The following is a 56472-nucleotide window of genomic DNA, read 5'->3' on the forward strand; positions in this document are numbered from 1 at the left end:
ACCGTCAATAAGACAAAAAGACCACCAACAGATTGGGAAAGGATCTTTACCTATCCTAAATCAGATAGGGGACTAATATCCAATATATATAAAGAACAAACTCTTAAGAGTTCTTCCTTTTCAGTTAAAACTTCCTGGTGCAGGCTGAGCATGCCCAGAGGCAATTCTGTCCTTCATTTTAACTTCTTAAACATGTTCCATGGATTTGAGATATTGGGGTCCCAAATGTGTCTGCTATCCTCCCCTCTTGAATTATGATCTTAAACCAAGCATACGGGGGGCTGTATTCCTAAGCATGCTCACTTAGGAGTGCATTTATCTGACATTGCCTGGATCTGGCCCTTACTGTTTGCTTTCTTTCTAACAGGGTCCCAATCTTCCAAACCTTCTACACAGCTTCACTGCACTCGAGGGCAGAGGTTCTCAACATTCCTAATGCTGGAACCCTTTAATAGAGTTCCTTATGTTGTGGTGACCTCAAGCCATAAAAAATTACTTTGTTGCTACTTCATAGTTGTAATTTTGTTATTGTTATGAATTGTTAATGTCAATATCTGTGTTTTCTGAAGGTTATACGTGACCCATGTGAAAGGGTTGTTGGAACCCCACATGTTGAGAACCACTGCTCTAGGGTTTATCTACTCCATAGCTCCAACCTCCAAAAACCATTTTCTAAAGCCTGTTAACCACATGGTGTGCTTTATCAGAGTCTCCTACGCCAATGTCCTAACTACTTGCTTACCCATAGATTGGCCAGTTCCATCTAAAATATTAAATTGTGGGTATAACATTGTTCAAAATACTTCTGTCATCTGTTTTATCTTCATTAGACTTTTGAGTGATGTCCCTGATTTTCTTCTAACATTGGGAATTTGCATTTGTCCCATTTAAGTAAGTACTACACATTTAAGAGGCTTACTGATGTAGAACTATTTTAATGTATGTATTTAATGCCATAAGTTTCCCCCCAAAATAAATTTTTTATGAATTGTCATTTTTATTACATAATATTTTAAAATTTGTTTTCAAAATTCTCCTTTGATTCACATAGTCTTAGACATAGTCAAACTTTGGTCCACTAACTGATAGATTGGTTTTTGTTTTTTGAGATTCTATCAATTGTGTGTGTGTGTGTGTGTGTGTTCCTCTGGAGCTTCATCTATAGACAGTTGTGAATCACTGGATGAGACAGAACTGTATTCAGGTCCTGCAGAAGAGCAGCAAATACTCTACCACTGAGCCATCTCTCCAGCTCTGACTGCACTTTTGAGGTCATTCAAGAAATGGATACACTCAATGGTATAATCTTGAGATATAACATGAATTGAATAGGGGTAAGAATAATGTATTATTTACTTAAAACGTTCAAAGAGAGCAAGGTCTAAAATTGTCAACATAGGCAATGGTAACTTTATGAAGTGATAGACTTGTTATTTGGCTTGTTTTTATAATCTCTGAGATTTGCTGTTTTTATATAGCTCTGCATGAAATAACAACTTAAAACAAAATATCCCCTTGGGTTCACAGTTTCAGAAGATTCATCTCATTTTCACCTTAATACACATTGTGGAGTCCTTTGTGAGGCAGAACATTTTACAATTAAGCATGCGATTGACAACAAGCAACAATGCCCTAGTGTGTATCCATAGTAACCTACTATAACTTTGTATAATATATACTGATACACCTCAATTTATACACCATTCATCAACTTCTAAAATGATCCAGTAAGGACCATGTGGAAAACATGTTATATTCAGACCATAACAGTAATATAGATATATACCAAAAAAAGTGTATCAATTTATAAATATTTATATGCATGTAGGTATATGTAATGGTATAAAATATTTAATAGTACCAAGGAAAAGAGCAGACCCACTGAATCATAATTACAATATGAGATGTAATTTCCATAGTTTTCTTTGTAAATTTTGCTTTAAAAGGAGTCAGTTGCAATGCAGTGAACTTAGTAGAGTTCTCTGAATATGACTCTGGCAGCTGACACTGGAGAGCAGTGTGCCACAGGGTTCTACAGTTTTAGTTCTCTATGGTTCAACTTCTACTGCTAGGAAATGATGTTGTCAGACATCCTGAAGTATCACTTTGCTGACAATTACTTAGTATGTAAAATACTTGGGCAGTCTGCTGTAACATATGCTGTAGTATATTCCAGTTGTCCAGTAAGCCATCCACCTTATCACCATTCTAAATACACAGAGTAAGTAGTGTTTTCTTGATTAAGTTTTAATTCGTTTTTAAATGCACAAGTAAATTTGACTTGGAATTTAGCTGAGTCTTCCCATTGGGAAGGAATAAAAAAGTACTGTCCATTTTTCTCTTAAATAAATTAAGTTTTTAAATGTCATTTTAAAAGGCTTCATAGGACAGGAAAAAAAAGAACAATGTTAATAATCTTTTTTCTCTGAAGTGCCATTTTCAGATATATCACACATTAAGGTAGTGTTGATGATATTTCCGAAGACATTGAATTTATTGTAAAACATAGCATCTAAAACAGACTATCTCAGAGGAAAAATATCTGAAAATCTGAAGCTTTGAGTGTGGAAGCACAGAGAAGAGGCCTCAAGTACTCTGTCATAGGTTCTAGAATCACACTGTCCATGCAACAGCTACCATAAGTTGCATGTGGATAAGTACATCTCAGTTAAAAGTTCAAATTAAAATCTAATGCAACTTAAAGAATCTTCTCCTTACTTGCTAGACACATTCAAGTGATCATTGTATTGGTGAAGACAGGAGCTTCATTTTGAGAGAGAGAATAAAATAGCACAGAAACACTGAAATTATTCATGCAATTGCTAACAATTCACTACTCGATGGACTCTAGCAAAAAAAGTTCCCGTCTAAGGATAATTGTGATTGGAATAACACAGGCTTCCTAGCTTTATGAGGCTATGGCAGAGCAGTCTTTCTGTCTTATAGACAATAGAGTTATTCAAAATAACACCCATTAGATCCCCATAGGAGTCAACTCTCTGCATGAGTCAGCAGATCTTACTTTGCCAGGAAGCTCAGGACATCTTCAGTTTCACCAGGGATGTTTGCAGCTTTCTGGGCTGACAAAAAAAAAAAAAAAAATCAGAAATAGAATCTGTGCACACATATTTATTGTAGCCATCATTAAGAGTGACTCAGCAACCTTGGAGGTAGAAGCAGCCCAATTCCTTCCAGCTATATTTTTTGGAGTTTGATGTAGGTCTTGTGTTCCTGTGAGGGTAACTGAGATCTACTAAGATAGTCTCATCAGTGAAATAGAAATCCAATTAATGCTTACAAACAAGCATTTGATGATCCAAGTGAAACACAATTTTGATAGGAATAAGAGTTAGGTAAATTTACTTTGAATCAGATTCACCTTATAAGGAAAAATTCTATATTTGACTTTCCTGGGTAAGAGCCTGGTCTCCACAGGATGTGATCATGTCTCTATCAGCCCGGGGCCCCCTAAGAACAGACTTAATTCCTTATATAGCTACTCATCACCTGAAGTGGCGTGAAAAAAATAAAGGCTAAGCAGAAGGGGCAGGGAGCTAGCTATATACCCCATGCTCCAAATAGCCTCTAGGATCACCTCTCCACCACAGTTTCTTAGAATTTCACACTTTAGATGAGTTACCAAAGGGATAGTGGGTTTCCAAAGGGGAAACCAGGAAAGGGGTAACGGTATAACATAATGTAAATAAAGAAGATATCTAATTAAAAAATTCAAAAAAAGTATTTTATATTTTTGTATCAGAGGTCATCCTGCAAGCACCAATTCTCTCCTTCTACCCTTCCTAGAACCGAACTCATAATGAGGCTGGGTGGTAAGCCTTATCATGGTCTTAGGTTCTATAAGAAAACAGGTTGAGCAAGCTCTGTAAGGAAGCCAGTAGACCAATATCCCTCTATGCCCTCTACATCAGCTTCTGTCTCCAGGTTCCTGCTCTGTCTGGGTTTCTGCCATGTCTTCCTTCAACAATGAAATATGGAAATATAAGTGGCTTGATTACTCACTGAGTCATCTTTCCAGACTCCTTGATAAGTGTCTTTGTCTCCTCTGTTGAAAATAGTGACTAGGCCTGACTTTGGCTAGACTAATAAATACATAAATGGCATGATGTTAAACTTCCATATAAGAAGGAACACAGTGATATGGAAATTTGACCTAACGCCTGAAGGTTCGCCTGAAGTAGTCCAGCAGAAGACACACATATACTATTTATAAAACACTCAGGTTTTTCAGATGGTCTTTAAAAGGCCTGAAAAGGGGTCTCAGGATGACTTCCTGTGTGTGTGCTTGTGTGCTGTTAGACCAGAACAGATGGAGGGAGCACACACTCCTGAGGAGCACTGTTGAACTATAATTTAACATCCATCAGTGTCTTCTAGAATTAGAGACAGCAGACACAGAAGAGAGGTTGTAATCTTCAGTCAGTTGTCATTTAAGAATACCAGAAATCCCCTTCCATTCCAACAAAGTTCTAAAGTAATGTAAAACTGCTCCTAACCTTCTTATGAAAATGTAACAACTCCTCATTGAGGCAAATTTATTTTATCTCACTTCACTAGGCTTGATCTGAAGTAGCTGTCATTTGTGATGTCTGATGACCAACAATTCATAAGGAAAGAAACAAAAGAAATCCAAAGGAAGTCAATCATTTGGAAGCCCACTTAGTATTCGGTTTTGGATCACAAAAACAAACAAACAAACAAACAAACAAATAAAAAAACAGCATTAGTGGGAGGTACTCTCAGACTAGGATTCCATGGGTTAAATCTGTGTGGGTGACATTTTATATGATACAGTATAATATAAGGAAAGACTAGAGCCTGAAGAATATATCTGCTCCTCTGGTGGGCAGCCAAGAAAGTAACCAAATGGAGTGACTTCAGTTGTTCATACCCTGAGTTTGCCAAAGGAAAGTAGTGAAAATGAAGTATTAATATTCCATATTTTACTCACTTTCTGCAGGCTATGCTGCCAGGTTCTCATGGTTAGTATGGTTGCTATTCTTTAAGACTCACAAATAGCAGTGTCAAGTGTGAAATTACAGTAGAGAAAATAAATATCAAACCATCAAAATCTGTACCCAAACACAGAGCATTTTTTCTATTGTCTTCTCTAATGGGATGAAAAATATAATTTTATCTACACATAACTCTGTAGGCTCCTCTTATTTTTATGTGGATTATTTGTCCATATTTTCTACTTGGGATTTTGCTGCAGGAATTCATGTTGGCATTCCTGGAAAATTCTACTGGATAAAATCCCATGTTCCCAAGTGCTTATTTGGCCCTTAAAAGTTTGTGGTGAAAGTATTAATTGTTCACATTGATAATATGTCACTGATCCCACTTAATTTGGGTATCCTTTTTCAATGATTCTTAGAGTTTGAAGAAGACAGATGGCTAAATTATCTATTGGGGGCTATACCTCTCGGGTAGATATTGTTTACTTCCTAGTAAACCATTCACTTAGCAGAAGTCAGGATTCATTTCATGATTTCTGCATCATTTTGATATTTTTCTTAAATACTAATGTTTTTAATTTAATTTATTATTTGTTCTGAGGTTAGGTATATAACACAAAATTTCCATAAACTCAATTTTGGGAGTAGCTACCACTATGGGTACTGTTGGGCCTACTCCAACCATTGAATGAATTTGAGAGAGAAAGAGGCAAAGGAGACTAATAGAGGATGAAGGAGAAGTGAAGAGATGAACCAACTTCGTTTTTTTTTAATTAGATATTTTCTTTATTTACATTTCAAAGGTTATCCCCTTTCCTCATTTCCTCTCTGAAAATCCCCTATCCTGTCTTCTTCCTCCTGCTCACCATCCCACCTACTCCTGCTTCCCTGTCTTGGCATTCCCCTACACTGGGGCACAGAGCCTTCACAGGACCTCTCATTGATGTTCCACAAGGCCATCCTCTGCTACATATGCAGCTGGAGCCATGGGTCCCTCCATGTATGCTCTTTGGTGGGTGGTTTGTTCCCTGGGAGCTCTCGGGGTACTTGTTGGTTCATATTGTTGTTCCTCCTATGGGGCTGCAAACCCCTTCAGCTCCTTGGGTCCTTTCTCTCACTCCTCCATTGGGCACCCCATGCTCAGACCATTGGTTGGCTATGAGCATCCTCTTCTGTATTTGTCAGGCATTAGCAGAGCCTCTCAGGAGAAAGCTATATCAGGCTCCTGTCAGCAATAGTTGTTGACATAGATAATAATGTCTGGGTTTGGTGACTGTGTATGGGATGGATCCCCAGGTGGAGCAGTCTCTAAATGGCCTTTCCTTCAATCTCTGCTCCACACTTTGTTTCTGTAATTCCTCCCATGGGCATTTTGACCCCCTTCTAAGAAGGACTGAAGTAGCCACACTTTGGTCTTCTTCTTGTGCTTCATGTGGTCTCTGAATTATATGTTGGGTATTCTGAGCTTCTGGGCTAATATCTGCTTATCAGTGAATGCATAACATGTGTGTTCTTTTGTGAATGGGTGACGTCATTCAGGATGATATTTTCTAGTTCCATCCATTTTCCTAAGAATTTCATAAATTCATTGTTTAATAGCTGAGTAGTACTCCATTGTGTAAATGTACCACATTTTCTGTATCCATTCCTCTGTTGAAGGACATCTGGGTTGTTTCCAGCTTCTGGCTATTATAAATAAGGCTGCTATGAACATAGTGGGGCATGTGTCCTTATTACATGTTGGAGCATCTTCTGGGTATATGCCCAGGAGTGGTATAGCTGGGTCCTTAGGCAGTACTATGTCCAATTTTCTGAGGAACCACCAGACTGATTTTCAGAGTGGTTGTACCAGCTTGCAATCCCACCAGCCATGGATAAGTGTTTCTCTTTCTCCACCTCCTTACCAGCATCTGCTGTCACCTGAGTTTTTGATTTTAGCCATTGTGACTGGTGTGAGGTGGAATCTCAGGGTTGTTTTGATTTGCATTTCCCGATGATTAGGGATGTTGAACATTTCTTTTAGTGCTTCTCAGCCATTCAGTATTCCTCAGTTGGGAATTCCTCTTTTAGCTCTGTATCCCATTTTTTACTAGGATTATTTGTTTCTCTGTAGTCTGAAACAAATAACCCTATTTTAAAAATGGGGTACAGAGCTAAACAATAAGTTAGACTCAAGAGATCCTACTTCTTTACCAACAATCACAGTCTAAGCAAAGCAGCTGCACTCTGAGGACTTGAAGCACACTGATAAAATCATCTCTTATAAATGCGCCTACTTGCCAGCTGTTAAATTCTATTAAAATGCCCCATCCATGCTGTCTATCTTGAATTTTTTCTCTTAACAGCTGCAGATGATAGATAGAAGCCCAGATGTATTCGGGAGTATATTATGTAAAAGAAAACATAACATCATTTATGTATACTCCCAATTTAGAAGACAAAGAAATGTTTAAATAATCTGATGATATATTGCAATGATTAATTTAACATATTTCCTTGGTATTAGAATCCCTGTTCTTGTATTTTAGGATACAAAAATGCACCTAAAACAATGTACTATATCTAAATATGTACTTGAAGACATTTTAGAAGTCCCACCCTAAAGACACTTAAAGGTCACTTCAGAATGACTAGAATGTTTGGAAACAGAACAAAAGAAAGCTTTGAGTTTTAGAAGTGATGGACAGGTCTATAATTCTTAGTTTTTTTTAGACACACACACACAAAAATGTAAAGTAGCCAATGCAAGCTCCTTGAATTTACAGATGAAACATTAATGCAGCTCCAGGGAAGAAACCTGAATGTCTTCAGTCTTCCAGATAAAAAGAATGATAACAAGTACACCTGCCAGGTGACAAAGACTGTGAAGTGATTAATGTCACAAGGTTGAAAGATGCCATTAAGGACAACATGTGTCAACCTGAGAATCTAAAAGAGTGTGTGCCGGAAATACATACATTTCATCCATTTGCTTAATGCCAAGTTAATATGTTTCATGAAACTTGAAGTCAATTTGCCTTTAAGCAAAAATTCCTCAAGAGATTTTGCACCTTTAGCTTCAGAATAAAAAGATTTTGAAGACTCCAGCCTGAATTTTAGTAATTATTTGGGTGGTATTTATAGAATAGAGGAGAGAAATATTTGTTTTGCCTTTTACATATGAGGTTGGTACCGTGCCTCATTTAAACCACATTGTTCTTTGACAAATAGCTTGTACCGATTGAGGAATGAAAGACTGTCAGAGCAAGGTGTGAGCAAAGCTCATTCCTTTCACCTCTCTCCTCATCAATAGACCTTGCATAAGTGAGGGAAAGCACATAGGGTGAAGAGTTCATGAGAATACTGTCACACGGACATGTACAGAACTGAAGGAGATTCTTAGAAGGCCTGATCCTGGCCTTATTGAGACTCCAGCAAGCTCTAGAGCTACCAGAACACATCTCCAGTAACGTAACCAATCCTGAACTCACTAAGTTGGCTTAATGTAAATGCCCCTACTTTGTTTCTCCTCATCTAGGCTTGCAAGGTCTGTAATTTAGAAATCACCTTTGATTACCTTGATGTTCTTTGTGTCTGTAACACAGATAATTTTAGTAATCTTTTGCCAGTTTCCTAAAGATAACATTAGGTAGGCTCATCTTTTCTTAAATTTACTTTCTCAATGTTGTCTCCTCCTGCCAGAGTTTTTCACCAACTCCTCTATGGCTTTAAGACGGTGTTCCTCATCCACCTCCCACCTACCCTCACCCACATCCCACCTGCTTTCACCCACCACATACCCACCTCACCTCACCTCACCTCACCTCACCTCACCTCACCTCACCTCACACACTTCCCAGCATCCTCCTTCCCTGGGGCATCAAGTCATTATAGAATTAGGCCTCTCCCACTGAGGCCCAACAAGTCAGTACTCTGCTACATATATTCCTGTGGGCACTGACCCGCCTGTAAATGCTCTTTGGATGATGACTTATTCTCTGTAAGCTCCCAGGGGATCCAGGTTAGTTGACACTGTTGGGTTGCATCTTAACAAATCTTTGACCTGTGACCTTCTGAACCAAAGGCAAGTTTCAGTTAAGCCTGCCCCTTTGAGGCCTCATCTTCAGAAACGCTTTGGGTTCTCCATTCTACTAGCTTGGATCTCTTTTTCCCTGTGCAGTGCTTATACCTCATTGCTAACTAAATGAGATTCTTTAAATCCATTGTAAACCCATCCTTACTGAAGAAGCAGTTCTGTAAACTTAATTGAAAAATACATGGAAAGAGCAATTCTCAACTGCATATGGAAAAACAAAATACCCAGGATAGCCAAAACAATTCTCAACAATAGAAGAACTTCTGGAAGAATCACCATCCCTGATCTCAAGCTGTACTACAGAGTAATAGTGATTAAAAACTGCATGGTATTGATACAGAGACAGGTTGATCAATGGAATGGAATCAAAGACCCAGAAATAAATCCACACAGCTATGAACACTTGATTTTTGACAAAGTAACCACATCCATACAATGGGGAAAAAGAAAGCATCTTCAACAAATGGTGCTGATCTAACTAGCAGACTGCTTGTAGAAGAGTGCAAATTGATCCATATTTATCCCCTTGTACAAAAATCAAGTTCAAGTGGATTAAGGACCTCAACATAAAACCAGATACACTGAATATAATGGAAAAGAAAGTGGAAAATAGCCTTGAATGCATTGGCACAGGGGAAAATGTCCTGAATAGAACATCAGTGGCTCAGGTTTTAAGATCAATGAATGACAAATGAGACTTCATGAAACTAAAAAGTTTCTATAACACAAAGGACACTGGAAAAATCAGCAACCTAAAGATTTTGAAAAGATCTCCACTAAACCTACCTACATCTGGTAGAGGGCTAATATCCAAAATGTATATAAAACTCAAGAAGCTGGACTCCAAAATTTTCCAAATAACCAAGTTAAAAAATAGGGTACAGATCTAAACAGAGGAATCTTGAATGGCAAAGAAGCACTTAAAGAAATGTTCAGCATTCTTAGTCACTAGGGAAATGGAAATCAAAACAGCCCTGAGATTCTATCTTACACCAATTAGAAGGGCTAAGATAAAAAACTCAAGTGACAGCACATGCTGGCAAGGATGTGAAGAAAGGGGAACTCCTCCATTGCTGGTGGGATTGCAAACTGGTACAACGACTTTGGAAATCAATCTGGTGTTTCCTCAAAAAATTGAAAATAGTTCTATCTGAAGGTCCAGCTATACCACTCCTGGGCTAAATGCTACAGCATACCACAATCACACATGTTCTTCTATGTTCATAGCAGCCTTATTCATAATAGACAGAAACTGGAAGCAACCCAGATGTCCCTCAACCAAAGAATGGAAACAGAATGGAACACTATTTGGCTATTAAAAAAGATGACGTCATGATTTTTTCAGGTAAATGAATGGCACTAGAAAAGATCATCCTGGGTGAAGTAACCCAGACCCAAGAAGGCATGCATGGTATGTGCTCACTGATAAGTGGATATTAGCCCAAAGTACAGAATACACATAATACAACCCACAGACCATAAGAAATTTAACAGGGAGGAAAGCCCAAGTAAATATGCTTCAGTCCCATTTAGAAGAGGGACCAAAATAATCACAGGAGGCAGAGGGAGGGAAAGACCCATGTGGGAAAGAGTAGGGGGGGTGGAAGAGGGGTAGGATCAGGTATGAGGAGGGGAGACAGGATAGAAGCCCAGAGGGCAAGGAAAATGAATGCAAATATGTGGCTTCTGGAGTGGGGGACAGGGTGAACCTCAAGAAAGTCCCAGAGACCTGGGATGTGAAATGATCTTGGGAAATAACGGGGTTGACCTTAACTGAAATGACAAGAATAAGGAGATAGAGTCTGAAGGGATCATTTCCAGTAGATAGACAAGGCACCCAGTGGAGAGAAAGGGTCACCAAACCTCCTTCAAAAATGTTGATCCAGAATTGTTCCTGTCTAAAAGAAATACAAGGACAGAAATAGAGCAGAGACTGAAGGAAAAGCCATCCAGTGACCTTGGAATCCATCCCATTGGTGGGCACAAAATTCTGACACTATTATTAATGCCATGTTGTATTTACAGATAGGAGCTTGGCTTGACTGTCCTCTGAGAGGCTTTACCAGCAGCTGATTTAGACAAATGCACATACTTCCCAGCATCTATTGGACTGAGGTGGTGGGAATCCTATGGAAGAGTTAGGGAAAGGATTGAAGAAGCTGAAGGGAATTGCAACCCCCAAGGAAGACCATCAGTGTCAACTAACCTGGACCCCTGGGACTAAATCACCAACCAAAGAGCATACATGAGCTGGTTCGAGGCATTTGGCGCATATATAGTAGAAAAATTGCTTTGTCTGGCCAAAGTGGTAGAAGATGCACCTAATCCTATAGAGTGATGCTCCAGGGAAGGGAATTCAGGGGAAATTGTGGTGGGGATGGAGGGAGGGGGAGAACACCTTTCTAGAGGCAAAGGGGAGGGGAGATGGGATGAAGAACTTTGAAGGGAGAACTGAAAAGGGGGGCAGCATTTGGAATGTAAAGAAATAAAACAACTTTTAACAAAAGAAAATACACTTAGCCAACAATCTAATGTAAGACTTTGGAAATACTGTGCTACTCACAATGTAGAAAGCTCTAACTTGGCTCTGTTATTACAAGAGAAAAAATTTACAAGTAACAAAACGGTTTCCATAATAGAACCTTGAAAAGTAATCAGTTGATATTTGAAACATGATAATACTAAATGGCGGTAGTCCATTGTACTTGCTGTGAATGACTAAACTTGTCTATCAACTAGAGATTAATGCCTAAATCTCTTCTTAAATCCCAATCAGGAATAGGAAATTACAGTGTTAAACAAAACTTTATTTTCATGGAAAAATATTGCAAGTGGCTAACTTAATGTTTTCAGCATGTATTTTGAATTTTTAGCTCTATTGTTCAACAGAGATGTCTCTTACATTATTTTCAGGCAGATCCCTTAAAATGAGCTTAATTCTTAAATTTGTAATTATAGTGAGAGAAGCTGATCAGCAGTCCACAATGTTGCAGGGTATCAGCCAGTCCTCAGCCTCAGTAGATAGATGATTGCATCAACGTTGGTCAGGAATCTTCCTTCAGCCAAGGTTTCCCAGGATGCCTTCTTCACTGTATCTAAGCCTGTTAGTAAAGTCAGAGCCACATTTAGTTTGACAAGAAAACCACTAAGATGTTGGATAAACTATCTTCTAATTATTAAAAGATTGAAAGGATACATGTAATTATAACATTGGACTGAAAACAAGGTTTTGTGTTTATTTCACTAGAACAATCCAGTGGTATAACACCCCCCCCTTCAGTTCAGTAAGAGATAGTAATGAAAACTTTAATTCCACAAGTCAATTTGTCTCCGATGAATTTATGGACGAAACAGCTGTTCCTGCTGGAGCATTTAGGGTGTTTCTCTGCTGATGAGTTGCTGTCTCCATGGCAAGGGATGCCTTAAAACAGCCTTAGTTATAAACGGCTTTGATGCTCCATAATATTTTAAGTGGCTTCTCAAGCCTCAATCAAGATAGCTTTAAGTGAGGGAGTCTATCCTTCTCTAGGCAATGATTTGTGCCTGTGACACAAATATGGCACAGGGTTACCATATTGCTCCTTTAGGTTATATATAAACTGCACTTTTATAATATCATTTTTCTTACTTATGAAAACATAAAATTTGAGATTTCAGGAAATCAAAAGGAGGACATGTCTCAGATAAACTAAGAGCGCATGTTCATTACTGTCTGATACTTACATGTCCCAACTGTCAACATTTGCCTCTTGATTTTCTCAAGCCCAAAAGTCCTAGGGATGGGAGCTGAGAGTCAAGAGTTACTGTCACATTTAGTGTTGAGCATTGGGTAACACAGAGTGTCTGCTATGCACTATGGTGGTTTCTTAATTGTCCACTGACTAATGAAGCCAAGAGGAGGGACCCAAAACTAGGAAATCCACTGGAAAGGAAAAGAACAGTCCCTTCTGAGAACCACACTTTGAATTTTTCTTCTTAAATTTAAAAGAAACAAAAGAAAGTTGAGTGCATCAATTATATACCCAGTTGTCGCCCTGACAATAGGAGGTAAGACTATAAATACCTGCACTTCTCTGTGAGAGCTCACTGGTAGATTTCCATTTAAACATCACTCAGCCATAAGCTTTGTCAGCTCATTCTGTCCTCACATGTTTATTCACCCCATGATTTGGAAAGATGAAAACAATCGTCCAGTGTCCCAGACCATCCCATCTGCAAAGTTGCAAAAATTAAGAAACAGTCAGATGTCAGGCCACATGTGTGTTTCCAGCAACTATTTTCAGACACCTTTAAAAATACATAAAGCCAGGAAGGAAAGGGGCATCCTGGTTCCTGGCTCAGCCCTCAGTATTCTGAGACATCTCAGAACAGAATAAAAGATAGTGTAAGGTTATCCTGTGAAGAGCATCCAAGAAAACCAATGGAAAGCCCTGGCACCATGAATTTTTTAATTAGAAAATTAAGACACTAGTCTTTTATTAATCCAACAACAAGAAAAAGAATCCAGGGTAGATAAGTGGGGACAGACAAGGGCCCCACACTTAGAAAACGTTCTCGCTAGTTTTAACAAATTAGGAAATGTAAAAACAAATTCCAATGTTTTCTTAATTTTAGAGAATCTGAATGTTAAGATTGTTTTAAGGTTTTGTATTTTATTTTATTTTATTTTACATATATGAGGCTAGAAGAAGTGGTCAGATTCTCTGGAAGTGAAGTTACAGATGGTTGTAAGCCACACATAGGCTCTGGGAACTAATCCTGAATCCCCAGGAAGAGTTGCAAATGCGCTTAACCATTGAATCAGCTCTCCAACTCTCAATGTTAAATTTTAAGTTCAAGCTTCTAACCATATAAAATATACAAAACACAGAGACCTTCCATGATCCATCTAGTATATTGGAAAGTGTCCGGATTTTAGAGCACAAAAACTGGCATGAGACAGTCTTTGTCATTTCATATTGCCAAGATCCTAGAATCTCCATCCAGTGTCTTGGGTCTAGTTCTTCCTTCTGTATTGTATGTGGTTCTGATGAGAGAATCATAGCTGTGTAGCAGAAAATTTGAGCTAATTATAATATATATATATGTGTGTGTATATGTATATATATACACATATACATATATATACTCATATATGCAGCATATATATCATATATACATATAGCATATGTATATATGATCATTCAAATTATATATATGTATATATATATATATGAATATACATGCATACACATATACATATAAGTCCTTACAGATCACATATTTTGTTAGTTTCTTGAGGATTTGGTGAGATAAATATTTCAAATTTATATAGGATGCATACAATTATCTTAAAGAACTCAGGATGTCAATCTTAAGATAACAAAGATCTGTAATTTGGTGATGATACATGTTTATATAATAATTACATGCATATTATATAATATCTAATTAGATTATGTAAATATAATTTTATATAATAATTATATATAATATGAGAGAAATTTCTTTCAATTAAGAAAGCATGTAAGCCTTTCAATTTTGGATTTAATAATTTAAACTTTGCCTTTTCAAGCATGAAAATTCAATAGCTACTGGGGCACTGTTTCTTTAGGCAAATCTGGATTAAATCTGAAACTGCTTACCTCTTAGGTTCCCAGGAAGACAGGGCTAAAATGTCATGCATAGTGTTCTATTGAGGGATTGATAATGCTGATAGAATCAGATTATTATTTTGTGCCCTGGAGCAAGTCATCTTATATTTTCATATCTTTTCTCCCTGGGAAAATGGCTGTCAGTGTATGTTCATTAATGGAAATGCTGTAAGCAGCTATGGAGCTTGCTTAAAGCAAGAATTTTGTTCTTCCCTGATAAAGAACTCATGACAAAAAGACCTCTCTCTCTCTCTCTCTCTCTCTCTCTCTCTCTCTGTGTGTGTGTGTGTGTGTGTGTGTGTGTGTATGTGTGTGTGTTGGTGTGTGTATGTGAGGGGTATATGTGTTTTTCTGGCTATTGTGAATAGAACAGAAATGAAGAAGAACGAACAAGTATTTTTGTTGTGAGACTTGGAACCCTCTGAGGGTCCAAGGACTGACAAATCTCACATGATTGACATATTAAACTTTAGAGGTTAAAAGTAGGATCAACCTCACTGATTTTCATAGCCGAAGCTCCCACCAATAATGAATAAGTGTTCCTCTTTTTCACACATGTACCAGCATTTGTTTTCATTTGTTTTCTTCAGTTTAGCATGAGATCAAATGATGTCTAAAATTAGACTTGGATTTCATTCACCTTATGTCTAAGGATGTTGAACATTTAAACAAAATATTTTATAGACGTTTATGCCACTGCTTTTGATGCTTCTGTTCCATTCTGTGGCCTATTTTATAATTTGTTTGCTTGTTTTCTTGGAGCTTGTTTTTGAGGGGTACTTTTTGTTTGTTTGTTTGTTTGTTTGTTTGTATATTTAGACACCAATATTCTGTCAGATACAGTTAGTAAAGTTTTATTTTGTTTTGTTTTGTTTATCTTCTGTATGCTGGAGTTTCACTCAGTGATGATATCCTTCACTTTACAGAACTCTCTAACTTTCACAAGACTTCATTGTTCAGTTATTATTTTCTATTCTAATTGAATCTTACTCAGAAAGTATTTACCTGCTCCTCTACATTTCAGTGTACTACTACTTTCTTCACTCTCAGGTTTCAGACAGCCGGTATTATGCTGAAGTCCATTGATACATCTAGGTTTGAGGTCTGCTCAGGGTAAAAGGTCGAGACCTATTTTCATTCATGTATGTGGCTATTCCATTTGTTCAATGTCATTTGTCGGAGGTGCTTTCCTTTCACCAAGAATCTAGTGGCTGTAAGACTTTTAGTTAGAGCCTCAATTCTGTTCCATTTTTCCCAACATGGTTGATGTGATCCATCTGCAATACAGACATGCCCTAGATTTCAGTTTGTTCTGACTGGAATACAGACATGCTCTTAGTACATACCTTTAATCCCAAACAATGACAGGATAGTTAGTTCATAGTAGAAAACAGCCACATTTGAAAGTGTCATCTAAATAAGGGACAGGCAAAGTGACAAATCAGAGAATGATTTGACAGATTGAATCAGAGATAGAATGACCAACTCACAGGAGAATATCAGAGGAAGAGAGGTTATGTAAGAGCAGCAAGACAGAGAAAAGAGTGGCGTGGTATGGTGTGATGTGGTGTGTGGTGAGTGGTACGTGTAAAAGGTACTTTTACCAGGGCAGTTTTACAGAGACAGGTTTCAGAGAGAACAAGCCAGATACAGATGGAAACAGAAGGAGCCAGAGAATGAGAAGGAGGCAGAAGATTAGAACATACTGACAAACTTACTGAGGCCAAGCAGAGCAATCCCATTAGAAGCCGAGAGATGTCAGTTTGAATTAGTCAGCTTGGAAGATTAGATTGTATAGAGACTAGAAGCCTCTTAGGCTTAGTGATAGAACAGAGAAGGAAATGCTCTGGGCTCAGCCTAAGCTGTGTATTCGCAGGGTTTGGGTATGGCTTTCTTCATTTTATCTGAGGAAATAAAAGCAACATTTACAGTATATCACATACATGTGGTATGAATGTGGTAAGATGAATGATGAAGCAGAAAGGGCCAACTAGATGGGGAATGGTACTGCATTGTAGAAATGGAAAAAAGAAAAAACTAACCTAAAGATTTAAAAAAATATATGAAAACCTAGTTGGAATTTCCTAAAATATATGCATACACATATAAAATGAGGTTAAATAGAGTTAACCTGGATATGTATGGGGATATTTCTATTTCTAGGTGTCATAAGCTATTTTTAAAAAAAGTACCCATAGTGCATTACCTACCTTCAAGTTGTTGGTAATGTCTAAAAAAGAAATTATGATAAGAACCCATGATAAATGCATGCAGCATTTATTGAAAACACTATGAAGACCAGTGGTGAAAATAGGAAGATGAAATTTCCAAAAGTAATCCAGAAATAAAATGTTGTACATAAAAGATAGGTTCTAAAAACTATCTTCAATATAAATGAGCTCCCAAACAAAATTAGCAGTAGGAAAGAAACCAGCTAAAGACTAAAAGAAACAGTATTATTTACGAAAGTTTAGCAGCAATTATATTTTAAAAAGGAAGGGTAATGTGTTACTTCAATGTTGTTTGAAGCAGGGATTAGCAGAGATTATCCTCAAAGCTCTACCAAGAAGGAAAAGATGTGTTAACAAAGAAATCAAAAGAATCATAATCTTCCAAAACACTCAACAACAAAAGAAAACACATACAAAAATAAAATGAAAAGACTCCAAGTACAAAACAAAATCTCATAACTATAAAAAGCAAAAATTTACAACACAGAAGACCATAAATCCCTATAAGTAAATAAAAATCATTTATCATTCTTATTTAGACAAAAGAGTTTTTTTCTTTGATAGAACAACAAAAAAAAGGAATATACTCTCTCCTTTCTACCCAATATCTATTGCTCACTAAGCCTCAAAGGAAATAGATTAAAGAAGTAAAAATAGCCGAGAAAATGCATTCCAGACAATATGTCACTAAGCAATACCAAAAAATCCACAAAATCATAATAATGATGACTTTTCCTGCATGGATTGAAAAGTTTTCTCGATTCAGATTTTAAATTTTCAGACTGTAACAATAAAATATGTAACTCACTGAGATATAATTAATATGCTTTTCTTGAAATGTTCATAGTTTTATATATTAACATAATAAAGAAAATGTGATGTGGCTACAGAATGGCTATTTCAGCATAGATAGAAGAGTCATGAAATCCTCTCTTAGCTAAGGAGCTATTGGCAATTTATGTATACTGGGTGAGGAAGAATCAATGTCTAGTCCAGGGCAGCCCTTGACAGAACCAAGATCCACTGAAATGGCTCCAGAGCAAGGACCCAAACTCAAATCTTGAAACCATGTAAAGTCAGATCTAGCATTATACATCAGTAATTGCAGCATTTTTACATGAGGTTTACAGGCCAAGGGTAGAAAATCTCTGGAATCTCCTGGGCCAAATGTCCTGGGAATCACAGGAAGAGAAAAAAAAAAGACCCTGTTAAAAAGGTAGAAAGAAAATATGGACACCTGAGTTTGTCTTTGGACTTTTACACATGCTCTATGGCATGCATGTGCTTAAACTCAGAGTAAACACACACACACACACTCAGACAAACACACATACCACATAGAATGAAGAAAAGAGGGGGCACACTATTTAACCAACTAACTCAAAAGTTAACCAAAGAGCAATAATCCCCCAAATATCAAAAGGATAGTTTGGTTCAATATATTACAAATATAACCACAGATGAATGTGAATTATGAATATCACAATAACTCTCAAAAACATGAAAATCATATAGAACTGGAAATCCTAGACAATGGTATTATACACATCAATGGAAATTATAAGATGCAGGTGCAATCACACACTTTTGAAAAGCCATCAAAGAGCTAATGTTGCAAAAACTTCTAAAACTGATCCATGCACAGATAAATCTAAACTGATGATTGATTCCTCCATAAAAGAGTCAAAATATGTAATTCACCCTTCATCTCCCAAATACCTGACACAGATTAATTTAAAGCCAGCGCTGCAAACTGTCATGAAGTCTAATAACTTTAATGCTGCTCAAATTATTGCAAGGCTTATAAACACAGTCAATAGCATGAAAATCTTCATGTTGAGAATTAAACCTTTGTCAATCCTGTGAATATGTGGACAAACACACAGAGAATATAAACAAGCTCTCCTAAAATTCTATGTGAATTCAACTCAAAGACAGAAACTGATACTTATGTCAAATGCAGAAAGTATCAGAAGATAGTTTATTAAGAATCAGAATATTACTAAATATGAAAAACCACTTATGTTTCATTCTTCTGAGAGATGAAGCAAAAATCAACAGATCATCCTGATGCATGCCGAAGTCATCTGACATAGACTACAAATGTATTATTATTTCAAAAACCCAATACATGACATCAGAATGGATACCACCTCTCTGTATGCCAAACATAAATACACATACAGCCATATAATCTGTACAGTAGTATTCTTGTTCTATGGGAAGCCATGAATAGACCTCTATTTTTTCAACATTTTATACTTTATTGTATCAAAAATTAAAATGTGCTGAAAAAGAAACACTAAGTTCTTCCCAGTATAGTAGTCAAAAAAAATCTTACTTTGTAATTAAATAAATATGCAGAACTAAGTCTAAGTCTTCCTATAGCAACTTCAATAATCTCATCACAAGACAAATACTTTCTGATCAGAAGGCTGCATTATGTTTTTGTTTCTGATATATTTGAGAACCAGAGTGGTGGTATAAAGGTTAAAGCCAGCACCTAGGTATTAGAGACAAAAGGAATGCAGGTTTGAAGCTAGCCTGAGGTACATAGTCAGAGGCTGTCACAATCTATCTCTATCTCTATGTCAATGTATATCTCTATGTCTATCTAATCTATATCTAATCTAAATCTATAATAGTATGTTATATATTACTATATACCATATGTTATGTACACAATATAATATATATGTATATTTTTAAATGTATACATACAAATCTATTCTTTTTTGGACATTCATAATAAAACATTTTCATTTCCAAATCAGGCAAATTCCTATAGATCCTGATGACACAAGACATTTCTCATTCTATTGCTATTTCAAACACTACCCCTTCTTTTAAATTGTCTTTAAATAATCAATATTTATATTAAATATTTATCAGAAATTTAACATAACAGAAGAAGAATTCAAACTATTTAATTCTTATAATTCAAGAAATTTAACAAATGCAGCAAATAACTTTCATTCTCACGATGGCTACTGCTCAGCTCTCACACCACCAGAACACTGAAGGCATCTAAGAACACAATTTTCCCTTCACAATGAGCATGAGTCACTGGTGATGGTGAAGAAACTTTTTGCTACTTCTGTCTCATGTATAACATACTTGAGGGGCTTGTTTTCAGAGAGCTCTTACATAGCTCTCTATTTAGATGACCTCAGTTTAAAAATTCTCTGGGAAGACAAAAAGTGTCCTGGTTCATTACATATTATTAAATGGATTTAAGGTTGTTTTGAAACTTTGGAAAAGAGATACGTAAGAATATTTGAAAATTTACCTCCAGATTAAAGACTCATCTTTACTCATAGATAGATAGATAGATAGATAGATAGATAGATAGATAGATAGATAGATGAAAAAATGTAAAATATCACTTTCAAGATACCATTCTAGTTATTTTTCATTTTTGTATTTAATTGTTATTTTCAGCCAACTTATTCTTTACATATTTTCTAATAGTAAAAATATGACAGAAATAAATGCAACAGGCATTCATATTATTCATCAAAATTGATCTATTTTTAATACTCTACTTTCTATCCTGAGATATTTAGAAGTTGGTTGTTCTGAAATATAATTGGCAAATGGGTACCTTAGGCAGGCTCAAGCCAAAGTGTGCCCCTGAGTAATTCTGCCATACAACAGACCTTATATTAAAGAGGTTTATTGGGGAGAAGGAAGAAGAATAAGAACCTGGGAAAAGGGTAGAGGCAGGCAAGAGTGTATATAGACAGGTAGACAGACTTGGAGGGCAGAGGGCGGAGAGAGTCGCAGCATGGGACAGTTCCTTATGTATGCAGCACACATCTGTTACACCTGGTGACTGCAGGTCATGTCATAAGCAAGTGCTAGGTCCCTGAGGGCAGGCTAGCAGAAACGCCTGGATGCTAACACTGGTACTTTAGACTCATTTAAAGACACAATCACATACAAACATTTATACCTAAGTACCTGGTGTCTATGTCCCAAATGAGAGCATTTTCCTTAATAAAAATGTAATGTGTCGGGCTGGTGAGATGGCTCAGTTGGTAATAGCACCCGACTGCTCTCCTGAAGGTCCGGAGTTCAAATCCCAGCAACCACATGGTGGCTCACAACCATCCATAACGAGATCTGACTCCCTCTTCTGGATTGTCTGAAGACAGCTTCAATGTACTTACATATAATAAATAAAGAAATAACTAAATCTTAACTAAAAAAAAAAATGTAATGTATCTATCACACCCATGACACCTAACATAAATATGACAATATGACCTCGTATACTAATTTTTATACTTACAATTTTCTACTTATCTCAAATTTTCTTGAGAGCCAATAAAAACTGGCCCACCCAATGTATATGTTTATAAATTTACTTCTTTCAATACTAAAATAGGAAACTAAATCTGTTTTGGAAAAAAAAAACTGGTATATGCATGCTAAGATACTTAAAATACTTTGAGAATCCCAAAGATAGAATAGTGAATTTTGAGCAGAGGGTGAGCAGATTTGACTGTGTTTTAAAATAGGGTAGAGCTGATGACAGATACAGGTGGGGTCCTGCATATGTCTAGTGGAGAAACAGAGAGCAGGGTCAGGAGACCATGGCACTTATGCTAATGACTGAGGAGTTCGGAGGCTCTCAGAACCTCAGCTGTGGAAGGGAATGATCTACTATTCCAGTTCCATTATTATCTGTACAAATAAAGTGAAAATTTTTAGCTTTCCTTTTCTTGATACTACAGACATCCTGTTCTTTATTTTATCTCTTAATACTTTTAAGGCACAGTTAGAATGATGGTGAGAAGCATTGTTTCAGAGGAGAGGTTGGCTTTCAAGGTTGTAGCATTCAGCACTTACTCTTCTCCCTTCCCCCAAATAACTGTCCTTTACATCAGGTCTGTTGCTTGGTGTCATTACTCAGGGATGCACCTTGATAGGTTCTTTCACATCCCTATTCTGTTCACAAGAGATGGCAGTCTTCATTTAACTCCAGTTAGCCACACAGAGAACTGTAGAGCTCTGTTGCTGCTGAACCGCCTCTCAAATGAAATCTTGACAACAGATTGAAAATTACAGGAGACTCATAATCAAAACCCAAAATGAGACAGTGAGGAGAGGCAGACATTTGTAAAGCCCCGAAGCACATCTGCCGCCCTTCCTGAAACACCTGGCTGCCCCTGTAGGACTTCCATGAAGGCTGGGAGAACACAGAAATAGCCTGATAGAGATCTAAGTCTGTATACGCTGTGAGGACAAATGATGCAGAGGCAATGGCAGAGGAGGTTCTGAATATCACACAGCTCTTCTATGTGTTTTTCATAGAGGGCAAAGACTGCGGTGTAATAGGGGATGGGCTTGATGAGAGATGCAGAAGCAGATGTCCTGCCTGGATATTTAAGGAGCTCCTTGTTCCATGTGCCCTTATTTTTCATTCCAGTAAGATATCCAGGGCAGAGATAAGCTATCATTATATGCAGTGCCTTAAACATTAAGATTCAATCAAATCTTCCCAAGATGGCATCTATTTCTATTAGTTTTTGAAAAATATCTTCATCCAGATTTCTTGCTGGGATAACACAGCAAAAATAATGCTGAACCTACAGTCTACTCTTTTAAATAGTTTTGAAATTACAGAGATTCCCTTATGAGGGGGTTACACAAATAGCACTAAGAAATGATATTAAAACTTAATATGAAGCCTAAACTTAATAGGAATCCATTTTGTGAGGCAGAAGTCTACATTCTAGCATCCATCATCTCAGATAGAAAACAGAAATATTTTTTTCTAGGCTACAGGATTCACTATGGGATAGTACTCATGCCTTCTCCATTGTTGTAGACTATGTAATGGCAATGATTTCTTCATCTAGGTCCTAAACTAGAGCAGACAGGTTTATCCTTCCTAGGTTACACTAAAGAGGAAAGTGTCATGGTCCTGTGCAGAGCTCCTTCTGTCTAAGAGAGATACAGCAGGATGACAGGAGGTATAAACAGCCCAGGGCACTACGCATCTGACCTGCATTGCTGTTACCCAGTGACAAAAGTCTTTCAGCAGAACAGTTGTGAGACTGCTCCACAGGGCCATTTGAGAGCAATGGGCACTTGCTGGTGAGAAGCTGGCTTTGAATGCTTGTTCAGGGAAGACAGAAACTCTTTCTTCACGATGAGAATGGTTGGGGAGGAAGGTGCACTTCAAAAATAGTCAAGTTTGCTCCTAATGACCTAATTAGTGGAAATGCAGTGTAACCTGCTCATGAATCTGGAATTCTCTAAAAAAAGGAAAACCTCACATTAGAAAAGGAAAAGCAAAGCTTAATACCAATTCAATTAGCAGCAGCAACAGAAGCTAATTTATTTTAAAAGCCAAGGGCAATAATTTATGATCCTGTTTGTCGAAGTGGCATTTCAAATATGTATATTCTTTCAAATTGTATGCAGACCACATTTAGACTTTTCATGTGGTGCTTTATCCAAATGTCTCTGTGAAAGGGTAACTACTAAGAAAACTCATCTCAAATACCAATATTAAAAAATTAAATCAACATATATTAAAGAGATCCTTGTCCAGTGACCATAATCTCCTTTGTACAGCATTGTTGCATGGGTTCAGTCTCTCTTGGAAAGGATACACATCCAAAAATGTCTTTGTGCTGACACACATTCTATCATCCAGTACAGTCTATGAGGCTCCAGTTGCTATGGCAACTGCTTTCTTAGAAGATCTCTTGCACATAGTAATTTTCTGGCTTTTTCCATTCCAGTTAATGCAATGCTGTTTGAATAATATTGTTAGACCTTCTCTGTTCTCAGAAAGGGACAAATCAAACTATTTACACCTAATTTTCATGTCCAGGAGCATTTATTATTTTGAAATTTCACTGATACATTAGTTTAATTTGAACCTGCCTTGAGAATAATTAAGGAGAACAATCACAGAAAGTGAGCTGCTCTAGCGCGTAGTGCAAAAAGACTTCAGCAATTTATTATTTTCTTCAAATTAATGATTACGTGCCCAGCAATTGCTACTAAATGCTTGTATAAATTTCATCCTATTTTAGTTTGGCACTGACATAAATATATCCATATTAATTAATTGAGTAGAATTAAAAGTCTAAAAGTCAAGTAAGCATTACAGTAAATTGATTTTCAAAAAAGATACCAAGACAATTCAGTTTTTTAAACAAGTGATGCAGGAAGCAGTCTTAAGTGAACAAAATAATCAAACTCTATCTCCACCTTGTTTCCCATGTACACTGGAATTCAGAAGATTGTACACATAAATGTAGAAATTAAAATTATAAAATACACTAAAGAAAACATGGTAAAATATTTATGATGATTAAACAAGAGTTTTCCGAAGTGACAAGGCAAAGCATTAATAAACAGACTTCATATAAGCCTAAAAGATCGATACCACAAAGGGCACGATCAGGGTATAGTAAAGGTAGCCTCTAGAATGGGGAGAAAGATTTTGCAAATTTTATGTATGAAAAAAGACATGAAGAATTTCTTCAAAGAATTAATAGAAGGGGCCAATTAATATGTATTTGTGGCTTTAGAAAAGAATAAGTAAAAAACACAAGGAGATACCATTACATAGTCAGAATTGTGGCTGGAGTAAACCTCATAGACACTGTATCAGTTATTAGTAAGATGTAAAGTAGACATAATGGTGATCTATTTCAGATGGGCACAGATGTTAATTTGCCACTCTAGGGAAAAAAAAATTCTTAAAGCGTAGAAATTAAGGTCCTGGGCTATCAACCAATTCCAATCCTGTATATATATATAATAAAATACATATACATATATATATATATATATATATATATATATATATATATATATATATATATAATAAAATACAATCCCTAAACTCTTATACACAAATGCTCACTGCAGCATTAATTATCATATTCAAAAATAGACCACCCCAAAGATCCATCATTGGGTGAACAGATAAACAAATGATTTGGTAATAAAAATGAACCTTGAAACAATTGCCAAATGAGAGAAGACAGTCATAGAGAATGACATGTACCTACCATTTCATTCCTCAGAAATACTCAGTAAAGGCAAATCCTTGAAAACAGAAAAGGAGCTTGTGTTATCCAAAAACGGAGGAGAAACAGAAGCAAGTGTCATTGGCAAAAGCATGATGGACAAGTGCTTTATGTATTCATTCTAAGGTTTGTACTATCATCATGACAATGTATGTGAATAATGCATTATTGTGGCAGTAAATAAATTCTCCTATTTCCATAATATTCACACACAAATAAGAAAACCCAGTTGAGAATACTTGTAGAAAGCAAGGCTAAAAGAAAGGCCATGGATATAAGCAGGAACCATGTGTAAGCTTTGATCCCTCTCCTGTAATGCTGAATTACTCTTCGTTTCATGCATCCACCTTTCCACTAAGGAGAAACAAAGGAGAAACAAATGTATTGGTGCATTCAAAATTTAGGAGAAGTGAACCACAGTCTTCAATTATATATCCTGAAGTTTGCTTCCTTCACAAAATGTATAATTCATTAAGTATAAGAAAATAAGTCTCAGGAGGAAAAACTAAAAACATGTTGTTCACCAGCTTCATATAGTAATATGATTTCATTAAATATTCACTACTTTCTTATATGGTTAGCATGTAAAAAATACAATGGTGTTTTCTCACACTAATATTTGTTCATATCTCTCTGTGATGCAGATGGTTTAAGGGGGGAAAACTAATTATTATTAGGAAAAAATTAAGCTAGAGAAAGGATGGCATGAAACTCTCAGTGACTCAAGGCTGGAAGTAATCATATTCAATCACCAAAAACTGTGTGTGGGAGCATCTTGTATTCAAATATATGGGTAAAATATTGGTAACATGAAGGGGCCTGAAATGCATGGTCAATAGTTTACAGATTAGGACTCTCTATAAGTGTATTTTTAATAACATGATTATTGAGCAATGATTCATGTTATAAAATGCATTAAAAAGAGAAAAGCTGCTGAACTTGCAAAGTTCATAATCTGTCCTGCACAGTGCAGCTTTATTCCGGCTGTTAGATACAGTGTGAACACAAATAATTATTGTACCAAGAAAGAGAAGAAACTATGGACTTCATGCCTTAGATGGAAACATTTTATCAAAAGTGATGATAAAATCAGGCAGAAACAAACTAGATTCTTTAAGTTGGAACAACAAAAGTCTAGGTTATCGTATCTTGAGGATAAATCATCTTCTAATCTCAGCCATGAGAATTATACAATATATTACCCCTGCAACAAGCTTTGTTCAAATTTCAGACCCGTCTCCTTTATTAGCTATGTGACTTTCGAATGGACAATTCAAAGATTCCATTTCCTTATGCTGATGGTACAAAGTGTGCATAGAATATTTAGAAAGTGTTCTTTTTTTTTTTTCTCTGCGTGACCTCTGACTCTGAAAGAGCACCTATCCTTCCTTTCTTCTGATTGTCTCCTCCATCCTTAAAACTCTGAGAAGACTAGAAAATTAAACTGATTTTAGCAAAGTTAAGTTTGAATATTCCAATATATATTGGGTCTATATGCTGAGTGTTTCTAAGAGTACAAGTTGTTTAGTACCTCAAGGAGATGGAGAAAGAAGAGCAGGGAAAGAGAATAAAGAGGACACACTGGAGAAACAAAGAAAGAACTAAGCAACAAATACCACCTCACTACAGCGATCCTAATCCTCACTCTTACAGAATTTCTTCCCCCTCTTCAGCAATGATCCCTGAGCCTTCAGGAGAGGTTGAGTGATACTGATGTGTCATTTAGAGTTGATTAATTAACAGTGTTTTATTCTCTATAGGTTTAATAGTAGTGGGTATCTCTTTATTAATCTCCATCTACTGGATCAAAAGGGAGCTTCTCTGATGAGGGTTTAGAGAGGCATTAACCACTGAATATAAAGTTAAGATTTTACAGGTTAGTTTATTACTGTGTCTATTGACAACACCATTGCACACACGAATTCACAGTTCACAGACAACCTGCACAAGGTTAAGAGAGATAAAGTCCAAGCGTGAATGGAGGATGAGCTACCAAACATTTACAGTTTTCCAGGCTAAAATCATGTTTAGACCTATTTCCAGTTAAAATGACAGCTCCTACACATGCATGCAAATAATAGTATATGGACTGAGTTGGTTATAAATACAATTCACTTATATGGATTTATATTATATATAAATAAATATGGATGTGAATTTTATCTATAACATATATAAAACATATTTATACATATAAGAACATATTTGTAACCTATATTACATATATAAATATATAATATAAAAATATATAAAAACAATGAAAGGAAAAGAAGCTATGGATTTGAGAGAGAGAAAAAAGAGGTTCATGGGAGTTGTTAGAGGATGAAAGAGGAAGGGAAAATAATGTAATTATACTTTAATCCAAAAATTATTACTTTTAAAAGTGTCCTATAGAACCAGCTGCTATTATGCATGGGAGAATATTTTATCATATGGTGTTGGTGAAGGAGTATGGCAAGATATATATTTTTCAGCTCAGGTATGGGCAAACAAAAAGCAAACAAGCAAGGGTGTATGAAATGACAATGTAAACAACTCAAAGCAACTTATAAGGCTTATGTTTCAGTAAACCAAACTGTAGGATAGGAAGTTCCTTAAGTGAATGATTCAAAACTATGGTTTCAAAGAACCTTGTAGGTTGCCATGAATCTTCATTAAAATATTTCAACTTAATGGAATATATTAAACTAATCATCCAGAAATACCATGCTCTGGTTCAAAGCAAAACTTGTGCATTTTCAAGACTTATTTTTAGAATAATAAAATAAAAGGTAACTTTTACTACCTTTATTTTATGTTATAGGATATATGAACTAACTCCTCGTGCCAAGCCCTACAAGTCAAATGTAAATGGGGGTAAAAGGTGGGAGACAAATAGTCTCCCCCCTCTACCCCCATCATGTCCAGATAGTCTTGGAGAGGAGCTGTGGGTCTGTGTACCAGAGGCTTTGCACGGAGAACTCTGGCCCTGCCTGGTGTGAGAATTCCAGCGAGGGGAAGGCAGGGAGGGGAAGTCCCTTCTGCCAGGTCTGCAGCTGCAGTTGGCTCCACCTTGTCTCTGCCATGCCTTCCAGGTTTAAAGATTTCTCCTCGCTGCCCTGCACTGAGTCAAGCAGGGCTGGGCCAACAACCTACTGACTAGTTAGTAAGGAGTGCAGCAGAGCTTTAGGCAAGCACTCGGGGAGAGCAGACCTTTTCCAAAATGTTACAGCTCTTAGAACAGAAGGCTCAGATGATGGAGTAGTTCTCCCACACTTTTAATCCTTCCGGATAGGGTTTTTATATACAGCTTTGGGGTGGGTAAGGGTCTGAAAACGAATGCTTCTCATTGGTTTGGTTTGAGAGCTTTGGAGAAACCTTATTTGCAAGTGGGAGGGCTTGGTGCTGCTGGGGGGGGGGGCGGCTGTAGGAGGCTGTAGCTATGTGACAGGAGGCAGGAGACAGGAACCCAGGAGGCGTGGCTGAACATTTGTCCTCCCATGCAGGTGGAAGTCACCGCCTATCTGGTCACCAGGGTTCCAGACCTTTGCTCAACCGGGAACCAGGCTGTCAGTGCACAGCCCACTGCTGCACAAGAAGCTATATCACCTGTGTTGATAATCATGTTAACTCTGAAACCAGCCTTGTAAATTTACTCTCGGCACTCCCTCTCTCTAAACAAACTCTTCTCAGTTCAAGGCAGGACAGGATATGATTCTTGCGTCTTAAAGATGTTCCCTTTCTCTGCCCCGCACCCGGCTTGTATATGGACTTCACTGCTTATTACTGTCTTCTAATTATTTCACATAAATCCCTGCCAAAACCCAGAAACGGTAGATCAAAGCTCATGAAGAATAGAGGGGGACATCTGCAGACTATGAAGGCTCATGTGAACAATTTTACTTTGTGTGTGGATGTATTTGTGTCGATGCATGTGTATGCGTAGAAAAGTGTCCATGTGCATATCAGTCAGAGGACAGCATTGCCTTCTGTTCCCTAGGCACTGTCTACCTTTTACTTGAGATAGGTCTCTCATTGGCCTAGAAATTTGCCGAGTAGGTAACAATTAGTTTCTAGGGATCCAGTGCCTCTACTTCACAAACTGTCATCTCTCAGGCGACACTTGTTTGCTGCTGTGTCTGGGGTTTTAGACAGGGTGTGGGGATCAGGACTCTGGTCCTTATACTTGCAAAGCCAGTATTCTCTCTACTGAGATGCCTTCCCACAACAGTCTCACTTTAAAGTACAAACTTTTGTCAGCTGTATTTGGTGAGGAAATTGAGTGAAACGTGATAACTTCACCCGTTCCAATATGATACTTGAAGACAAAACTGATACAGCTTTTACAAAATTCTCAACTCAAATTTCAAAACCAGAAAGGGACAAACTGCACACTCTGGTCTGGTGAAAGTAATGTAGTTGAATTCCAAAAGAGCCGTGAGTACATAAAAACATTTTCAGCCATCATGCTGCTTAATCTTTTGTTCCGTTGAAGATATTTATATAAATTATGGTAAGCAAAGATAAGATAAAACTTACCACAGTCATGACTTTTAGTAGAACAGTCTAGAGTTAGGTGATCATCACTGCTATTCAGTTCTAGAACATTTTCAGCATACAGAATGCAAACTGCATCCCAATTAAACAGCAATGACTCGTTGCCTCCCTAGCCCTTGGTCATCTTTGGCACACTTACATTTTGTCTGAGTTCCTCCATTCTGGGCACCACACTTAAGATTGATATAGAATGTGTCTTGGTGTCTAGTTTATTTTCCCCCATATGGTTTTCCCAAATGTTGTAAGTTGTTTTTGTAATGTCCACCACAGGTCCACAGAGTGAACACTGATCCTCCATCCCATAGTGCTATTAAGAGGTGATGGACTCCACAAGTGGTAGAACCTACAAAGAGGAAATTAAGACATTGTGGATGTGAACTAGCAGGAGATAGTGAGATCTGACCTTTTCTTTCTTCTTCATTTTCTCCCTAGCAAAACCGTGACATAACCAGCTTCCTTGGATATGCATATATGTGGGGAGCCATTCCGGACTTCCTTGCCAGCCGGATGGAAATCTACTCCAGGTAGTAAACAAGCCCATGTTTGGTGGATGGCCCGCCCTTAATCCCTGATTGGCTGAGCAAGCCTGCCTGGTGAGGTGATGTGACCTGTGGTGATTGGTGGGGGTGTGGTTGTGGCTGGAGTGGAGAAAAAAACTTTTAACCAGAGAGGCTGGGGGATTTGTAAAGAGAAGCTGCTTGGGTAAACTGCTTTAAGAAGAACCGGTGGTTGTGTCTTTCTTGCTGGTCAAGTAGGACGAGACACATATACAGAGTTCTGTTTGCCTGAAATACAAAGAGCCAACCTATTACACTTAGAATAAAAGCTTTTTTTTTTTAAGTTGAATTTTCTAGGTATATATATATCCAAAGGTCATTCATATGGAGCATGCTTCAGGATTTTATTTATTTTGATGGTTGAACTTTATAAAGTAGTTTTATTTGTAAATACTTTATTTTTGTCAACAGACAGAATCAAGGGCCCCATGCATGCTATGTAAGTGAACTACTACTGAGTTATATCCTCAACCCTCTCTTGCAAATATAAATAAACTATATATACATTATCTGTTGTAACATTTAATTATTTTCCTACATTTTAAGCAAGAGAATTTCAGCAGGCTGGACAGAAGTTCAGACTACTGATGGACATCTATACCTTTTTAAAACAGGGCCTCAGGACCATTATCTTAGAGTCTCTTGTACCAGCTAGACAACAGTTTCTTCATGGTTGGCTCAGTTATTTGAAGTTAGTCAACATAAAGTCCTTTATCTTTCCTTTGTTCTGTTTCTTCTTCCTACATTCAGCTTGGTGGTTTCTATAACAATGGCCCTATAGACTCATATATTTGAATGCTTAGTCATCAATGAGTGGCACCATTTAAAAGGATTAAGAGGATTAGAAGGTGTGGCCTTATTGGAAAAACTGTCACTGGTGGTGGACTTTGAGGTATCAAAGCCTGCCTGCATGCTACCATGCTCCCTGCCATAATGATAATAAACTAAACCTCTGAAACTGTAAGCAAGCCTCCAACTAAATGCCTTATGTCATAAGACTTGCCTTAGTCATAGTGTCTCTACACAGTAATAGACCAGTGACTAAGACACTTGCTTTTAACCAATTCTTCAGAAAGTATTTCTACCCAAACGAAATAGTAGGCTGAACAGGAGAAGTCTTAGGCCTTTTTAAAGAAACTGGCTCAGTAAGGGTCATGCTCTTTAATTTCCTTTCAATCACATGGAATATTAGATAACTACTGGCTTTAATAAAAATGAAAGCTAAGGTTTGCTATGCACTAGTTAATCACATTTGCATTATCTCTGTTGATCAAAAGAAAATGAAGTTTTATATCTACTTCAATGCAAGTTAAGAAAGTATAGCTCTAACATAAATTCTAAAAAAAGAAAAACCCTTTATGTATTTTAGAGTGTAAATTAAAGCTGAGAAAATTTCTTTAAGATTTGTTTTCTCCCCATAAAATGAAGTTTCCCACTTTTGCTTGAATCAATCTTTCGTCCTCATGGGAAAGCATAGGTGAAAGCAGACTGGGAAAGAAAATGGTCTCTAATCACAAGATGCACAAATGGGCTTTGTTGCTGGACAGATAATGGTAGTAAGTTCCTACTAAATATTGCTCACAAGGACAGACAATAAATACATATTATATATATACATATATATATACACATACATACACACACACATTTTATATATGTACATATATGTCTGTAAGCATATATTTATTTTAGATACAATGTACAATTTGATTAATTGTCCAAGATCTTTAATTTTCAACTAATACACACGTCAATTTACATTCTTTCTTTTTTTTCGATTTATTAGTACACAAACCACAAGTGAAAGAATATTTATTTATTTATTCATTCATTCATTCATTTTGTCAGTCATTGAGAATTGTTATGGTTAAACTATTAGCATTCCTTCTAGGCTCTGCCCAGCAGTTGCCTGGCAACAGTCGAGTAGATCTGGCTTGCTATAAAAGGTGCTGTTTGGCCCCTCCTCTCTTTTTTACTCTTTCTCTGTACCTTCTCTTTCCCTGACTCTCTTCTTTCCCTTATCCCCTTTTCCCTCTCTCATGTTCCTCTTCCCCCATCTCTCCACTTGTTCCTGGTAGCCTCTCACCGCCCACCCCCCACCCCCCTGCATGTGTGTGTGTTTGTGTCTGTGTGAGTGTCTTTCTCTGCCTCTACTCTCTTCTCAATGACTCAATTCCTGTCCCATGCCCCAAATAAACTGCATTCTACACCATATCAATTCTATGGCTCTTACCTCAGGGGGAAGGAATGCCTCAGCCCAACGAAGTGCCCCTCCCACATCATCATGCTGTGCTCTACAAAACATATCCTTGCCCCTTTTTGTAAAACACAACAAACACCAATCACTTGTGAAGAAGTGATTTAGCAATTACTTCCATCAAGATGCATGGCAATGATCAGTGACCTCATCTTCTTCAAATTCAATTACAATAAAGAATATAGCAAATGCCAGGAACCAAGAAAGGTTTGCTGAATTATTCAAACCTTATTAATAGCATCTACTGGATAAAATTCATATGTCCTCAGCAAGCTCTTATAGTTATATGGTAGTAGTTATGAAAATGCACACAATCCATGTAGAATATAAAAGCTTAATCAATTGTAGTTGCTCTCAGAGGACTCCTCTGATATGTGAGAAGCAGTAGTAGATGCCATAGACTTTAGAATGAGAAAGTGTGGCAGGCCATTCTCTCAGCAACAGCTTGATGATTGTTAAATACGGCCCTGATAGTGCCATGCTGAAGACAGGTACATATTTGAAACAATTATTTTTATATACACACTACTTGTGCATACATAGAGACATTTCCCTCTATCCTTTCAGCTCCACATTTTCAAAATCAACTAATCATGTTTCAAAATCCTCAGAGGATATGCAGTTTTATATAAGGGATTTAAACACACAGCTGTTGTCCTTGTTTTTGATCTTGTGCCTTCCTGTAAGCAACCCCCACCCCTGACACTCACACACACAGTAACATTATCCTGACGCATTTCATAGTTGTATAATGTACAACTCACCTGGCTTATCTTTTTATTGTGTCACTTACTTTGTAGTCAACTTCAGTTTGACAGAGATAAACTGGTAACTTGTTTTAAAAACAAAATCGCAAACATTGAAATTATCAAATAAAGACTGAGGTGAGAGCCTGCTAGCTCACAGAAGCCGAGAAAGCACCCAGCTGATCTTCCTACTCCCTAACCTCAAAGAAGGAAAAAAAAATGCTCTGATCCTTTCCCATGTTGTCTTAAATATCCTTCATCTCAAAGACACTCCCTTCTCTTTCCTGGGTTTTCTAATGTTCAGTCCCTGTCAATTGGTTGCTTGATCTGCCTCTTAGCCTAATGTTGGCTTTATTTAGCTCTTGTTTACAGAATGCTCTTGGTTTAAAGGTGTGTGCTAAGTCTGAGCCACACCACAATTACTTGTTTACAGTAAACAGGAAGCTCTTAGGGTAAAGCTGTGTTCTAGGGCTGAGGCACAACACAAGAAACAGGTTTTTTCAGTTCACAGTCTTGGGGTTAACAATGTAATTAAATGCCATGCAACAGATAACTATCTTCATATATAGTTATTCATTATCCTTAACTCTTTGCATCTGACAGCATTTGTTTTTCCCAAATCTTCAGTGAAACCTTTGTTTCCCTTTTGTTCCAGAGCCCATCATCTCCTGTCTTCAAAGCTTGTCTTTCCATGTGAGAAGTGAGCCAGTGCTCTGAGACCTTGTCCACTGTTCTCTGAGTACTGAAGGCCATTCTGACCCAGTAGAATATATCTTAGGACAGTGTCATGTGACAGTGGAAGGGACCATGCTTCACAAGGACTCAAGGTGGCTTCTGCTTGGAGGCAGGCACTGGATTTACTGCTGAGCATTTCACACTGAGCATTTTAACAGTGGCGTTCCTCAAAGAAGGAAGTTGGCTTTTCACATTCCACCTGAGATTGTTAATCAATCTTAGAGGAAGTCTTGGTGACCATACCATGAGTCAGCACAGGGAAGAGTGGCACCAAAATACTGCTTCCATCTCTCAGGAGAAGTGAAAACTCAAAGAAATAACAAAATTATTTTTCTTGTCCAAATTTAAACAAAATAATCCTTGTTGCCAAGAAATATAGCTCAACCTAAACCATTTCTTCTACCAAAAAAAAAAATGTAGTCATTAGTCATTGTCTCAACATTAATAATCTCTATATTTACATGAAAATGAAGAAAAATGGGAAAACCTCTCTGGTTTTAAAAGAACAATATTTTACCTAAAACTGGAATTAAATGATGTGAAGGAATAAGAAGAAGCACGCACTCTGCTTAATTCATCAATTCCGTGACAAGCAAAGCTGTGCTGCTGTGCTTTCAGGATTGGTTTATCTCTTAGTCAACGTCTCATGGGAGAGCACAAAGGATGAACATCTAAAATAGATTCTTATTGCGACAGAAGACTTGCGGACAGAACTTTGCTAAAATTTATATCCAACTGTACAGGCTAGTTTTGTGTCAACTTGACACAGGCTTGAGATATCACAGAGACAGGAGCTTCAGTTGAGGAAATGCCTCCACGAGATGCAGCTGTAAGGCATTTTCTCAATTAGTGATTAAGGAGGTAGGTCCCCTTGTGGGTGGTGCCATCTCTGGGCTGGTAGCCTTGGTTCTATAAGAGAGCAGGCTGAGCAAGCCAGGGGAAGCAAATCAGTAAAGAACATCCCTCCATGGCCTCTGCATCAGCTCCTGCTCCCTGACCTGCTTGAGTNCCAGTCCTGACTTCTTTCAGTGATGAACAGCAATGTGGAAATGTAAGCTGAATAACCCTCCCCTCCCCCCCAACTACTTCTTGGTCATGATNTTTGTGCAGGAATAGAAACCCTAACTAAGATAGCAACTGTCCCCACAAAGCCTATTGGTAAAGCTGTTGGGAGGTGCTAAAACACAATGGATATAGTGGAAAGATTTTTAAGGCACCAAGAGTATTGAACTGAACATTGAGCGCTCGCTCTCTCTCACACACTCTCTCTCTCTCTCTCTCTTTCTCTCTCTCTCTTCCTCCTGGCTGCTGTGACCTGAGCAGCTCCTCCACCAGGCACTGTTGCTGTGTGGTACTGTGCCACAGGTCCAAATAAAAGGGTGAAGAGAAGATTAGAAACCTCTGTAACTGTAAGCCAAAAGAAGCATCTCATACTTGTAAGATTTTTATCTCATGTATTTTGTTCCAGTGCCTGAAAGCTTAAAGAAATAGTCAGCCATATTGGAAAGACCCTTCTACACTATGTGGGGCAGAAGCCACAAGCCTCATGAAGCATGTGAGGCCACAACAGCGTACTGAGTGTGACAGAAAACTGACTTGTAAGTTTATGTTATTTTTTAATTTCACTATGATTTTCTGCACTGCTCAGTATATTTCAAGAGAATTATTTAGAACTGAACAATGTCACGTGGTATGCAGATCATTGAGTTCATTACAGTTGTCATGGAAAAGTCTCATGCATAAAGGTTTCCTTAAAGTAATGAGGTGGAATTCATCCCTTTCTATACTATTGAAAATAATGAAAAGCTTCCATGAATGTGAGAAAGCAAGCAACACGGAGTTAATACAACAAAATGACTTTTCTAAAACAAATTAAGTTTGACTTTTAGCAGACACATAAAAGTATTAAAATGATGGATATCAGAAGAAAACTTGTGATATTCAAATACATGCACATGTTGTGTGATATTTAAATAATTTTAAATATTTATCTGCTCAAACATACATTATTTCTTCAGGCAAGTATAATGAAATAGGGTTCTTTCTTCAAAATAATTACATATGCATACATATGTGTGTGCATATATATATATGTATATATATATGTATATATATATATATATATATATATATATATATATATATATACCACTTGGCACTGTTTTGTTCTTTATCATTTCTGGTAAGAGCCCAGCTGTTAATCTTGCTGCCATCAACTTGTCTCAGGAAGAAATTTGATTTTATCATTCTCAGACTTTGGTATTTTGTAATATTTTCTAATAATAATTAATAATAACATAGAGAGATAATATATATTATTATTATTATTGTTAGTTAATTTGCAATGCCATGCTCTAGAGCACCAGAACCCACTTCAAATATCAATCATAGCATTGTATCAGTTGATAAATCTCCCCATGCTTCTTTCCTCTTCTTGTACCAAATGCTAACTACTAGTCCATGAACTTTAGCGTTTTCTATGTCCATCCACATTATTGAGAACAATATGATTCTATCACTTTTATCTGTAAATATTATTTCACTGTGTGTCACATTTTTCCTCTAAGTCATCAGTTAGTGGATCATCTCTGACAGTAATAGTTCTGACAACACCAATATTTTTAATCTCAATATAGGATTATAGAGACCATGCAACAGCACAGGGAAGAAACCATCAGCAACTATGAAGATAAGTCAAATGAAATGGTTAAGTTTAAGGAAGTGAAAATAATAAAAAACTAATGAACAGAGTTTGAGAAACCATGAGGATACAATCATGCATACCAACATTATCCTAATGACTGGATCTAAAAGTTATCATGGCTACAGATGTTCCAAATTTTATAAAAAGAGTAAGTTTACCCATTAGAAATTATCAAAGTCTAAGAAAGTTAAACCCCAAGTGCTCTTCCCGAGACAAATTGATGGCAGCAAGATTAACAGCTGGGCTGTCACAAGTATAAAGAACAAAACCGTGCCAAGTGGCATTTTAAAAGTCTTGAAAGGCAGTTAAAATGCCAAGCAAAGATTGTTTAACTAAGGGGAAAAAAAAGATTCTTCAGAAATGAAATTGAGATTGCCCAAGTTGAAAAGAAAAGAAAAAGAATGAAAAGCTGAGAGACCCTGCTAATGGTCATTCTCTACAGGAAACAGAAGGGTAAACCTCCAGGCTGAAAGAGAAGGGCAAGAGATGGTGGTTCAAAGCTACACAAGTAAATAGCATGTAAATTTAACCATATACATCATATACATAAGTATGGCCTGCAAATCTCTTTCCACTTTCCAGATGGAAGAATGTAGTCTTACCCCCATCCTTATAGCAGACCACCTGCTGTGATGCTCCCTTTCTGTTCTCCACATCTAGCACATCACACAGATTTTCTACTTTATTATTTTTTCAATTTTTTATTATTTTCTTCATTTACATTTCAAATGCTATCCTGAAAGTCCCCTATACCCTCCCCATGCCCTGCTCCCCAACTCACCCACTTCTGCTTCCTGGCCCTAGCATTCCCCTGTACTGGGGAATAGAACCAAGAGCCTCTCCTTCCATTGATGGCCTACTAGGCTATCCTCTGCTACATATGCAACTAGAGACAAGAGCTCTGGGGGGGTACTGGTTAGTTCATATTATTGTTCCTTCTATAGAGTTGCGGACCCCTTTAGCTCCTGGGGTGCTTTCTCTAGCTTCTTCTTTGGAGGCCCTGTATTCCATCCAATAGATGACTGTGAACACCCACTTCTGTATTTGCCAGGCACTGGCATAGCCTCACAAGAGACAGCCCTACCAGGGTCATGTCAGCAAAATCTTGCTGGCATATGCAATAGTGTCTAAGTTTGGTGGTTGTTTATGGAATGGATCCCCAGGTGAGACAATCTCTGGATGGTCCTTCCTTCTGTCTCAGCTCCAAACTTTGTCTCTGTAACTCCCTCCATGGGTATTTTGTTCCCCATTCTAAGAAGGAACGAAGTATCACACTTTGGTCTTCCATGTTTTTCAAATTGTGTCTTGGGTATTCTAAGATTCTAAGCTAATATCCCCATGAAGATCTCAGAAGATGGAAAGATCTCCCATGCTCATGGATAGGCAGGATTAATATAGTCAAATTGGATATCTTGCCAAAAGCAATCTACAGATTCAATCCAATTCCCATCAAAATTCCAAGTCAATCCTTCACAGAGTTAGAAAGGGCAATTTGAAAATTCATCTGGAATAACAAAAAAAAAAAAAAAAAAAAAAAAAAAAAAAAAAAAAAAAAAAACCTAGGATAGCCAAAACTATTCTCAACAATAAAAGAACCTCAGGGGGGATCACCATGCCTCACCTCAAGCTGTACTACAGAGCAATTGTGATAAGAACTGCATGATAATGGTACAGTGGCAGACAGGTAGATCAATGAAATAGAACTGAGTACCCAGAAATGAACCCACACACCTATGGTCACCATCCAGTGGAAAAAAGACAGCATTTTCAACAAATGGTGCTGGCTCAACTGGTGGTTATGTAGAAGAATGTGAACTGATCCATTTTTATCTCCTTGTACAAAGCTCAAGTCTAAGTGGATCAAGACACTCCACATAAAACCAGAGACACTGAAACTTATAGAAAAGAAAGTAGGGAAAAGCCTCGAAGATATGGGCACAGGAGAAAATTTCCTGAACAGAACAGCAATGGCTGGTGCTGTAAGATCGAGAATCAACAAATGGGACCTCATAAAATTGCAAAGCTTCTGTAAGGCAAAAGACACTGTAAATAAGACCAAAAGGCCACCAACAGAATGGGAAAAGATCTTTACCAATCCTAAATCTGATAAGGGACCAATATCCAATATATACAAAGAACTCAAGAAGCTGGACTCCAGAAAATCAAATAACCCCATTAAAAATGGGGTACAGAGCTAAACAAAGAATTCTCACCTGAGGAATACCGAATGGCAGAGAAGCACCTGAAAAATGTTCAACATCCTTAGTCATCAGGGAAATGCAAATCAAAACAACCCTGAGACTCCACCTCACACCAGTCAGAATGGCTAAGATTAATAACTCAGGTGACAGCAGATGCTGGTGAGGATGTGCAGAAAGTATATACAGCAAATGATGTTCTTATGTTGATGTCCAAAACTTAAAGTGTTATTTTAATATGATTTCTAACCTTGCCAATTTACTTAATGTAGTTTGGTTGGATTTCTGTGAAAATTATCTTCCAGGGTAGTATTTGATTTTTCCTTTCTGGGGTTGGGGTAGGGGAGTAACTAACTTCACTACAATTAGTATGTATAGATCAGAATTTTATGAAAATGCAGTGTGCTACCAGTATGATAATTTAAAAGCATTTAAATGAAAGGCACATAGATAAGATTCAAAATTGTTACTGCTTTGATCGCCGTAGCTTCTAGAACCCACTTTCTTTTCCTGATTTCAAAACAGAGGAAAAATAAAATTAAAAATTGGTGAAAAAAACAAAACAAAACAAAAAAACAAAACAAACAAACAAGCCTAAATAAGAAAAGCTTATCCAAAAAGCACATACAGTCTGTAACCAGTTGACAGTAGACAAGGAAAGCAGTTGAGAAAGGGCTGTCATGATCCAACAGATAGTATGAACATACGAGAGTATCCACACAGCAAACAAGGAATTAGGACACATTAAGATGGGAGTTTGACCATTTGGTCTACAGTTGGGGCCACCTCCTTATGGCAGAACCTTCAGGATGTATCACCTAGCTGAAAAACCATAGGTCACTGGGAAATGGTACATAGGTTACAGCCCAGGCTTCTTTCTGACCTAGGAAGCTCTATATTCATGATGTGACCACCCACAAATTCCCACCCAGAGGTGGCACTCCTAAATCACAACTTCCTTGAATTCTGAGCTAAAATGTGTCTGTGTACCACATTACTCCTTGTCATTGATTAGGGCTACAACAAGGAAAAGAATTAACAGAGAAAACTTTAGTATCAAGAATTAGAGTCACTGCTTCAGTAAACCGGATTATGTCATGCATAGGCCTTCAACGCTGGCTTAAGGAAAGGTTATGAGAAGAGTGGCACTGTGGGCTGAAGAAACCATAGACTGCTATAAGCAGAGTTTAGCTGGTGGGGACTGTAGAAAGCCAGAATGTGCATGTGATGTAACAAAAGATGTTCATGAGGTTTCAGATGGGAACGGGATCTGCTGAGGACCAGACAAGTGGCTATTTGTTGTGTTCTGAAACAATGTCTGCATATGTGGGGCTATGCGTTTGTCCTGACAATTTGTATTTTGTGTAAGTAGAAAGTTACCGACTGAGTTGTTTGGGTATAAGAAATTTTAAGGTAGCTTAATACTCAAGCTGTGGCATGTACAAAAGCAGAAATATCTCAAAATTCGAGGCCAGCTGGCATGCTCTAGGATTAGATGCACATACTAAGCAAGGCCAATGATTTTAACATGAGAATAAAACCCATAAATCTTTGAGAAGAGAAAAAGGAAATGGATCTTCATGACCATAAATGAAAGTTTAGACAGGACAATAGAGGCAAGAGCAAGAAAAGACAGGTAATGGGGATCTCATCACAGTCAAGACCCATGCTATGCCAGTAGATGTTATCAAGAGAAGACAAAAGCCTACAGAAAGAGAAAGATACTGAAAACTCATTTATCTGATAAAGGTGTGTCTGGTAATCAGAATACCTGTGACTCTGTTCCAATTCAATAGGAAAAACCAAACCCCAGGATCTTCCCTCAACTGGCCCTGGGAGTCAGATGCATGGCTTTCTTAGAAGATACACGATGCCATGAAACACACCAAAAGATTTACCAGCATTAGACATTTTAGAAATGTACATCAAAACTACTTTGAGATACTATATACAATTCCCAAAATGTGTAAAATTATAGCAACAATGTACATAAATCTTTCATATACTGATAGCAAGGTACAAAATGTTTTTGCTCTTACAAAAAGTAATTACACAGTAATACACACACACATATATATATATACACATACACACATACACACACACACAATATATACATATATATACATATATACATATATGTGGATCCAAATATAAATATTCTTGACTACTACTAAGAATAGCCAAGAGACCAAAGAATGCAATTGTTATACCAAGTGACAAGACCATTATGATATATATAAATATGCAGTAATATTAAAGCATGCAGAGAATGAAGGGGTCTCCATGCCATTGTTCTGATGAGCCTTAGATACATCGCACTAAGAAAAGCCAATGACAAGATGTAATGTCTTGTATTATTTCATTAATATGAAATAGCATTGTAATGTCTTGTATTGTTCCATTAATATGACAGAGCTGCAGCAGATAGACCCACAGGGAGAGAACACAGACTGGTATTTCAGAACATGGGAGAAAAGACAAAGAAGTGACTGCTTAGTAGTTTCCTGAGAGCTTTTGGTAGGTCAGTAGTGGGTAACCTGGGAGCGAAACATTCCCACACTTCTTGCTCTTTACTTCTCCAGAACATTCTGAGCAACTTATTTTCCTGTAATCTAATTTTTCCATCCCCAAATTTAAATTCGCATCGTTTGCAGACAATTAAAGTACCTTTCAACTAGGTAGAAATAGTAATTAAGCAAAAATTTGAATATACTAAATAAATGCCATTCTATTGTAACCTTGATATGATTAAATACCTTATATATATTTTACTTCGATATAAATTATAAAACTCATATTGAGAACAAGTTCATTAAATTTATAGGACATCCTGTAACCAATACATTTGAGTGCCCAGGCTCAGAGGTTCTGTTTTATAATTATAATTATAAATTATAATTATAATTATAAAAAGCCAAAGCTTTCCTTTGCACAAACTGATCCAAAAAAATGTGTTTCCTTCCTAAGCACTGTTCTCTTGTGCTTGCGGGTTTAAACACAGTTCTGTTTTTAAGGTTTCATTCTGTTTGTGACCAACAATAAGCTTGGCAAAAATTCATGTACTTAAGTTCAAGGAGTTCTTGCTTTGTTCTACTTTGCTCTATCCTTATGTTAGATCGCAACTAATTCACTGAAAAGATGCAAAGGCAGACAAGCATTGGCTTCCAGTGTTGCATGTGTCAGTTTGTTCTTGTTATTGATGTTTCTTAGCCTAGCACAGCTTTATCTCTGTTTTCTAAACATAGCAAAACCATAGCTTCCCTGCCTCTCTTCAGACTCTCAGCAAGCATATTTTTGTAATAATTTTTAAATGACAAAAATAACTGAGTGTGTGTTTTGCCAGTTTGGTAAAGCAAAAATGCACAATAACATACCACAGCCTGTCAAATTATGCAGATTTAACAGTGGCAATTACGTGTTGACAGATCCAAGGGCCTCATCGAGCAAGACTAATGGAGATCTGCCCTTGGCAGTTTGATGGCTCTTCACTGAGGGATCTCAAATGCACTCGACCTGCATCCATTCAACCTTACAAAACCAATTTTGATGATGCTATGTCAAGGTTAGCATTGTCCCAGCAGGCAAAGAATTCTTGACACTTTCATGAATTTTCGTCCCATTTAATTGGAAAACAGAGTAGTTGCTTCAGCCAACAGGTTTTTTTTTTTTTTTTAAATCAGGCCAAGGTTTTTGGTGGATTAGTGGCCTGAAAACTAACTATCACCCCAAAACTGCTTGCTCTTAATCTTCCCAGGGACCTGCTTAGCATCTCTTTGCCATCCTTTTTAGTCTTCTTTAAATTACAAACTGTGCTGTACGTCCTCCTCAAACCTCGGCCTCACCACATAAACCTTCATTCCCTGCTTACCAGTCTTCATTCCAAGTAGACAAACTGGAGAGAGAGCTGTGGCCTCTGGCAATCAACTACCCTTGAGCATGCCCATGTTGGCAAATAGCAATCCTCTTAAGTATCTCTTACTTTTTGTATCCTTGAGAACTGATTTACAGTGACAGTACACTGTATTTCATCTTTGCTTTCTTACGGTTCCCATAAAAAATATATATTCCTTATTGAAATCATTAAGCAATTAACTGGACACATTTGGGGTGTGAGATTATTATTATTATTGTTTGGTTGCTGGAATTGAATCTAGCATCCCATAGTAAGCAAGCAGTCTACTGTTGATCTATATCTTTAGCTACAAAATGGGAAATGGAAGTGAACAAATAAATATATGAAAGTATCTATAATCCTATTACTTCAAGATTACTAGTGGGAATAGAAGCAGACCACTATGATGGAATGTCTTCATGGCAGTAAATCCTGTTCTCATCTGTGTCCTTTTTAGGATGCCTGCAAGAGGCAAAGTCCACACAGATCATGGGATACTGAGATGAAACATGCTGCCCACCTTCAGGCTACCCAAAGTCTAGGCAGAGAAAAGCAGAAAAGATGTTTGAGTTGCTTCAGCTAAAGGCAGTTATGTCTAAATCTATAAATTCTTAGAGCCAGCATGTACTGTTGCATGATGAGCTATAAACTCTGTATTTGGCAGTGTTGAAATAGCACTTCCATCTTCCCCTCTTATCTGTCTATCTGTCTATCTATCTTATCTATCTATCTATCTATCTATCTATCTATCTATCTATCTATCTAATCTATCATATATATATATATATATATATATATATATATATATATATCATCTATGTGTCTCTCCCTGACCTGTAATTGGAACATGAATGTCCCCTAGGGACCTAGTGTTTGCTGCAGTGGCAGTTCACCAATCTACTGAGAATTAGTAGATGTTTTAGGAAGTTGCCTAAAAGGCAGCTCATTGGTATGCCTTAGGGAAGTTCTGGGAGCACAGTCTTTCCTCTCCTTAATTTTCTGGCTGACCTGAAGTGAGCAGCTTACTCTAATATGTGTTCCAGACCTTCATGTACTGCCTTCTAGACTGAAACATTTAAATCTGAACCAAACTAAACGGTCACACTTTCTAATCTGTTTATTTGAGGTGCACACCACAATAAAGGAGTGACTATAAATAGGTTGTATTAAGGACAGCTACAAATCTTAGTTGTGATCATTTTTTCTGCCAATATAAAACAACATAAACAAACAAACAAACAAAATACATGTTTAGGAGGATCTATCATCTCATGGAACTCTGCAGTTTGTAAAGCAACTGTATTTAGATGCACCCTCTTCTAAGTTGAGACAAAGCTATGCTAGATTTTATTCTCAGCATGGCCTTTGCCATTGTTCACTCCATTGTCATTCTCAGTATCTCTTTGATAATTTTTTTAAAAAAAAATCATTGACAACTTATGTTTACACGAGCCACACAACCAGTTTTCTCAAGATTGCAAGTACAAGACTACAAAATGGAGACTCTTCATTTAGGAGAAGCTGTGGCTATGCTGATCAGTGAGGAACTTTGGTAGCCTGGTAGATTGTCACTTCTTACATGTATAAAGTAATGGTAGGAGAAGATGTGGCTCCAAGTAACACCAGAGTGTGATCTTAAGAAAGATGAGTGAAAAGTCACTAGGCATGGTAGCAAACCCCTGGGAACTTAGAAATCAGAAGCAGAGCCAGAAAGGTTCTGAAGCCTAGGCTATCCTGGCATACCCTATGAGAATCAATTTATTTCTTTCTTATGGAGTTCATGTATTTTTTGACTGTCTCAGATTTTTATATTAGTTTTGGTCTCAACAAAATTTTGTGTCCAGTATAGAAACAGGCATCTAGAAACTGCTTCACTGAAAAACACTGACTCTTCCTGTGGTGGTTTGAATATGCTTGACCCATGGGAACTGGCACTTTTATGAGGTGTGGCCTTATTGGAGCCAGTGTAACCTTGTTAGAGGAACTGTGTCATTGTGGAGGTGGGGCTTTGAGGTCTCATTCCTATACTCAAGTCTGGCTAGTGTAAGCCACACCCTTCTCCTGGCTGTGTGCAGAAGACAATCTCCTTCTGGTTACCTCTGGATCAAGCTGTAGAATTCTCAGATACTTCTCCAGCCCCATGTCTTCCTGCACACTGCCATGCTTCCCACCATGATAATAATGGACTAAAACTCTGAAACTGTAAGCCAGTGCCAATTTAAATGTTTACCTTTATAAAAGATGCCTCTGTCAATGTGTCTGCTCGCAACAAGAAATACATAAGACCCCTTCTGGGGGGTTAAGTGTTGGAAAGCAGGAGAAGTTGCTTTCATCTCTGCCTTCCTTTTGTGTGCCGCCTCCTTGGCTGAAATCTCACATTTATATAACTGTCTTAAACATACAGTCATCTTGCATTCCTGGCATAACAAAGACATGAAGGACACACCACCCCTCAGGTGCAGGTAGTTTATCCATGAAGGCAAAGGTGCATCCAGTAATAAAGGGATCATCTCCTGAAAATGACCTTGTCTTTTTAAGCAATAGGAACTTCGCAGAATTGTGTTGCAGAACCATATCTGAAACAGTTCAATGAGGCCATACCCAAGAAGCACAATTCGAGCACCTGTTTTTTCCTCTACTTAATCAATCCTGAAGATTGTGGCAGTAATTCATGGTAGATGAGGTTTAATGGGCCTTTTTATTACTAAAATCTTCATTTTCTGTAGTCCAACCATTATGTTTCTGTAGGAGAGGAAAACTTCATATGTACAGAAAAACCACTGCAATTCTTGTATCTCACTTGAGATATGTCATGCAGGCTGCCAATGCTTTGGCATGATGGCATGCTGAGAACCAAGATTTCATTGAAGTCATATGATACAATATGGGCAAGTACTTCCAGAAGTATACTGAACTCATTATGCATTTTACTTTCAATTAATTTGTGGTCATAGTCCTACTAAAATTTGATGAGTCCCTTAGTGATCACCAGATGATAATGAGACTATCTGGGTCCTTTATTGGGGTTCCTAGTCTCATTAAAATGATAATTTAAGAAAGGATTAAAAAGAATCTAGAATAGTTATATTGTGTGAAATAAAAACACCCAGAGCAGGTGTACTGGCTGGTTTTATGTGTCAACTTGACACAAGCTGGAGTTATCACAGAGAAAGGAGTTTCAGTTGAGGAAATGCCTCCATGAGATCCAGCTGTAAGGCATTTTCTCAATTAGTGATCAAGGGGGGAGAGCACTACTTGTGGGTGGTACCATATCTGGGCTGGTAGTCTTGGGTTCTATATGAAAGCAAGTTGAGCAAGCCAGTAAGAAACATCCCCCCACAGCCTCTGTATCAGTTCCTGCTTCCTGACCTGCTTGAGTTCCAGTCCTGACTTCCTTTGGTGATCAAGAGTGCTTTGGAGGTGTAAACTGAATACACCCTTTCCTCTCCAACACACTGCTTGGTACTGATGCTTTGTCCAGGAAGAGAAACCCTGACCAAGACAGCAGGCAAGTGGCACATCTCAGCAGGTACCTGGAATAGTCAGGGGGTTGGGGTGAAAGTCATGCCATTTGAGTTACCAGTGTAGAGGTAAGACACATGGTTGCAGACAGCCACTTGGCAGGGAATGGAGATCCAAGAAAGAGTAAGGAATCCCAAAGTACTGGGAAAAACAACCCTCCTGGGCATATATCCAGAAAATGTTCCAACGGGTAAGAAGGACACATCCTCCACTATGTTCATAGCAGCCTTATTTATAATAGCCAAAAGCTGGAAAGAACCCAGATGCCCCTCAACAGAGGAATGGATACAGAAAATGTGGTACATTTACACAATTGAGTACTGCTCAGCTATTAAAAAGAATGAATTTATGAAATTCCTAGCCAAATGGATGGACCTGGAGGGCATCANCCTGAGTGAGATAACCCAATCACAAAAGGACTCACATGATATGTACTCACTGATAAGTGGATATTAGTCCAGAAACTTAGAATACCCAAGATATAATATACAATTTGCAAAACACATAAAACTCAAAAAGAGCGAAGACCAAAGTGTGGACACTTTGCCCCCTCTTAGAATTGGGAACAAAACAACCATGGAAGGAATTACAGAGACAAAGTTTGGAGCTGAGACGAAAGGATGGACCATCTAGAGAGAGCCATACCCGGGGATCCATCCCATAATCAGCCTCCAAACGCTGACACCATTGCATATACTAGCAAGATTTTGCTGAAAGGACCCTGATATAGCTGTCTCTTGTGAGGATATGCCAGGGCCTAGCAAACACAGAAGTGGATGCTCACAGCTATTGGATGGATCACAGGCTCCTAATGGAGGAACTAGAGAAAGTACCCAAGGAGCTAAAGGGATCTGCAACCCTATAGGTGGAACAACAATATGAACTAACCAGTACCCCCCCACACCCGGAGCTCATGTCTCTAGCTGCATATGTATCAGAAGATGGCCTAGTCAGCCATCAGTGGGAAGAGAGTCCCATTGGTCTTGCAAATTTTATATGCCTCAGTGCAGGGGAACGCCAGGGCCAAGAAATGGGAGTGGGTGGGTAGAAGATTGGGGGAGGGTATGGGGGACTTTTGGAATAGAATTGGAAATGTAAATGAAGAAAATACCTAATAAAAATAATAATAGAAAATGTATACTTATATTTTGACAAACCTCTAGGGGAGAAAAAGTAATAAATATAAAGGAAAAATTGGGCAGACTAAATCCAAACTCAGAATGTCTCCTAAGGAAAACATTGGGAGAATAGGAGTTCTGGAAAGAAAAAGTAAAACACCTCATCAATGGAATGTTTATTTCAACTAATTCTTTAGCATGGCTTAAGATGAACCTGGCTTCTTAGGTATGGTCCCGAGGACAGGCCTAATTAGTAAGTTAGCTTTCCACCCAAGCCAGTGATTCCATTCTCTTGATCAGTAGAATGCTTCCTATAATAACTCTTTAAGATTGTGCTAGCAAACATTCAGAAAGTCTCAGTATTGACCTACTGCCAAGGACCAGCCGAGCTCAGTCATTCTGTCCTGAGGTCTAATCAAGGTTAGACTAAGGAATTTTTGGGTCACATAGTACATTGACCAGGGAAGATTTTTACAGTAGAGGGTTGAAAATGCTACCCTTAGGGAATGCTAAAATCACATTCTGAAAGCCCCTCCTACCAAGGTATGAAAGACTGGTGGAGCTAGTCGGGCACCAGACAATGGCCAAATCTGCCGTTATAGTATTCCTTTCTTTATCTTCCTAGGATGAGACACACCACCCATTCATCTCATTTAATCAAAAAAAGAAGAATGTTGATCATTCCATGATCTTTAAAAACATTGACAATTATAAAACTTCATGCTATACTCCATTTCCTGAAGCTGCCAACAAGCGACTGGGATATGACCTTCCTCTGGGTGATTGCTGTAAATAAGGGCAATTTAAGATGAAGGTGGTTCCACCCAGAATGTCTGGCAGCTTTTATTGAATAGAGTCAGGCTTTCATGGGCTGGGGGAGGGAGTCATTGAAATGGATTACTGTCAATGAAGGAGTTTATTAGATGACTTAATAATGTAGATTAAATTCGTAAGTGATTTCTCACACAGAGCATTGAAATGTGTCAGTTAAATGCATTACAGATAGCCTCATAGGCACTGAAATGTGTTGGCATCACATTAGGGAAATAATATTCAGTACTTCCTCTTGGAACAATTTTACCAAGAGGCTATCCAAATTTGAGTTCTCCAGTTCTTCCCTTTCTGTACAGTTTATGGTTTCAGGCTTGTTCATGGGCAGTCTCTTGTATCTATGTGTCCTGCCTCTAGTCCATGTGTCTCTCCCTATGCTTACCTGACACTGGAGTCCTTATTTCTGTATCTGAGTCATCCCTATAAGGGCTTTGCTCTGTGCTTATGGAACAGGGTACTCTGTGGAAATATTCAACAAAATCTCTCAAGGGAATAAATTATTTATTTCAACTAACCTCAACTGACCTCAAAGACCTCAATACTACAAACAGATCATATCAGTTACTATGCATAAATTGTTTTCTACATTTATGATAGATGCTTTTATAAGACTGTTTTGACCTATTTACAATAAAAATGATTACTGTAGCATACATACATATATACATATATTTTTACATATATGTACATGTATTGGTAGCTACATAAGGGGTATGAAATAATACATAGTATACAATTAAGGCTATGCATTAATTTAGTTAGCAAAAGTTGATTACACCTAAAATATAAGACAAGTAAGTTTAGCTGTTGTATTTTTCTCTTAAAGATGGGTAAAATAAATGAGCCGAATGCACAGCAGGGTATCAGGCTAAGTCTTAATATATATCAATGTGTATTATTAGTCAGTGAGGTCCAGTCTCTTAGATGTAAGAGATAGTTTTACAAAATTGTCTACCACAGTCATTAATGCCACGAAGAACAGAGAGACAACAGCATGAAGAGTTGAGGCTTCAGCCTCAGAAACAGACAGCATAGTAGGGGCTCTGAGGGAAAGAATCAGAGCCCAGTGAAAGTAGTAGTCTATCCTTAATGGCTTCCTAAACATATGAGATGCTTTACAACAATATCTTGCAGCCATGCTCTCTGACACTCAGGTAGTACTCCCTTGAATATTCCTCACTCCCAAGGTGAGAAACCCTAGTCCCTGGGGGTTTCTGTTAGCAGGTACCTGGCATCATCTCTGAAAGAATGTTGTCATGGATACTGTGGCCAGGACAGAGGCTGGATTGACATTGCATTTGTACAGATAGAAAGCATGTGCAAGGGCACAAGTTATTATTTGTCATATAACTTATTCCTTTAAAGTTAGAACTAGCCAAACAATCCCCATTAAATCCTGTTCACTCATCACCATGTCTGAATATAATATGGTGACCCCAACCGTCCAACCCAACCGTCCCACCATATTGTGATGTGGCCTGCTTTGCTTCTGAGAACACATACTTCCATTTTCAAAACAAATAAAACAGTGCTCATCATAAATTCTTTCATTCATGATACCAAAATTTTGGGCACAAATAAGACTGACTTTCCCAATCCATTCTTTATGAAAGAGTCATAATATCTGTCTGACATGCACAGACCACCTATAGCTCTATCCATATTTGCTTACACTTCAGATCACCTTTAATTCTATCTCATCAATACCCTTAAAGCAAAAACTAGCTTGGAAGCACCAATATCCTAAGGTTTATTTTTATTTATTTTTATTAGATATTTCCTTTATATACATTTCAAATGCTATCCTGAAAGTTCCCTATACCCTCCCTCCGCCCTGCTCCCCTACCCACCCACTCCTGCTTCTTGGCCCTAGCATTCCCCTGTATTGGGGCATATAAAGTTTGCATTACCAAGGGGCCTCTCTTCCCAGTGATGGCCGAATAGGCCACCTTTCGATACATATGCAGCTAGAGACAAGAGCTCCGGGGTACTGGTTAGTTCATATTGTTATTCCATCTATAGGCTTGCAGACCCCTTCAGCTCCTTGAGTGCTTTCTCTAGCTTCTCCATTGGGGGCCCTGTGTTCCATCTTATAGATGACTGTGAGCATCCACTTCTGTATTTGCCAGGCACTGATATAGCCTCACTCACACGAGACAGCTATAACAGGGTCCCTTCAGCAAAATCTTTCTGGCATTGTACAATAGTGTCTGGTTTTGGTGGCTGATTATCAGATGGATCCCCAGGTGGGGTAGTCTCTGGATAGTCCATCCTTTCATCTTAGCTCCAAATTTTGTCTCTGTAAGGATTGCAAGCTTGTACAACCACTCTGGAAATCAGTCTGGTGGTTCCTCAGAAAATTGGACATAATACTACTGGAAGATCCAGCAATACCTCTCCTGAACCCAGAAGAAGTTCTAACTGGTAATAAGAACATCTGCTCCACTATGTTCATAGCAGCCTTATTTATAATAGCCAGAAGCTGGAAAGAACCCAGATGTCCCTCAACAGAAGAATGGATATAGAAAATGTGGTACATTTACACAATGGAGTACTACTCAGCAATTAAAAACAATGCATTTATGAAATTCTTGGACAAATGGATGTANCTGGAGGATATCATCCTTAGTGAGGTAACCCANTCACAAAAGAAGTCATTAGATATACACTCACTGATAAGTGGATATTAGCCCAGAAACATAGAACACCCAAGATACAATTTGCAAAACACAAGAAAATCAAGAAGCAGGAAGACCAATGGGTGGATACTTCATTCCTCCTTAGAATAGGAAACAAAATATCCTAAGGTTTATTTGCATTGTGAATTATACTGTCTATGCAAAACTCTTTAGGGACAGGTATTGGCTTTCTGGGTAGGAAATGGAGGTAAGCCTGGTTTGGTGACACAATATTTGAAGGATATACACAAGTCTGGTCACCAATTGGGAAGGACTCAGTACTAAGGTTTGGGAGCACTGGTAATCAGTATCAGTGTTAGGTCACACCTCCTAAGATGTGGCTTCACAGATCAGACCAACCTGAAATCTTTCTTCCTCCAAGGCCTTCTAAGGGAGTTGTCAAGGCATCTTCTATGATGTTTCCCTTGCTCTTGCTGCTTAGGATCAGAAGCAACATAACTGAAGCAGGTGGCTTTGAACAACTTATTAACTATGTCAGTTGTCTTGTAAGGGACCCATCCATTCCCTTGGGAACCTAGCTATAACTAATAGCTATAGTTGGACTGGAGGCTGTCACTTGAAGGACAATTGAGCTCTATGCCTCCCTGTTGAGCCACTTCTGTTCTTCCTCCTGGTTTTATCTAAGACAACAGTTCTAATTCCTCTCACATGTATTTGCTGCTGTAAACTTATTTAAAACAAGAATTCTTTCAAATTAACATTATTTAGATACTCTAGTCTTTATATTTTCTTCTTAGCAGCTATTCTGATTCTTGGCTTTATGACATCACTCATACATTTATCCTCCCGCCCAAATCTTATCCAAGTCCTATTAATGCTAACTCAGTTCTACTCTTTCCTGTTGGTACAGTATTCTTAATAGGCACATGCACTCTATAAGTTAAGCAAACCCTGACCCCACTCATAGCACAAGCAGTGATTGCCCTATGTTCTGCCTAGTGAAAACTGCCATGTATTTTATTTACCTTTTTAAGGAGGATAAAGGAAGGCCAGATGTCCCTTTCCATGTGATACAATGAGCCAGCTGACCTCTAGTTTTCATATAATCCCATTTGTCTGACAGCGGCATCCCTCCAGTGTAGTGAGAGTGGACAACTCCTAAGGATCAACTGGAAAGGATGAAAGAGACAAGGCATGAGTTCCTAGAAAATCTCATCTAACTCATGCAAAATTGTGAGCATTCCTCCCCTTTCTTAGACCATCCCTCCTCTGATTTGCTTTGAATCATAGCACTGATTCTCTCTGTAATTTTCATATGATAAAGGGTTGAGAAATTGATGGGAAAGTTATCCTCACACGATTCCTACTCTGGTCCAAGAATAAAAGCCTTATTCATCACTCGGCCCCTCAACTGATAACATGTCTTATCATGTGTACTAAAATTCTAATATGTAAAAAAGGCCTAGTTTTGGGTGAACTGCTAATATTTTATCCTAATAATACAGATTTGTAGTGGAGGAAAATTTATTTTGCCCTTTCTTTTCAGACCCCTTCACTTAGAAGGTATAAATTACAAAACAAGAGAAAAACAAACAGTAATGTCTCAATACCTTGGATTAGTCAAAGTTTTCTAAAGGAGTGGAACTGATAGAATACATGTATATATATACATACATACACACTCTGTACATGTGTGATTTATTATAGCAAAGAAAAATGCATGGCTATGTAGATCAATTAGTGGTTAATCAAGAAAAGTACAGGAAACAGAGTGAACTTTGCCAAGCAGGTCTAAGCTTGTCATTGATAAGCATGTCAGAGAGTTAGCATCCTTCTGAAACAAGGTGGCACAGTCTCACGGAGGGGATAGCTGTAGATATCACTTAGAAAAGAAGAGCTTTTTCTTTTTGTTCTGTGTCTGGTTGTTTTTCAAAATAATCAGTTCAAAATTAGTCTTATGCCAAAAAAAAAGCCTATCTTGGGCCGATGTTATCTGGTCTCTTGAATTACCTCTTGTATTTTGTCACTAGACAACCATTTTCAGGAGGAATGACTGGAACAGTTTTCTCAGTTACTCCAAAGAAGCAAGGGGCCTAGCAGCAAGGGATGAAGGGAGAGAGTATGTACTAAATGTGTATTAAGTGATGGATTAATAAGCAAAGCTGTCTCTGCTTTGTTGGTACTTTCATATTTACAAGGTTTGTTTTGAATGATGGCTTTTACTCATAAACAAAAAAGATGACATGTTTTGCTCTCTATTCAAAAATGGATATTATACTAGTGATTAGCTCAAGGAATTGCAACAGAATTAATGTAGGCTTCACAAAATTTTGACCTTTTCTTATGGGCTTCATCTCCATCATGACACACGAAACTTACTGCTAATAGTATGTGTGTGTTTGTCATGCTTTCTTTAAGCATGTGTCTGTCTTTAAGACAGCCTGAGCACTAGAATGGCTCCTGCTATAACCATAAAAGAGTCTCTCCTTTTCTTCCTCTCATCCTCTCAGCTTCTCTGTTAGATCAAGGTAGTGCTTCCCTGTTTACCCCAGGAATCTCACAAGAACAACATACAAAGTGACTTTAAGTATATCATATGGAATTTTGTGTCAAGTTTAAGGGCACATCTTAGTCCTCATTAAATGAAGTAACTTTCCCAGTGGAAAGGGCATTTGTCTTCTTTCTAAGGCTTTGCCTACAACCTAACGTGGGGCTTGAGCAAAGCAATTGGTTTCTGTTACAAATTTGAGTCACTTCACTTCAAGGAATCCTAACATGCAGCAAGGCCTATGGGATCCTAATGAAGCTATTCTTTGAGCCTCATGTTCTCTTGTTTCTTTTATGAATTCACTTTATACTAAAGAGGAAAAAAATCAAGGGAAATGCCTTCATTCAAAAAAGAAGGCTTGGAGCCTGAGCCTCGACATACTGAAAGGGAGCTAGTGACCACCACTCAAGGTTAATCTCTAACAGGTCTCCCAACTCCTTTAGCACAATTATTTGAATTAACACAAGAAACAGGTTTGGTAAAACTTATTGATTTTTCATGGTCAAAGCAATTAAATGTTCAGCCAACTACTTTATATGAGTTTCAAGTCAAAAATGCCCTAGTTGTTATTCTGACAGCCACAAACATCTGTGCTCAGTACATTTTACTTTACCGTATGATTTTACCCTTTTCACACCAGGCAACGGACTGGTAAGAAAAAGATGCAAAGTTAATAAAAGCCATGTGAGACTTCATACTGTCCATGGTGATTAACTGACCACCAGTAGAAAACCTCTGATCCAGATCAATTCTTTTGAAACTACACTTCAATGAATTAATTAAGTCAATTATTTTTAAAGAACTTTCTCCTAATAGGTTATAGAATTTGTTAATGTTTATTATGGGAATAAGGTCTACTTCCTTTGCCCATATCCATGGGCATTGGTATGAATATGATACACTTCTGTTGGGGGGGGTCAATTGATTTTCTTAATTATCAAAGTGTCTTTCTGAAGATTAAATTACTTTGATGGACAACAAGTTTCCAAAGATTGACTTCAATTCCAGATATCCCATGATTATTTTAATATTGCAATTAAGGGGTTCAATTTGTTGTCATTAAACCTCTTACCAGGTTTTGAATGGCCAAAGTCAATTATTCAAACTGTAGCCTTTGCATCTATGGAGAAAAAATACTCATGAATATTTGGAAGAGAAGTCTTTTTGCCATCTCTCTAGATGCCAGTTTGAGAAATTTTCAGTTAAGCTACAAAGAATAAGCCTTGAGAAGGGCAAACATGTAATTTGTTTTTATAAACAAACCACTTTAAGACTGAAGGGGATACTGTTAATAACTCAGGATAATGGACAAAGATGATGACCCAAGACATCCTGAAATTTACCATCACACCATCATAGCCATCTCTTCTATGAAGTTTTCAGGCTAAAGTCCAAGTTAAAGAAAATAAATGATGTAAGAATTTTCTATGACCATGATAAATGACAGATGATGAAAACTTAATAATAAATCAATTTGAACAGCAAACTTAATAGTAAATCTCAGAATATTGGGAAACAGGAACTGGAGAATTGGCCCAACAAAGGGCATTTATTGCTCCTGCTGACCTGGATTAGTTTCCAGAGTCTATTTTGGGGACCTCGCAACCACCCACTATTCCAAATCCAGGAGATCCAACAATTCAGATCACCTGGGTCACACATTTTATTCATAAATGCTGAGAAAAGTGTTTATATGAGTTTCCATGATACATAAACTCTTAGAAAACTGCATGTTATTAATAATTTGCAAAAAAATACAATATTTTTATGATGGTATGTCAAGTGCTGAGATAAGATTGAAGGTCCCACAGGATTCAGTGTTCTCTAAGTCAAAAGACATGGCAGCAGAAGTAAAAGAAAGACAACAGAAATCTCAATGCTTCCATTGCAGGAAATACTTTTTATTTTTTATTTTTTATCTTTATTAGACATTTTCTTTATTCACATTTCAAATGTTATCCCTTTCCTGATTTCTCCTCAGAAAAGCCTCTGCTTTTCTCACCCTCCCCCTGCTCACCCCCCCACCCCACTCCTGGCCCTGGCATTCCCCTACACTGAGACATAGAGACTTCAAAGGACCAAGGGCCTCTTCTCCCATAGATGACCAACAAGGCTATCCTCTGCTACATATGCAGCTGGAGCCATGAGTCCCTCCATGTGTACTCTTTGGTTGGTGGTTTAGTCCCTGGGAGCTCTAGGGGTACTGCTTGGTTAATATTGTTGTTCTTCCTATGGGACTGCAAACCCTTTCAGCTCCTTAGGTCCTTTCTCTCACTCCTCCATTAGGGACTCTGTGCTCATTCCAATGGTTGGCTGAGAGCATTCACTTCTATATTTGTCAGGCACTGGTAGAGCCTCTCAGGAGACAGCTATATCAGGTTTCTGTCAGAAGCACTTGTTGGCATCCAGAATAGTGTCTGGGTTTGATGACTGTATATGGGATGGATCCCCAAGTGGGGAAGTCTCTGGATGACCTTCCCTTTTATATCTGTTCCACATTTTGTCTCTATGACTCCTTCCGTGTATATTTTGTTCCCCCTTCTAAGAAGGACCAAAGTATCTACTCTTTGGTCTTGCTTCTTCTAGAGATTCATGTGGTTTGTGAATTGTATGTTGGGTATTCCAAGCTTTTGGGATAATATCCACTTATCAGTGAGTGCATACCATGTGTGTTCTTTTGTGATTAGGTTACCTTACTCAGGATGATATTTTCTAGTTCCATCCATTTTCCTAAGAATTTTATGAATTCATTGTTTTTAATAGCTGAGTAGTACTCCATTGTGTAAATTGTACCACATTTTCTGTATCCATTCCTCTGTTGAGTGACATCTGGGTTCTTTCCAGCATTGGAAATTACAAATAAGGCTGCTATGAACATAGTGGAGCATTTGTCCTTACTACATGTTGGAAATATTTTAAAAGAATATATCAAGAACAAAAAGAATAAATAATCATAGAAGCCAGTAGACAACTAACTTTAGGTACTAACTTCAGTCTTTCTCTGGAGTTTGTAAACCTTCATTAGACTTTGGCATGTTTTATTTTAACATGATTTACACAAAAGGTGATCAGGCAAATGTGATGAATTATGTTCTTTTAGACCCTAGTATACATAGCCTCAGCTATACTGTAATGGTCACATAAAAATGAGTCCTTTCAGTTTTGCTTCTCTCCTCTCCTCTCCTCTCCTCTCCTCTCCTCTCCTCTCCTC

At 37.7% G+C, this 56472-nt stretch overlaps 2 long non-coding RNA genes across 2 annotated transcripts; both read right to left on the minus strand.

Moving 5' to 3' along the window:
- Positions 1–3022: 3022 nt before the first annotated feature.
- Positions 3023–16579, minus strand: LOC115030649. Its single transcript, XR_003836251.1, has 5 exons — positions 16403–16579; positions 15690–15961; positions 13115–13263; positions 11954–12152; positions 3023–3080 (listed from the first exon to the last, which is right to left on the minus strand). It is a non-coding gene; the product is annotated as an uncharacterized LOC115030649 (long non-coding RNA).
- A 34533-nt stretch (positions 16580–51112) lies between these two features.
- Positions 51113–54383, minus strand: LOC115030652. The gene is made up of 3 exons (XR_003836258.1): positions 54334–54383; positions 51739–51882; positions 51113–51186 (listed from the first exon to the last, which is right to left on the minus strand). It is a non-coding gene; the product is annotated as an uncharacterized LOC115030652 (long non-coding RNA).
- Between the last annotated feature and the right edge of the window lie 2089 nt (positions 54384–56472).

Source organism: Mus caroli, chromosome 3, assembly GCF_900094665.2.
Source record: "Mus caroli chromosome 3, CAROLI_EIJ_v1.1, whole genome shotgun sequence".
In the NCBI taxonomy this organism is placed as follows: Eukaryota; Metazoa; Chordata; class Mammalia; order Rodentia; family Muridae; genus Mus; species Mus caroli.